This window comes from Microplitis demolitor, chromosome 4 (assembly GCF_026212275.2).
Source record: "Microplitis demolitor isolate Queensland-Clemson2020A chromosome 4, iyMicDemo2.1a, whole genome shotgun sequence".
Lineage (NCBI taxonomy): Eukaryota > Metazoa > Arthropoda > Insecta > Hymenoptera > Braconidae > Microplitis > Microplitis demolitor.
In genome coordinates, this window is record NC_068548.1 from 23849707 (window position 1) to 23921795 (window position 72089).

The 72089-nt window shown below is 34.0% G+C and overlaps 4 protein-coding genes, 1 long non-coding RNA gene and 4 other non-coding genes across 9 annotated transcripts; 2 read left to right on the forward strand and 7 right to left on the reverse strand.

Moving 5' to 3' along the window:
* Positions 1-389: 389 nt before the first annotated feature.
* On the reverse strand, positions 390-2553 carry LOC103578758 (DNA-directed RNA polymerase II subunit RPB1). Its single transcript, XM_008559929.2, has 2 exons — positions 2474-2553; positions 390-2393 (listed from the first exon to the last, which is right to left on the reverse strand). Exons 1-2 carry the CDS (start codon positions 2480-2482, stop codon positions 903-905), a joined length of 1500 nt encoding a protein of 499 aa, XP_008558151.1. The 5' UTR covers positions 2483-2553; the 3' UTR covers positions 390-902.
* Positions 2554-4290: 1737 nt separating this feature from the next.
* On the reverse strand, positions 4291-6180 carry LOC103578759 (uncharacterized). Its single transcript, XM_008559930.1, has 2 exons — positions 6044-6180; positions 4291-5961 (listed from the first exon to the last, which is right to left on the reverse strand). The coding sequence occupies exons 1-2, from the start codon at positions 6053-6055 to the stop codon at positions 4369-4371; spliced, it is 1605 nt and encodes a 534-aa protein (XP_008558152.1). The 5' UTR covers positions 6056-6180; the 3' UTR covers positions 4291-4368.
* Positions 6181-9435: 3255 nt separating this feature from the next.
* Positions 9436-12765, reverse strand: LOC103578760 (tRNA N(3)-methylcytidine methyltransferase METTL6). Its single transcript, XR_001345381.2, has 12 exons — positions 12718-12765; positions 12199-12573; positions 11974-12119; positions 11751-11894; positions 11507-11672; positions 11278-11325; positions 11047-11091; positions 10795-10855; positions 10468-10520; positions 10074-10133; positions 9820-9857; positions 9436-9636 (listed from the first exon to the last, which is right to left on the reverse strand). It is a non-coding gene; the product is annotated as a tRNA N(3)-methylcytidine methyltransferase METTL6 (long non-coding RNA).
* On the reverse strand, positions 10588-10674 carry LOC128667700 (small nucleolar RNA snR60/Z15/Z230/Z193/J17). Its single transcript, XR_008403650.1, has one exon. It is a non-coding gene; the product is annotated as a small nucleolar RNA snR60/Z15/Z230/Z193/J17 (small nucleolar RNA).
* Positions 10917-11005, reverse strand: LOC128667701 (small nucleolar RNA snR60/Z15/Z230/Z193/J17). Its single transcript, XR_008403651.1, has one exon. It is a non-coding gene; the product is annotated as a small nucleolar RNA snR60/Z15/Z230/Z193/J17 (small nucleolar RNA).
* LOC128667703 (small nucleolar RNA snR60/Z15/Z230/Z193/J17) lies at positions 11155-11241 on the reverse strand. The gene has a single exon (XR_008403653.1). It is a non-coding gene; the product is annotated as a small nucleolar RNA snR60/Z15/Z230/Z193/J17 (small nucleolar RNA).
* Positions 11386-11472, reverse strand: LOC128667702 (small nucleolar RNA snR60/Z15/Z230/Z193/J17). The gene has a single exon (XR_008403652.1). It is a non-coding gene; the product is annotated as a small nucleolar RNA snR60/Z15/Z230/Z193/J17 (small nucleolar RNA).
* A 5900-nt stretch (positions 12766-18665) lies between the features above and the next one.
* LOC103578795 (cuticle protein 7-like) lies at positions 18666-19402 on the forward strand. The gene is made up of 3 exons (XM_008559981.2): positions 18666-18677; positions 18826-19063; positions 19233-19402. Exons 1-3 carry the CDS (start codon positions 18666-18668, stop codon positions 19400-19402), a joined length of 420 nt encoding a protein of 139 aa, XP_008558203.2.
* A 27914-nt stretch (positions 19403-47316) lies between these two features.
* On the forward strand, positions 47317-53941 carry LOC103578796 (histidine-rich glycoprotein-like). Its single transcript, XM_008559982.1, has 6 exons — positions 47317-47340; positions 47455-47698; positions 47774-47926; positions 52065-52123; positions 53137-53569; positions 53651-53941. Exons 1-6 carry the CDS (start codon positions 47326-47328, stop codon positions 53905-53907), a joined length of 1161 nt encoding a protein of 386 aa, XP_008558204.1. The 5' UTR covers positions 47317-47325; the 3' UTR covers positions 53908-53941.
* Positions 53942-72089: the final 18148 nt, after the last annotated feature.

The following is a 72089-nucleotide window of genomic DNA, read 5'->3' on the forward strand; positions in this document are numbered from 1 at the left end:
TGCTGACCGAGAAATTGCCTCGTGGAGTAAATATTTAAATTTACATATGGATGAAATTTTTTTTAATTATTATAGTAAATAAATAAATAAATAAATAAATCTACGCGCATGCATGTGAAAAGTGGGTCAGGTGCATTGGCCATTGAATTCATCGTAGCGATCACTTTTAGCGCGTAAGCTTGTACTGGCTATTTATACCTTGAAATCATTGGAAATGAGCTTTCAATGGGAGTTATAGCTAAGCTGGATTCTAAATACTTGACCTTTTTTATTTCAAAAATTTATAATATCGCAACATAATGAAAAGACCAAAAAAACTACTCATCATTTTTTTTTTTTTAAACTTTATTTTCATTTATTAAAAATGTTTCATTTGTACATTGAAATTATAGACATAAATATGAGGAACATAATAAACAACTATTTACTAATTACTAGGATAATAAAAAACAAGTAACAAGTGATAAATTGTTAAAATAACCACCGAAGAAGCAGTAAATCGGATTAATAAATGAAATAGAGTACTTTCCATCGTACGTACTCTACAATACTTTCTCAACTAATAAATATTTAGAAAGGTGTTTACTCTTGTAATTCACTATACATGTAATTCATTTTTTTATTTTTTTTTTCTACACATTTTTTCTTACATCAAAAGTAATTAATATCGAGCAGGGGAATTTCACAATATTTAAATATAACCAGCAACAAAAAAATTATACTTTCATCTAAAATATCACGCAAAAAATGTAATACTTGATAATTAATCAATATTATATAAATAAACAGTTAAATATACATTAATAAATATTAAGTAACGTCTAGATTAACAAACAAAAAAAAAAAAACAAAAACAAAAACAAATAGTGTAATTCTGGCAATCAAGCGAAATTTGGCAAGACTTAATCTAAAAGCTGATCGGAGTTTGAGTAGGAAATGGTGTCGTATTTAGGATCGGTTTTACCATTTCTGAGATGTTTGTAAGCGTAAGTTAAGTACATGGGGTTGGTGTTTGAGTAAGCGGATTGTTGCTCCCGGGTGTATGCGTTTGGTTGTGACTGGGATTGAGACGGAGAGTAACTGGATTCGGGCGATGAGTAGGAATTCTGGTTACTGTGGCTGCTATAGGAATTCTGTGAGGGCGCGTAAGAAATAAGAGAATTCGAGTAACTGGTGGGCGGGTAAGAAGATTGACTTGTGTATCCTGCGGGTGGTGAGTAAATGACGTTTGGAGTTGAGTGACTGTAGGGTGTCCCGTAATTAGTGCTGGGCACTGTGTAAGAAGGGTTAGAGTAAGTGTTCTCGGATTGATAACTTGGTTCGGAGTATGATGATGGATAACTTGATTCGGTGGCTGTATGCCCGCTGGAAGGTGACGAAGCTATTTGATAGCTAGAACTTGATCCAGTAGACCCGACGTGGTGATTGAGACTTTGTGATGCTCCGCTGGATGCTACTTGATAGCTAGGACTCGGCGCCATGTGATAACTGGGGCTTGAAGCTGTAGATTGCACGTGATAACCAGAAGTAGAACTGGATCCCATGTGGTAATTAGAACTTGGTCCAGATTGGGCTTGATAGGACGGAGACTCATAACTTGAAGATGGTGTCGGTGATGACTGAGTGCTGTAGACAGATGAACTACTGGGACTATAAGATCCTTGAGGACTTGCGATTACTAATCCACCCGTTACACCGTGACTGGAAACTGGAAGACTGTAGCTCTGAGCACTGGACCCGGCACCCGGGAATGAGTAGCCTGATCCTAAGCTAATGACAGGTAAATTAACTTGAGATCCCGAATACCCATGAATCCCTTGCATTCCTTGGATACCCAGTGAAGAAACTGTTTGTGCTGAAGAGGCATAAACTGGACTCATGTAGGCTTGGCTCTGCGATCCTGTTCCAAGTCCAAAAGTTACAGGTCCAGTTTTTCCAGACGACAAAGATCCATATGACGCTGGCATGTAAGCTTGTCCAAGAGTTAAAGCTGCTAAATTCAAACCACTTCCGTGACCTATACTGCCTCCTCCAAACTTGAAACTGTTTCCACCATGTCCGCTGTAGCTTCCTAGTGTTTCGTAACCTTTCGAGCTCGACGGTGGCCCTCCATAATTTCCTAAGGCTTCATAACCTTTTGAGCTTGATGACTGTCCTGCGTAATTAGCTAGAGCTTCATAGCCCTTTGAACTCGATGGACCTCCAGAGTACCCCGAGCCACCAGAATGACTGGCAGGCGCATTGGAGGGTGTGAAATAAGACTGTCCAGAATGATGATAATCAGAGCCTCGTTTATCTTTAGGTGGCACTGGCCCATACTTACGAAGCCGTCTTTCATTACGAATATCTCGTGACAGTCCAGAGGACACTACTGCCAACAATGTTACCAATATCTGTCACAAATTTTAAACAAAATTATCTAATTAGCGGAATATATTAAATAAACGTTAGAGTTTTAAGTAGAATAACTCACCAGTCGCATCGTTCTTCCAGGGGTGACTTTATTAACTGTAAATTTACAACAGAGTGCCCACCAAGTGATTAAGAGTGAAGTGTCGGTTGTGATAGTAGTGCTATCGAGGGGACAGGCTTTATATCCGGATCCCCTCTTGTTTATATATGGGAGAAATGAGAGGTCTAGGTGAAGGTAAAATCTATACAAAAATTACATCTACATACGCTCACTAACTCGTCAGATTTATAAACTGTCGCAGCTATTAATTTCAATCAATACATATATATTCATATGTGTAATGAACATATACTTAAATACATTCCTCGCGATTTAATATTTTTCCTGTCCGAGCTGATTATTATTAAAATATATCGATATTATTCATCAGCAAGCAACAATAGAACAAAACATTTCATGTTTTACTAAGTGAGAAAAAATAACAATGGGTGTGATTATTATACTTAACGTTTTTCCTCGATCCTGTTTAGCTGTTATCGAGTTCCCAGGAGATTAAATCGCCAATCATATTGTTATTTAAACCGCAATACACGGATATTATGCATAAGTTATTAATCTACATGAATTATGAATAAATTGAAAGATGGGACTTGTAATTTATGAGATCGTAAGTGAAGAAAGTTTAATTGTCTGATTGAATGTGTAAGTCATAAAGCCACGTTTGCTCTAAATTACCCCGCGAAATCAGTCCGTTTGATGGAAATGTACTGGGGGTTTTAACTTTTTCTGTATTTTATCTCCATTGAAATCTTTTAATAAGCGGAAATGCTTCATAAGACTCCTGTTGTTACTCTATTCCTTTTTTTGCTCTGGTTGTAAATTAAGTTTTTCAATAGATATACTCTGGGACTGTAACTGGGGCTGGTACAGAGATGTGCAGAGCCACACAAGCGTTTAGTAAAGGGGTAATTCGAACCTTTCACTCTCGATAAACAGCTTTGGAGTCAATGGCATGGGAATCGCTGGTGTGGTATTAAATTACTTTTGTTTGTTGTTCATTTTGTTTCTTTATTGAAAGATATATAATTTCTATTTAAAAATAGGGTGTGGTTTATAAGATATACTTTTTGCTCCACTAATATCACATCATGATTTCTCGAATGATAGTTATAATCACAATGATGATGATGATGATAGACCGGCTAGAAGGAAATCCCCTTGTGGTTTATACTAATACCGACAGCAAATGGATATATAAGTAAAAGTATATATATTTCAATGGATTTAAATGAAAAGCTAGAGATTTGGGTCAGTGGCAGAAAGTGAATGCAACTTCCGTCGAGACACTCATGAGCCAAGACCATAACATATTAATGTCAAACCTTGACTTTGAATATTAAACACTTGAAGTTATGCTCGAGTGTGTGCTAATTACACTTATGGTTAATCTAAAGTGGGGGTGGTAATTAGCTATTTATAAAACGGGTGACGGATGATGGGGATGCGAGACAGAGGATGGTATTTTTAAAAATAATGCAGTGACATTTCGTTACTAAACTAATCTCTTGATCTCGGGGTATTATGTATGCAGAAGACACAAGGGCGCGTGGCTGGAATACATTAAATGACTTTCGAGGTCGCGATCTAAATAATAGAGCACGTCGATCAGGAGTCAAGTGTAACTGAACTTTGGTGAGAGTTTTTTTTTTCGTCGGAAGTAAGCACGTACGCTGCACAATTTTCACGTCTACCTGTCTACTTTCCAACGTTAAATATTAGGTGACGTGGGATTCTTAATTACGTTGGCATCCGTCACTCTGGAGCATTTAAGTCCTAATTTGGTCATAACTTAAATTAGAATAAAATAAAAGTCAATGTTAATTTTTGATTACTTTATTTTAATAAATAAATCTATTTACAGAGTTATCAAGGGTTAGGGAGTAGTAATTTAGTAATCACCAAATTTGAGCGGCTTTTATTACTGAGTATGATGGGGCGTATGTCTGTGGAGTTGTTGGAGCCGATGGCTTTTGTAATACATACGGAACAGTCGGATAGTAGACGGGATATACTGGTTTTACGGGTTTTAAAACTACAGGACTGACGGGAATTGTTTGGATGTTATAAACTGGATGAACGTGATGGACTGGTTGGATGGGTTGAATGGGATGGATAGGATGTGGTAGTGGTTGAGGATGAACTACTGATGTTTGGCCAGAACTTATTGATGTAGAGGGTATCCCGTGTCCAGCAGAAACTGGGTGAAAAGATGGAAAGGAAGGTTTTGGTGGCGTCAAAGGCTTGTTATTATTTGCGACGGTAGGTATGGGAATAGAGAAGTGAGTGGGCGAGTCAATCTGTCCGGGAGTATTTGATCCAAAGAAAGTAGAGCCATAGCTCGGTAAACTGGTACCGGTCACAAAGTTTGTGCCACCAATTACCGGCGCAAATCCCTCGGCGTACTGAGGAAACGGAAACGCTCCGGGTATTTGGACTGACGTGGGAAGAGAGTTTGACGGGTGAGAGTTTCCTTGATTGGTATTTTGCGGTTGATGAACTGCTGGCACAGATGTTCCTGATCCCCCTAGTGCCGCCTGGTCCACCGAATTGACAGACCCATAAACAGATTGCCCGATAAATCCGTAATTTAATTTATCACCGTTATTTTGAATTGGAAAATTTGATAAATAGTCTCCATGATGATCGTACCTCTGTCCCGATTGTGCGGAATCCTGTACGGCCAATTGGTGACGAAGTTCCGAAATCAGTTGGTCTTTTTCCCGTGACTGGATTTGCTCGAGTGATCTGTAAGGTTCGAGAGTCCCTGATGCATAAGAGGGCAGAGCTTCCGATTGATGAGACCGCGAGCTTATAAAATCGCTGACACCAGCGCTGGCACTGGCAATGCTATTGACGCTGCCACTCAAACTCTTTTCAGGAAGAGGTTCATAATTCTGATTAGTCGCCGGCCTTTGGTATAGATTCGAAATAGCTTGAGCGTTCTGCTGCAAAAATTGGGCCGCGTCAGATATTTGACCGTTGGCTGAAGGATTCGGTCGGAGTTTTTGGCTTTCGAAATTTTGTGGAGCTTGAGGACGGTTGAAGTAAGTCGCCGAATGAGAAGGCAGCTTCTGATTTTTCGGAGGCAGATATTTCGCCGAATTGAGCTTGAATGGTTCCTCATTCTGGCTGGCTATCGGACTAGGTTGGGTGAATTCCGTAAGTTTCAGCGGATCCGGAGCTTGAAACTGTGGATTCGGTCGACTCAAATTAACATTCTCGTACTTATTTTTCGTTGAAGAGTTGACCGGACTCTTCGGCGGGCCATACGTCATAAATGGTCTCACAATACGTCCAGATAGTCTTGTATTTTTAATTCTACTTGCAAAAGACAAACGAGGTCGGGAATAAAAATATCCAGAATCTCTTTTCTGAGGATTACTCGCACTCTTATCCTCATTCTCGTCAATAAAATCGATATCATAGGTCCTGGCACTTAAAGTTTTATTTTTATTAGCCAACGTCAGCGTAACAATCCCCAAGATAATCTGCAATTGAATTATTTATCAGAATACAGTTAAATAAATAAATTTTCTTTTTTTTTTTTTCAATTTCTATGCGCGTTCTTACCAACAATTTCATCGTCACTTTTTACCACTTTGTTTATTAATATTTCAAAACACTAGACAATTTTACTGCAAATCAGCGTGTTGACGCTTGGGATAATGACGCGAAACTAATTATTGTTCGCTGATGAACAATTCCACGCTGACTAAATTGAACCGGTCACGCCGGCACATATATAAATACTGTTGGGTCACGACCATCCACGAATTACAATAGACTTTCTTAACTTTGTTTTAGCTTTCGTCAATACAACTAACTCTTGAGCAATACTTTTGTTACCGTTTGACACATGTTACACATATCGTCTTCATCTTAATATAACACTAGACCCCCCAGTATCTCACAATACCTCGATATCATTCCCAAAGTTTCACTTTACCATGGAAACATCACTTGGATTCCAGAGAAATTATTAACACCCAAGTAAATATTTTCTTTGTGCTTCATTAGGCGTAAGAAAATATACGGATTAAATTAACTTATAAATTTATACTCGAGCAGACAACCATCCACATTTATATAAATATATAAATGTACATATAGTTATTTTAAAACAAAAATTCTTTGCACGTCTTGTACTCAGTGAAAGTAATCGAAAAAAAAAAAAATCTAAAATCGAGATTTTTATTGTGTAATATCTGTAAAAGAAATTTTTTATTTTTTAATTTGTCATTAAGGTCAGTAAATTAGGTCGTCGCATGTTTAATTTTTTTTTCTCTAAATTTATTTTTTTTATTCAAAATATTTTTAAAATTAACTGGAATAATTTTAATTGGAAATTATTTTTTAATTTTTTCGAAATTCAAATTAAAATTAAGATAATAATCGAAATTATGATTAAATCAGTCTAACTTTAGTATAAAAAATTTAATCATGAGTTAAATAAGTTTTTTTTTTTTTTTTGAATAAATAATGAAGATTGACGAAAAGAAAGTAAAAGACAGGAATAAATATATGAAGCAACAACTAATACTGGCATTTATCCAAACACGAGGTTTGTTTATCAACGTAATATAAACTCTTGATACTCCTGATGTAATGCTACGAAACAGTAAATAGAAAGAAGACTAATAACGTAAAGACTGTTGGTAGACGGCCTGCTTATAAATTCCGCAAATAGTAATTATAATTTTTAATGACGAACAAACAAATTTATAAAAGTTTGTGTTATAAAAAATAAAATCGGGGAAAATGCTAAAGTGCACACCTTAATTGCTCAGTTGTCAACATTTAAATAATTTTCTTTTTTAATTCTACTGTCACACTAATGCTGCTGCCAGTAGTTGGTTAATCAGAAATTTCCGATTAAGTCTAATTACAATTTTCCAATTGGGTTTTATTAGAGTTTTAAATGAGGGACACAGCGTTCGCGCTTGAGGTGTGCAATAAAATAATTTGTAGAGCACGGCAGCTAATTAATGCCTTGAGGAGACGGCAGATGGTTAAAAGTACATTGCGACACTTTCTAGCTCCTTTTTTGAAGTAATCATCAATTGAACTTATTATTCACTTGTTTGATAGCTATATTTATTTTTAATTCATTTTTTTTCTCGGGTTGCTTTTTAGGTTTAGTGGCTATAATAATGTGCTAATTAAGATTTTTAAAAGGAGTAATAAGAAAGTTTGGTTAAAATATAAAATATGTTTGAAGCTCTTAGATGCGTTATTTCAGATAAATCTATCGTTGGACTAGTAATCATGCTAATCGGCTGCGGTGAGTGCAGAGAAAAATAAAATTACAATAAATAAATAAATAAATAAAATATTTAATATCCAGGCCGTCAGCTCTTGCTGCTTTCATTTTTTAAACATAAGCGCTTTTCTGGATTTCTCTATACGCAATTGCGAAAGTGAATTCAATTTTATTAACAACTGACACTTGAGATACTTTCGACAAAAACACACGTTTTTATTTCTTAACAATCTCTATTACTCCGTTCCCGGAGTTTTAATTATAAACCCGCGAATTCGAAAAATTTTTCAATTAAATCGAGTTCATTGACCCTGCGATCTTGATCTAGTCAAACAAAATACTGTGTCTATATATATTTTTTTTTAGGTCTTGACAAATTATAGCTGTCAAATACTAGTGTGACAAACAAAAATTTTTTATTTAAATACAACTATTAAAAAAAAATAAATAACAATATTAAAATTTAAAATTTTATTTCACAAAATCACTAATAACTTTATAAATATTCATATCTCATAAAAAATTACGGAAATGACTTTTAAATAAAATTTTATTGCCTATAAAAAAGGTCAAATAATAAAAATTGATAATTTTGAAATTTAAAAAGTTATTACGGTTTTAAGTGATTTCTAATATTTATGAAGTACTCGAATAGTTACTAACAACTTAAGAAGAGTTTGCAGATAATTTTGCCCTTTTTCTAAATGGAAGCTCTTATCACTACAGACTAAGATTCAATACCTGTGAAGTAGAGGTACCAATTTTGGACACCCGAAATTCAAATAAAATTTGATAAAGACGCAATTTATGTTCAAAATATGTATAAAGATACTTTTATGACACTATTATACTTTTTTATTAATTAAAATAAATGATTAAATGTCCAAAAATGAAACTCCAGTAAAGCACTCGGCGATTCCGACATGGTCTGGGTTCGAATCCCAGTTCGGACTGAATATTTTTCTCAATTTATCTATAAATTGTCTTATTGAGGTTAATTGTAAGTTTAGGTTTCACTAAATTTAAAAATTGGTATATATGTATAAAAATTCATATTGTAAACTGTAAAAAATTAGGAGTAAATTTGAATGTGAACTTAATTACAATCCGATTTGTAGAATAACTTGAAAAAAAAAAAAAAAAAAAAAAATGATTATACTCCAATTAAAATAGCTCTGAACTTTAAAAAGTAAAAAACTTTATCAGATAAAAAATTCCGTTTAAACCAAAGTGACCTTTAAATAATTAAATAAATTCTATTTTCAGTCATAGACACAAATGGAATAGAGATAAAATGTAAAAATACCGAAAACTCAAATGAAAAAATATGTAGCGATCCTTTTAAATCATTTCGAGTTACATGCTGTTATAACTTTGAAATGAACTACTATTACTGCTGCCCCATTATCGAAGCCCGTCACTGGTAAGAGTCTCTAATTCTTAAAATATATATTTCCAATCGATCAGACTCAAAAATTTATTAAATTACCCGATATCTTGTGACATCTGTAGTTCTTATAAAATAATCTATCCATTTCTCATGTCCCAAATGTCAGATTTTATATTTAATCCCACGATATTTATATACGAATCTAGTTATCGTACATAATCAATGGAACCTTTTAGTAACAACTAAATATTTAAAAATACTTATTTATTCATTTTAAAGGGATTATGGAAAACGTTTCAGCGGATTAATAGCTTCCGTTATTTTAATAACTGTATTTATATTGTTTTTATGTGTTTATTGTACAAGATGTCCTCTGGGTAACTCCATCCACAGAAGACGTCGATCTCAAGGTAAATAAATTATTACTTTTATTTATTTAAATTAATCATTTTATTATTTAATCCCCAGAGAACCGTGTGAACGTTTCAGCTGCACAGGTTTGAAGCCGTAGACCTGAAATTCATTTTCAAAATTAATACACGAGAATAGTTAAAAATTAATTGCGAATAAATAAAATAATTCTATCAGATAGAGCTAATACATTTGAATTTTTTATCATTCACGAAAGATTCAGTACTTGAATTCATCATTAAAAAAAAAATTCATCACTAAAATAAAAATGAATGAAATATTTACCAATTTCGAGTAGAGGAACTGGTAGACTGCCTCGAGATCTAAAACAAATAAAATGTATTTTATTAAATAACTGATAAATTATTACAATTAATTTATTGTTTAATTTAGTTATGTCAGTGGTAGTGACGTGTGAGTTGTAAATATCATTAAATATCAATCCCTTGGTAATACATCATTTTATTATTAATTTGTTAATATATCTGAATAAATTATTTAAGCTATCGAATATATTTCATATGATTTATTTAACGTACCTGAGGTTGTGACACCATTTCATTAAATAATTGACGGTCCGGTCAAGCGAGCGGGTTCAGCTGAAATATAAATAAATACTTCGATAAATTATGAATATATAACCGAGTTTAACAGTTTACATTTTCATCAAAATGTTTTAATCATTAAAAAAAAAAACTTGTTCAATTATAGAATTAGATCGGTAGCTGGTACAGAGAAAATTAATATTTCGATTGACTTGTTATGCTATTAAATTTAATTACGAAGAAATTTAATTAATATTTAATGATAATTTAGTTTAAATTGATTAAATTCTGATCTGGCTATTAGTATGCTGGATTATCTAATTTTAATTACTATTTTGATTTAAAAAAAATTATTTGAGACCGGAAATGAATAAGAAAATAAAATAACCTTCTAATAAATTTCTTTTTCTTGAAGTTTTAAATTATTCACGTTCTGGAAATCTGAAAAAATAAAATAAACATTTTAAGTATTTAATTATAATAAATATATGAGCTTATAATATATAAATATAATAATCAGATAGGAGCGAAAGACATTGCTAAGTATTACATCAACAATTAATCAGCTGAACTATGAATTCATCATTTTAAATTATTAAGGAGGGAGGGGCAATACGAGATACTATGAAAATGCTAAAATAAAATGCTGGGGATCCTCCATTTTACTCCTCACTTTTTGATATTAATAACTTTAAGTAATTAATTTAATAGTTACCTGATATTTAAATGTCCTTGAGGTAGGATGGATTGCAACCCGGTCTATTATTATTCCAGATCTGAAAATAGAAAACTCATTAGAAATTTAATTTACATGAGAAAAATTTTCTATTATTAATTTAAAATGATCAGATAGGAGCGAAAGACATTGCTTAGTATTACATCAATTATAAATCAGCTGAACTATGAATTCATCATCTTAAATTAATTAATAACAATAATAATTCACATAAAATTAAATTATAATCACCTGGTACATATTCTCGACGTAGGGTGACTGCGATTATTTTCGGTTCTGGAAATAAATCAATTAATTAGAAATTTTTTTTCGTGAAAAAAATAATTAGACGATTAAAAATATAATAATCAGATAGGAGCGAAAGACATTGCTTAGTATTACATCAATGACAAATCAGCTGAACTATGAAGTCATCATTGCAAAAATATAGAAATTAAAGTTTTTTCAATGTGTAGAAATTACCTAACAATGAAGATCACTTTTGATGATTTATTCAGCACATCTCGAGTTCTGGAAGTAAAAAAAATTTGTTAGACAATTTCAAACGGAAAATCAATAAAATAATTGAATGAAGGCAATCAGATAGGAGCGAAAGACATTGCTAAGTAATACATCAACAACAAATCAGCTGAACTATGAAGTCATCATTAAATTTTTTCATTGTAATATCAAATAAATTAGCAATACTTACTCATACTCTTCAAGGTTTTTTGAATTTCGCTTGAACGAAAATCCTTGGGACATCGACATTTTCTTTAACATTGACCGTGCGCCTGTTTACGTACTCGCAGGTCAGTGTTTCGAAGCCGACTGACTCGAAAATGCTCTTGACCTCTTCCGTAGCAAAATAATAACTCCTAAAAATTGAAAATTTAATCATTTAATTGTTTTTTCAATTAAAAACGGCGGGTAATTTTGTGAAGAGTAAAACCTACCTCGTTCCGTCTTGCCTCATGTAAAAGTTATCAGCAATCTTGTGTCCCGGTTTGAACCTCAGCTGCGCCATGTCATAAAGTCCGTAATCACGGAATAAAAGGACTCCGTCCTTGGCCATACAATTGAATAAATTAGTAGCGACCCTGTAAATAAATCTGTTAATTAATAAATAGCAGATTAAATAAATGAATTAATCATCAAATTAATTAAAATAATAAGTACATATTAAATTTATCTGGGTGAATGGCGGAAAGAACAAATATCAAAGTAATGACGTCCACGTGTTGATCGATTTGTGAAAAACAATTATCTGTAGTAATATCCGTTTGAAATGCTTTTATTTTATTTTCATCATAGAGGCGATGGTTCTATAATTATAATAAAAAAAAAAAAATGATAATTAAAAGTAATAGAATAAATTTCTAGTGGTAATGAGAATAAATGTACCTTGACAAAATCGATAGCTCGCGGAGATAAATCGCAGACATATATACGTTTAAAATTTAATCCGTCCTCTAACAAGGGATAAATTAAATTCCCGACGCCGCATCCGACTTCAAATATTGATCCGTCGCGAGAACTCATAGTCACTAATTCCGCGAACTCACGTGTCGTCCAATGGCGGTCTTTGAAAAACCGCGTGTCGTTACGCTTGTAAAATAAATCCCAGTATTTTTTAGCATCTTTTTCTAACATTAATGCCCGATTTTCCGGCACCAGACGCGAATCCTGCGCACGCATTTTGTTAATCTCCTCTTGGGTCAATTTCTTCGGCACGTGGCTAGAGGTTAAGTCCGCTTTTGAATCTTCCATTATTAATTCCTATCGATTTGTTTAAATATAAATTTAGGTGTGTATTAATACTGGTACGAATTATTCAGATAAAGTATTGATCGCGTATTTAATTCATAAATAATTAATAATACAGAGGGTTAATATTAGAGGAGCAAAGTTTGTGGTACTTACCGGTGAGGATCTCGTTACGAAATGGCCGAGACTTCGGGTCACTGAGGACTTGTGCGTGTGTAGGGAAACGGTAAGCCAAAGAAAAAAGTACAGGGAATTATTTATGATTTAAATCATGGGCCGCGAGATGGCGCCAGACGTATCGTTTTTCGCTCTACGTCATGCAGACGTCTTTTGCTTTTTTATTCAAATTATTCTGACATTAAAAATTCAATTTTTTGGGTAAATTTACATATATAAATAATATTTGCATAATGAAATAATAATATATATTTTAAAAATAATTTTATTATTTTTTAGTTGAGAATAAATAATATATTCTTCTTGTCTAATTTATTTTACTTGTTATATTTATTATTAATAGCGGGGAAAATGTTAAAACGTTATTACAGATATGTCAGTTTAAATTAGAATTAAATTGATTTTATTGGAAATTAATAATACGATAATTGGATTATTTTGTTATGTTAAATTAGTACCTTTTTTTATTACTTAATTTAATTATGCAAAAAAGGCACAATGGCGGTAAAATATTTTAATTAAAATAAACCTCAGTCCCGAGTGAAGGTAATAATTTTCTTTTTTTAATTTTTAATTACTTCTCTTAACTGTAAAAAATGACAATTTCAAAAAATATTTTTCTTCCAATTTTAGGATGGCCGTTCTGCCCTACTATTTTTATTAGAATCTGTAATATTTCATAATTATAATTTTTGGCAGTAATATTGTAGTCTCATTTCTTAATTTTTTTTTTGATTTTGACTTCACAGTTAAAGAAAATAATAGAAATAAATTATAATTTTTAGCGGGAAATTTAAATATTTAAAAAAAAGTGTATAATTAATTGGAAGAATAAATAAAATAAATAGTTTTGTTTGTCGTTGGCGATACTAATGTTTTTGTTGATAAATAGAAATAATAATAATAAATATCCGGGAAAAAAAGTAAAAAAGTTTAAAGAAAAAGATGCTGACGTCAGTAGCACACAATTCTAGGTAGGAGTTTTCTTTTGGTGAAATACACTCACACAAACACCGAGACCAGAGACAGAGAAAAATTAAGATTATTTAGGTGGTACACTTTGGCAATTTTCAAGTGGTCTCACTCGAGCCGTTCAGACATCCGGAATTTTTTAAGTGTCGTTGTAAAGTTGCCCGAGCTGATATTGCCACTTTTATTTATTTATTACGTCTCTTTTGCGTCAATTGCATTTTCTGCTTACACATATATATTATACATATGTATACTTTGAACGGTAATTTGAGTTTTTGTTTTGTCACGCGAAATTATATTATTCCTGTTTTTCCATAAATGAAGTGACGCAAAAATATGATTAATTTATAACAGACATAAAACTCCCAGCGCACAATGAAATTTAATAATATTTTAAATAAATCGATAAATGCATTTTCGAATAATTTAAAACTAATTACTACAAGGCTCGCGGGACATAATTATGATATGAATAATTATGTTAGTCCTCATGAATTTATAATTAATAATTTTATCCGGGATTTCATCAATAAAATTATCCTACAAAATAGTATATTATAATAATTAATTTATTGTTCGCATGATAATTAAATTGTTTTCATTTTCAAAAATTTACTTTACATTAAACGCGGGCAAATAATATTACAATGAGCATTATTTTCCTTATAATACTCAATTCAAATGGGATTATGCCGGTTATATAAAATTGATAATCTAGACTTACAAATATTACGTGAACAGAAGTACTAGTTAGCTATTTAATTCAAGTCTGCAGGATGAGCTTGAGGATTTTAGTTCCTTAAAATACTGGGCACGTCGTCTCGATGAGCTACAGACTAGACAAAAGTTCATTTTTATTTTATAATTCATTTTTTTTTCTTTTTGTAGCTCTTTCATTAAATTTTCATAATTTTCAACTGTCATTTGAATTTATTAACAAAAGTTTTCAAAATAATAATTATTATGAGTGGCATTCGCAAAAGGTATGGAATTTGATGTTTATGATATTAGTGGGATGAGAAATTTAATTTTCTTGAATTTTGGTCTCTGTAAAAAATTTTCTAACATTGATTTTTTAAAAGATACAGTGCTTTTAAGAATTTGGAAAATTATAATTATATATACTTTTTCAATAACTTTAAATGGCTATATTTCTTAGAGTATCAAAATTAGGATATTTTTTACTGAGATCAAAATTATAGAGAATTAAATTTCCTACAGGTTTGTTATCAATAAAAAATATCGTAAGATCATTCGTTAAAAAGTTACAGTACTTTGAAAAGTTTGGAAATTTTCATAGTAATGAATAATTCAGTTTGAACACTTAAAAGCATCTATTTGTGGCATAAATAACCATAATAATTTAAAATCGATAAATAAAAATTGACGGGGCTGGTGGAAGCCGTAAAATATTTATCAATTAAGTATGAAAAAAGTTTATTATCCCATAAAAAAAGTAAAAATATATTGCATAAACGACTTTTCACTTAAACAGACGGCACTTTCAATATAAGCGCATTAAAGTGATGACTATGACCCAAGAACTAAAGAGTGTTGGGTCGAGATGCTCTGATGTTCCATAAGACACATAAATCGGCTTATATTCACCGGGTATTGATACTCAACGGCATCTCGAGCGTATCTTTCATCGTAAACCGACGTAAATGAAACTGACGACATAAATTTACTATTTCTCCCATTTATTTTACTGTCAAATGCACTTACGTTTTTTCTTTTATTGCTATTTTTTTTTTTACCATCATACGTTTTATTTATTTCCCCTCGTTAAGAATAAAAAATCCACCAACACAAGCGACAAGTAAAACAAGAAAAATAGACAACTTGTAGATTAAGATCTGGATCTAGATCCCACGTATTCGGTGCGATCTATTCTGCGAGTTTCTACGGAGTGAAATTTATGTGAGGTTTGAAAAATTACATTTAGTGTTGCGATAATCCTCGATAGAGAGACGGTGTCACGTTCTCGTCTGCCCGGTAGCATCAATCACCTCAATATTAACAAGGAACAGGTGCGGAACATTTCTCCCAGACTATATCATCATGATTAAAGTGCGCGATAACCAAATAACTAGATTCTTCTTATCCCTCTACTTTATATAATAAATATATGTATTCATACATTCATCACCTGTGATATTTTATTTTTAAGTTTATACATATATATAAATATCAGAGTGATCCTTATAGAGGTGATTTTTTAAATTTTTTACGATGGACGCTCAATCGGTTCCAGGTACGGAAAAAAAAATTCACTTGAAGTTTCAGCCCTTTGTAATTAAGAGGTGAAAATTAAAGGGAATTTTTTTTTGTATTAGGTATCGTTTTAAAAGTGATTGTAGAAAATTCTAAAAGACACCCTTTTAAGAACCACTCCAATATATATGTATATATATTAAAATGTACCTTGAGAAAAAAATCAATGTCCCGGAGCTTAAAAGCTCTATTAATTTATAATTATTTAATAACATTATAATATAAAGAGTTTATTGAATTAAATAGGCGCTATAAAATGGGAAAATGACTTTTTCACCGTCAGAAGAAACTAATGTTTTTCACTCTCATTTTTTTCCTTTTTTTTTATTCGTAGAGCAGAGCTAGGGTGACAATCTCTGGCGACGCCGACAGAAGATGGAGTACGGGAAACAGCTTTTATTATCCGAGCTTTTACGATCCATCAGCAGCATTCTATTGATGGGTAGCTTTGAATTCCAAATTCGAATAAAGGAAGACGAAGAAGGTGAATAAGTACTACACCTTACATTCATGTGGATGATATGCGAGTGGTGTATGTCGTTCTGGAGATGTGTGAATCTGTGCTGAGGACCATCAAGTGCCATTCGGATCATGACAGAAGCTTTTACGCGGTTACCCACCAACCAAATGATCATTCACACACCCCAGTCTACACACACATAAATATTAAATAAAAATATGGGTAAACAGCTGGCATGTTTATCCACCTTTTCACGCCCTATTTCTTTGGATCTAGATTTTAAATATTTAAATCTGTATGAGAACTTGTCTTTTTTTATTATTTATATTTTATTATCATATTAAAATAAATATTAAGGCTGAATGTGCTCCGCTGATAGTTAATTACAGTCAACAATTTAGTTTATTAACTTTATACCCATCAATTTGTTCTCCACTATCGATTAAACTGCTGAGATTAAATTGTTATTGTAACAAGTATACTAGTATAATCATCAAAGTAACGAGTTGTTATTTAAATTAACTTTCGTTTTAAAAAATCACCTAAATTTTTATGGTTATTAAAATTAGAAAAAAAAAACTAGACCACGTATTTTTGAATAAAATTTGGTAATTTACATTTTTGCATAAATTAAGAGTTGAAAATAATTTTTATGAGCTTTGAAATAAAACGAATAGCAAAAAATAGTAATTACTGTAAAGTGCTGATTTACTCGTAAGTATGAATTATACTATTTTAAAATATATATTTTTAAGATTTATATTTACAGTTTTTGTAATAAGGGTAAAAATTATACTGTGATTTCTTAGCCTGGTATTTTGTTGGAAAAGTAACTTTTTTGAGACGATAGTCAATGCATGTACGAACGAGTTAAGAATTAGAGCGTGATGGCTCATGAAACGCTGCTCATTCGCGATATATATTGACCTTATTCAATTTATCCACGTCTTCCTTCATCTTTGTATAAATTTTTTCATACTTTTTTCCAACTCCGGCATTGTCACAGCCGATTGGAGTATTTCTGGTGTGTCAATGCGTTCGTTTCTCGAAAAATAATACAACAATGTCTATAGCTATGATTCCACGGCAAATGTTCCAGTTCACTGGTACATGCTCGACATTTTCCTTAAATAAGAAAAATTGCTTTTTCTTATGAAAAAATAAATAATCAATCAATGTCGTAAAATTTTTATTATATACATTATTGTTGTCACTATTACTCATCTCAAATGCGGAAATCCGTAATTTTACATTCAGAAAAAATTTTTAAAATAAAATACAAATTTAAACTTTTCCCTGTCACGAGCGTTGGGCTCGAAGTTTGCAAATTTAAATTAATAAAAATTTCATTAGTAATTTTCTTGACGTTAAGAAAATTTTCTCTTCAGAAGGAAACAAAAGCATCGACATAAAGTCACTGAATTGCAAGCTTGTAACAAATTCCAGGATCAATACCGAGCCTTTGCTCAAGCAAACAGTTAAATTGCGAGTTGCTGGCGTGAAATATCCTGTTTTAGTTCTATATTCTCTGAATCCCACAACCCCGAGGTTTGTTGCCAAATTGGAACCTCGTGCATACAAACACATACCCAGAGATACAGCTCAGATCCACGTGCATGCAACATGAGTATTTTATTAATGTCAATGCACCGAAATTAGGCGCCAACAGAAATAATCCCATTTGCATAATAGTCATATTGCTTATTACTTATTATTTATACAAACCGACAATTTAGCTTAAATTTGTCGCGTAAGTAAATGTTTCACCGGAATTAACCAACCGTGTAAAGTGGCAAGTTTACTATCGCAACTATTTAGCGGCCTAAGAGCCAGTTAATGTACCTCAGATCCTACTGCGACATCACTTTAATGTCTTACTCATTTCATACTCCGCAGATCCAGACTTGATTTTCGAATAAACATTTTCATATTGATAATTAAACAAACGACAACTATTTGCAGACAATTAAAACGCTTGGATAAACAACGTTTCATGATAGTTAACATTTATTTGCAAACGCTTTTTCGCATAAATAATCAGAACAAGCGTTTTTGCAAACTTTTTCATTAGTTCCACATCTATCGCGTTAAATAACGACACAAGGTGATGTAATTGTAGCAAAAAATGTCCAGCAAGCGGGTATAAAACTGAGAGTTTGGCGGTTCATTTTATCACTGAGTCTGCGGACAACTGAAAAGATCAGAAGTAACAGCGAGCAACATGACAATGGAGGTAAGCAAAAATTATTACAATAATTAACGCTGTGATCAATAATCAAAACTAATTGCTGATAACAAGTTTTGATCGGTGGTTCAATAAAATATATTAATGGACTTCCGCTTTTTGATGTTTGGCGAACCACTTTGGACGTCGACGACAGTTGGTATTACTTGTGGCGATCTCGGTTCTCGTGGGATTCCAAGAGGCGACGGCGGGTCACGCGCACAGTTTCGCCCATTTCCACGGGCCAGTAGAGGGACCAGGACACGAGGTTACAGTTCACGACAAACACGGCCACCATCACGTTGATTATATTGCGCATCCTAAGTACAAATTCGCCTATGGAGTTCAGGATCATCACACTGGTGATTATCATGGTCACAAAGAGCATCGTGATGGTAATATTCTCTTAATTAATTAACCATTTCAAAGCTGCCAAGCTCTTGGTTTGCTTATTGCAACTTTAGCCACAATGATGATAGTAGTAGTCATAGTTATCATAATCATAATTATTGTAGAAGCGGTTAATTAGTGATATTGAATAATGGATTGGTTATTTATCTCCAGGTAAACATATTGTCGGCGAGTACACAATAAAGGAGCCCGGTGGTAATGTCAGGACGGTTAAATACTACGTGGACCCACATGGCGGATTCTTCGCTGATGTACACAACTCTAATGGTAACGACCATTCTGGCGGAACTTATGGAGGATACCACGATCATCATGATTATTGATTGGTGGTTATTGATATTTGATTAGATGGAATTATGACTTTGTGCCACTTGGCTTTGTTAATAAATATTTGGTCATTAACTATTTGTTCCTCTAATTATTTCTTCCAATTTAAATTTGTTATTGGTAATAAAAGCTCTGTTGCCCATCAACGATCTCGAATGGGAATTTTATTGATTATTATCTGAGTTCCTAGAAAATAGAACTGATATATATTCCACAGAAGGGTTTTACTGGAAATTCTAAAATTAGTTTGGCCGAGAGACCTTAGAATTTTTAGCTTTGTTGAAAAGTAATAAATATTTTATGAACTGTAATACGTAGGAAACAAAAGATAAAATCTGCCTGGAATATACATATATATATGTGGAAATGTATAGCATAAAATATAAATATGTATAAATAAAGTTGTGAATAATATGTAATCAGGCCACTGCGTTCAAGGAGTTTCAGTTCCTGGAGCAATACGTTCCAGAGGCTTCCAATCAATGATGAGATGCATTTTTAATGCTGGTCTGACATATCGAGTCCGGATAATCCTTCGATTTTTCTTGTGTATCACAAATATTGAACGAATATAAAGATATGTTTGCTGTATCTGCCAGACATCGCAGTACATCTCGTCCTCTCACTCTTTCCCTCGAGCTGGGAAAAAAGTATAAAGTAGTAGAAATAAATCAACAATTGTAGTTGCATTGTTGATAGCTTCGAGAATAAAAAAACGTATTAAGAGGTTTCTTTTGCAGCTTACAGTAGATTGGATTGAAATATTGATATCTAACCACTTAATTGAGTTGAAGAATTCCCCTGAGAGGACAATGAATTTGCTAAAGTACCTCTTGAGGATAAACTCAATCAGAGCTCGGTAAATGGAATGAAATTATTTGAAAAAACCACTTTGTAATCTTTTGAAATAATTCCTGTTCCACTTGAGCATACTTTTAACTCTCGACCACAGGGATGTTTATTTTCCCAGGGATTCCATTTATCGTAAGAATGTTTTTAGATTTATTACACTAAATTATTTATCACCGTGATAAAGACAATGGGGGAGAGTAGGAGCGGCGGGGGGGGGGGCTGAAGAAACCAACCGAGTTGGCACAATAAGAGGTAAAAAGAGCTTATAATACAAAAGTTTATACGCGGTAACAAAAGCAAAACATAAAAGTATCAGAAATAAGAAAGCTGACTCCAGCTTATGGAAAAGTTTCCTACACTTATTCGCGTATTAACTTTTGGTATGTCGTGCAAGGATTCATTAGCCTACACTAGCATATCCCGCGCCCCCTAGTTTTCTGTATCCTCGGCGTTTTGTACAAAAGATTTTAGCAAAAACTCAAAAGTTTGTTTTACAAACTTTTTGTGAATCGAAGAAAAAATGATACGCTATTATATCAAATAAAAAAGTGTTTTGTAACTTCCCGAAAACATTTTCAGCAAAAAAATGTTTTAGACGTTAATTTATAATAAAAAAAAAAAAAAAAGAAAATTTCCAAAGCCATTAAAGTAATGTAAAGTTAAACAGTTATACACAGAGCGAAAGATGGTAAGTTTAGTGTTTTTGTCGATGAAAAGAAGGAGATAAGATATATAAGACGGAGTAAAGTTGAAAGAGCGTAAAAGAAAAGTTACAAGTAGCGTTTACCGAGCGTAAACTTGGCTTGGCCCGCGTGCGAAGATTCATTAGACATTGCTTGTTTTATGCCACTGTGTACTGCAGTTTCTCTTTGTGTGTGTTTATGTGTACCTGTGTGGACGGATATATATTTACGGGGGCTTGATAACTTTGGCCTCTCAAGAGTTAACGAATAAAAGCTGCCGCGGTGACTGACGGACAGAGCTTTGAAGAGCCTTTTAGCGATGCCAGACAAAACTCACCAGATACCTGCTGAAAATGTTCTGTATGCATTCCCCAACAGTTAAAACATAAAGTTTCGGTTATTATTTGGTTTAATTTTTCCATAAACTTTGGCTGTGTAACTATTTGAGGTAGACGCTTTCTGCAAACAAGCATTACAACTTTGTGATGAGATTATTTAAATAAAGGCTGCTGGTAATTTTAAAATCAGGGTTTGATAATTTATCTGGTTTACGTAATTTCCAATCAACTTGAATGGGCACTCGACGACTCCAAGTTAAGTACCGAGGAAATAAGGGAAAAAATAAAGCAAATCCACTTGACTTCTGGCGACTCTGACCTAGATGTCGATATGTACGGCAGTTTTGCTGCAAGCAAGTTTAACTAACGATCCGACTTTTGGGTGATGGGGCACTAAATTTTAAAATAAACGATAATTTACCGATATATCTAGAGTCGGCAGTGCTACGGTTCCCGATCTCTCCCAAACAACTGACACAGTATCATTCGCAAACGGGTTTCGTTTTGCCGGATAGCATTAGAGTTTTGGAGCTGATCCAACGCGCATCTGCCAGCACTCGAAAACGCAAGATGCATTGCATGATATGACTTTTTACTACCGAGAAGTAGAGAGATCTGCCGATTGTCAAGTAGGATGAAATCTAGCTCGGTGATAACTAGAACTGGAACTTGAACTGGGGCTCCGTCTAACTCCACCGCCAATGACGACTCATCATTCTCAATGAAATTTCTAGAGCTATCGTAATCGTGTGTTATTCGAATATCAGGATGTGTGCTATTGAGCCAAGGAGTTCTACTGGTGTTCTATACCTTTCTTGCCAGCAACCAATAAACTCTCAATTGCGTCGTTGTTTGGAATCTCTCTGGCTCTTCTCTTTGCTGGAAAGTCTATGAATCTCTGATCACGTGCGAGAATTCTGCTGTTCAGGTCACGCATTCCGAATGCGCAAGCAGTAGAAAAAAAAGTTTATAAATTATTGTTTCTTTCCCAAATTATTCCATCAAATATTCAAAAGCGACTTTTATTTTCAACTCTTTCATTTCTTTGTTGGATCATAATTATTGCGGCAAAAATAAAAATGAAAGTGAACGAGAGTCATCATACCATCAATTCTATCAAACTAATAAATGGCACCAAGTAATTTAAATGCACTCGGAATGAGAGAAAAAAAATTAATTTCTATCATCACTTATAGTTGCTTTGGATCCATCTACCAAATAGTAGATTTTTATTTCCATGTAAATAATTCACTGATGACCAGCGTTCTTTGCCGACTTTTATTTCACACCAAATACATTACTCTCTCTCTCTTTATATATATATATATATATGTATAACGATGCATAATGGAACGGATGATAATTTCTCGCACATCCGTCTGATCCGCGCCCTCGTCGATTAACAGCAGTGCGAAGCGATGCTTTTTACACCACTGGCGGCACCGTAGACCAGATTAATGGAGTTCGCGAGGTGTTTTTGCAGCGAGCCGTGCGCCAGAGTACCCGTGTTGAATATCTTTCTCTCGTCCTCTTTTCCCGCGGCAACATCAACCTGTCCTGCTCCAACCTGTGCAGCGGCGCACTGTTAAACTTTGTTTCACTCTGTAACGGGTTCCTCGCCGCCCACCTACGGTAGCTCTGGTGTGCTCTGCTCTGCTGTATTCTGCTCTGCTCTATAACTCCCAGATGCCAACAACGCAAAACGAGTAAGAGCGATAGCTAGCCGTTATATTGGAGAGCGGGGGTCGGAAAGCGAAAAGTGAATACGAGTAAATGTGATTCGGTTGCCCGTCTGGCTTACACTGTGGAGATGGTAGCTCGCATTACCATTTTGGCCACTAGCCAACTCCCCAGCGAGTCCGAATTCCGATTTCCCGATCTCACAGATAAGGCTGCTTCTGCTTCCTTATTCACTTGCACACTTTACAAACCCATACTTTATAAACAGTATATACTTTTTCACTTCTTTACTTTAAAACTTACTTTCGTGAAATCTTTCAAGCTGAAAAATTCACCAAAACTTGTGCTGACATTCGTTTACATAAATATTTACATCGGCTTGTTCAAACTTGGATTAATTATTTGTTGGATATCGCAAGCGAAAATTACCCCATTTCCTATTCAAACTTTCCCTTTAAATTTTCATCCTTGTTTATTGATAATAAATAATAAATAAATTTAATAATGGAATTGTACATCCCGGGAACGAGGACTGTAAATCATAAAGATTTTATAAATATTGTTGTAAATAATGCCAGTCATGTATTTATGTGTAACCAGTTGGTAGATGGTGTGTATTGTAATAACGCAGAATCATCTTCTTCGAATATAATATAATATGTACTATTATATATAGGTATATACATTGTAGTTGGTTAGGTTGTTGATGCGCAAACGTGCAAACAGCGCACATTTGTGGTGTTGACACTATCTAGTCGTGCAGCAACTCGCATGCATGGCACTTTGCGCCACTTGCAATCCCCCCAGGGGCACGATGATTAACGATCCAGTAAAGAGACCAACAAGAGTAATATATAATGTACTGTACGTTATTGTTGTTTATATAAATTCAAGATTAAATACACTTTTTGAAAAACTTACACCAGCCTATTGCCACATGTGGTTATTAATATACCGAAAAAGTTAATTATCAGCGATCCTATCGATTAATTTTCAATAAGACTTGACTATATATCGTTTTTCGTACATCTGGAGTAAGAAAAAAAAATTAATTACCTACAATTATTGATCTTAGTCACGAAACTCTCGATATTAACTGCACCGCTGGTATTTTTTTTTATGGAAGTCAAGAGTGGGGCGATCGTAACTATTAGGGAGAGTCGATGAACTGAAAATTAAATTTTCGTACCACTGGCTCAGTTTAAATTAAATTTTCCAATTTTAAACTTTTTAAAAATATTAAAATCTTGCGTGCAGATAGCAGAGGGATTATTTTGTTGAAATGTTTGTAAATAAATATTTCGGGAAATTCAATAGCGACAAAAAATACTGCGGTAATAAAGAGTAAAAAAAAATTTCGCAGCAAATATTTTTAATGAAAAATATCCAATTTACGTAAAACAATGCGGTGGCCGGTATTTTTTTAACATGTCGATGGGATTGGAGGTTGGCCGATGATCAATATGTTCTATTGCTCCCCGAGGCTCATTTTTACGGTCCTCCGTATCATTGCGATACATTTCGATTAATTAACAAAATAATAATAATAATATAATATCCAGTGTTTTATATTTCGGTATTCGTCAAACCGATCGTATAAATTCGACACTTTCATTGGATTTTTCCTCTTTCAATCCCCGTCGCGAGCCCCTTTTAATATTTCCTACCGACTCCGCAGGGGCTCGTATATTCCTTTACACCTAAAGCTAAATTGTTTCATATTTAAATATTTATGGGATGAAATTCAAGCAAGAAAAGTATCAAGAAGTTTTAAATAATTTTTCTTTATCCCTTAGTCGAAAGGCTTCGCCTCGGGCATCTTATCACACAGGGCACGAATTTCAACTTTCTTCCCTTGTAGTGTAATATACTATTTCTTTAGATAAAAAATTGAATAAGAAATCTATAAAATTTGTTACTAGAATAGTTTTATAAAGTTGACATTGTCGGGATCTCTAGTCGGTTACCTGCTTGGGGTTATATTCTCAAATCGTATCTCAATGCCCAATGCACACAACACCGAGAACTGGCGCTAGACTGTAGGGTATAATACAAGTGGAGGCAGAGCCAGCAAAGGCGAAACTGTCATGTCTCATTTGTATTCCGCAGTAACGTCGGAAGTTTCTCAAGTGTTAAAGTGCCTTCAAGATCGCACTTTGACTTCTGGTTATCGAGATATGAATCCATGTGACGTTTAGTTGACGTCGTCTTGTCGTCTACTAGTCCTGTGATACCAGAGTCTAAAGTCTTTGCTGAAAGAGAGTGGAAATGATATTCGAACTGACTGGAAACATGAATCAAGCTCGATTCAACTCTGCATTTGTAAACTACCTTGGAGTTTTGCCAGCTCTTACATACAACTTAATCAGTTTTAATCACATAAATAACTAACTCTACAACAATTAATAACAATATTACCATTTATTATTATCATTATCATTATTATTGCTCCTTTATTTTATTAATTAAATAAAAAATAAATATGATAGCTCCCATCCGCCTATATATATTTTAATTAATATCTATATTGAACAAATAAAACCTGTAACATGAGACAATTATTGTTATTTAATTATCTCCAATAACAGACCGTAATATTTAACATTTCTATTCAATTATTTAATTGATAAATATTTTTATTTTTATTCCAGTTACAAAAGGAAGCCAGAGGATTTAATTAATATAAACTTTATTCAGCAATAAAATCGAATTTAGGTCGGCGAATGTTTATATGACGTTATCGAAAATAATTATAAAAAGTATTTATTGGACGTAATTTCCACAAAATTTTTCAACACCGCGGAACTAAAATCTATATGCCATAAAAAAAAATATCTGGCGTGTAAATAAGCGAATTTTTTTTTTGTCGGGTTTTTAGCAAATATTTTTAGTGAATTTACAATCCGGATTGCCGTGAGAGATTAAGGAGCCGAGTTAATCAGCTTAGAGTTTCATTGGAATTTTTTTTTGCTTTTTATCATCGAGTAGGTATAGAGTATTTTTAACGGTTTTTGCAGTTTGATGCTGGTGGCGTACGCGGATGGTAGATGGTGCAGTAGCAGGCAAGTTTATTGACTCTTTTTACAGAAAAAGTCGTTAACGACGCGAAACGAAGAAAGAGTATAAACAAAAAATGTTGAGGTATCTAGTGACGGGAGGAAAGAGGAGCTGGTTCTCAAAGTGAGCTATGAGTACACGAACGACCTGCCGCAAAACTTTGGAGTTTGGAAACTCACCAACTATATACTCGGCCTAAGTCTCGGTATCCTTTAGCATCCTTCCCTACTTCTTGTGTGATATACCTCGGAACTTGCCAACTGGGTTTTAACTATTTTATGAAGGATTTAACTATCAAAGCTACCTTATCATACGAGTGTGATTGCGACTCCATTAGCGGTATTAAATATTCACAAATGTATGTTGGGACTTTATTATTTTGGAAATTTCGCTCTCAAAGCAAACTGGGGCATTGCAACGGAGATGAATTTATTTTTTTTGTAGACTAATTAGTAATTATAAATAGCCGAATAAGAAAATATGATTAAGGGATGGAGTTACAGAGTACTTGATTAATATTTTTTTATAAGGATCCTACGAACGTCTTCCATCTCAGTATATAGTAAACTCCGTAGTGCATAAATTGAATTTAAAAAATCTACTGCATTGAAATAAGGAAAACTTTTTTTCCAGATGATGGAGCGTACCATGAGAGGATGGAGTCAGGTGACACTGTGTTTGTATTTTTATGGAAGGAGGTCAGCAACAGATGCCTTTATTCTAATCAGGATCGCCGTCTAAGAAATTCGATTGAAAATCTAGACAGATCTTATTCTCAACTTATGACCCATGTGAGAATTGATGAGGATGACATATATTCCATTTGTTTTTTTGCACAAGCCGTTTAACCCATAAAGTGACGATATAGGCCTCATCTACTCAATGTCGTTTTATTTACAGAGATCAATGGCGAGTAATGGATACCGTCCATAGAGTAGTCGAAAAGAAATGTAGCAGTGAAAAAAAAGTGTCTCCCGAGAGTAGCAAGAAGGTAAAAAGGCTTTTCAGATAGTCAGAGGTATTATGGAAGAAAACCGAGAGACAAAAAGCGTGGATGGAGTCAGTTCCAACAGGTAGACGGCTCTTCTCAGCGGTGGGTTATCTAGGTGTAGGAGAGCGAAACGATTGCAGTTTAAAAGCAATTTTCTTGTCACCCTCCCGTCACATTCTTTCTTCGTCCGCTGGAAAAAGCCACCGCCACACGTGTTCCGTGCACGCGGATCCCCAGGTGATTTTGATCGTTACCCGATCTCTATTGTCGCGCTAAATCACCTCGCCGGTAAATCTACTACCGAGATATGACAGAAAATAACGACCCGGTAAATAGATTAATAAAAGCAAATAAAATCTCTCGGCTATTTATTTCTTCAGAAATAACTTTTTAAATTCTCGTCCGGTTATTTTATTCCCGTTTTTAAAAACACTTATTTATTATCAGCAATAAAAAAAATAATAACAATAATACTGAGTATAAATGTTTCAGGTCGCGTCATACAAAACAGTAAATAAAAGTGGAGCGAGAGAGTTTAAGTATAACAAAAAGATAAGAATCCCTTTGGCGATTGTTTTGATGGTTCTCTATTTTATTTTTTAAACTTTTATTCTAGATTTTTTAAGTTCTGGCATCTCGTGGAGAAACGAACCCAAGCGACTAGCAGCAACCGTCACCCTCAACGTTTACAAGAGTAGTTGTTATATATCGCCGGTCCACTTTGAACTCTCGAGACAAACGGACGAAGAAGAACAAAACTACGGGATGTTGGTGTTGCCTCTGGAGCCAACTTTAACTAAAAGCGTTCACAAGCGGCAGCATTTTCAATTGTTTTCGCGACGAGATACTAAGATTGAAAATCTTAAACTTTTTAAGTACTCTGTTATTTTATACCTTTACAAACTTTTTATCGTTATTCATGATATTTACTTTTAATTTATTTTACTCCATATTTTATTATTATTTTTATTTAAATTTGTCGTAAAAGTTCAATTCGAAAGCAAAGTTACTTTCTGTGTGATCGCTCGAACGACTAATTTCGCTGGAAGTGTTATTTATTTGGCCGAGTCCGAGAACTGTAGATATTGGCGGGAACGGGAAAATATGAATTTTATTTAAAAAGTGATTGATTTACAGCGTAGTAGATTTTTTCCTAAGTACTTCGGTTGGTATGTTGGGTAGATTTGTTTGATTCCCAGAAAATATACGGCTGGCACCGCCTTGAGAACAAGGACGAGGACGACGGCGACGACGAAATTTTCTATTTCTCTGAAACGCAATGCTCCGGATCGAGGTCTCTCGATTGGTTGCCTCTACCCCCCTCAGCTCTATGACTGTAAATATATAGATATATATTTGGGACAAACAGCGTCAATGCATTGTTGTTCTTGTGCTTTACTTGGCTCGCGGTTACCAACTTCTCGCGACCGCGATCGACATCTATAAATTTACCGCCGCGACTCCCTAAACTCTTGAAATATATTGTTACGTCAGAAAGTGTTTTATTATATATTATTTTTAAATTATTGTAGACAGCGGTAGTTTACATTTTTTACTTAGTTCGTTACAATTCAATTTAAAGAAAGCACAAAGAAGTTTTTTTCATTTTTCCTTTTCACCTGAAATATGGTTATTTAATGAGAGAGATTATTTTTGAGTATAGAAAAAAATGTTGACTAAAATTGGTCGTAACTTTATTTTGCAAAAACTAATAAGTCTAAAATTTCTTCGCTTCTCGAACATAAATAACATAAAAAGTGCAGATTTAAAGCTTTAGAATGAATTTTTTTATTTTTTTGTACACGAGCATTTGTCTCGAAGATGCCGAAGATTGAATTCTCTATTCCGAAATTAACATTTTCTGTTTGGGAGCCTTTTCGAGCAGAAACCGAATAAAATTACAAAATAAAATGAAATAACTGTTGAACCCTTGAGCATCCAATAAATCACACTTAAAAACAAAGTGTCCTATTTTTAGCGAATTTAAATTATTTTTGACATTAACGCTCTTAGATCACGAAATTAATATAACCGCGGTCAGAATTTATCACCTTCTTTATTCCAACTAACTACGTATATCTATATGCTTATCGAGTATATATCCGATTTCAATCAGTACCTGGCGGTTCGGACGGTTTAAAATACTTCTGTCTAGCACTCTTCTACCACTGGCGGCTATATCTTAAAGCGGAAGTGATTTGTTCCCGCCAACGACTCCGCTGGGCTGAGTTACATCGCTCGTTTCCATTACTCTCTAATCTTCCATTCAATTCCCACTTCGGTAATGGCTCGTACTTATTGAGGTGACTCATTTCACCTCTTCCTCCTTCTTCACCACCCCCTGGGTCTTTCTCTTCTTCTTCTTCTTCTTTCTACGAAGCTCTCGGTTCACTCGGTTAAAAAAATAAAGTGAAAAAGAAATGAAGAAAGATTGAAAGAACCTGATAATTCTTTGCCAAGTGTATCAGACAAAGACGAGAGTTTGATAAGCTCGTTTGCCCCTCTATACTTCTTTTGTATGTCTATAGATATAGATATATAATAATAATAATGATGATAATAATAATAGCGAACTTTAAGATGGGATGAAAAAACGGAAATAGAGGGTATAGATTTTGTCCGTGGGAGTTTTTCACTTTTTATTGAATGTACGTATCAAGCAAACGAGACAGAAAATCACAGTAAAGTCTATCGAGAAAAATGTTATAAAAAAAAAAAAAAAAAAAATAGAAAAAAAAACAAAGAAAGTAATAATTTTTTTTCCTCAACGCGTTATAAAGTCATTAAACTTTATTGACAAGCAATCATGTCTAATTCGTCTTACCCTTTGGAGCAGCTTTAAATTTACGATCGGTCTCCTTACTTTCAGCGACAGAATTTATCGAATTTAGAAATTTCGCGGGTGCTTTTTCTTCTCCGAGAAAGAAAAGGTAAAAACAAGAGCCATAGAAGTAGAAACAAATTGTTTCACTGAAATAGGTTCCACATGGACGAGTGACCCCAGAAAATTCAGTATCTCCAACTGCACTTGTGAAAATGCTACAGAATCCCTTTTTCCCCTCAGTGGACTCGCTTTCCCTCGGCTCGCTGTACGGAGATCTCTTTGCCGAAACAAAGTGAATCAATTCCACCCAGTTTGCCTTTGAACACCAAAGAAATTTATAGTTCACAAGCCAGACACATCCACCCATTCAATACATTATTTCTCGTAGCTAAAAAAATTTTATACTTTTTTACTGAATTTATTTCCACGGCGTCATGTTTGCTTTTTATTTTTTTACTGCACAATTGTTTGCAGGAAAATTCAACCTGACCAAAGCGCCTAGTAGAGAAGCTAGAAGTTGACTAGAGAATGAAACAATGAATATAACTTCCGGTGGCATGTCCACGACGACTATTACGCAAAATAGTGTCCCCAGGTCATCAATCATTTGCGATAATGAAAGAGACCGACTATTACACCTTTTACTAGACGTAAATACCTGTCAGAGTATCTAAACCTTGCGCATAAAAGGCTACTAAATTATTCCCCTTTATTATTTTCTTTTTTTTTTTTTCTTTTTTTTTTTTTATACCCACCATTAATTAAATTCACTTTAAAATTTTAAACTTGACAGCAAAGCGATAAAGTTTTGACGTAATTGTTATTATAATTCATAAATTGTTTTCAAAATTATACCACAGTGTGTTAATATTCAAAAGCCAAACATTGTTTCAACAATTAGTAATCACGGAGAAATATTTAAATTCAGTGTGTTGTGGTAGTTACTGAGAGAAAACAGTAAATGCCGTAATAAGGAGGAACGTTCACCAAACTTTAAGTTATGTTAATGTAAAAATAAATTTTTAATAAATTTTGTACACTCGTTACCAAGTTATAATTTTATTTAAATCAATTTTTTAACTTATAATACTTTGAAATTATTTTTATTGACATTTTCTCACTGGATTATCCATAAAAATTTTTTTAAAATCTGTGAAATGTTTGAACGCAACTACTCTTTGAGAAAAATATCGTGTGACAGTCTAGCATAACTGATATTATTACTAAAAATATTTGAAAAAGTCAAAAAGAGTGTTTGTTAATCAGAGGCATTGTTTATGAAGTATTAATTACATTATGAAGTTGAAATACAAAACGATAGTAGAATGTTGCGCTACATAGGATAGACCAGAGACGAGAAAACATCGATATATGACGAACCAGCAATACGAGCATAGAGTCAAAGTTTGATAAAACCGCATCTGCGCTTGGATTTCACGTTCGACTAAATATAACATTAAAGTCGCTCGTGTGTAGTTCAAAGAACGTGCTACCAGCTTGTAAACATCGTAAACTATATTGTAACATACAATATAATACCTCGTTCATTTGTATACATGCCGCGATTAAATTGCTAATGAGATGCCTCATACATTTTCTGCACGACTCAATCATGTAGTTATATTTTTATTTTTTAAATTGATTTCTATCCCTCGGGGGTTTTTAAATTGACGGGTCGCGCCAATCGAAATTTTACGCTTCGCAAGAATACGAAATTTAAAAAATCTAGCAATTTTTTTTTTAAATTTAAAATTTGATGTCACGAATATCGGTTATTTAAATTTTAATTACTGCTATAAAAAGAAATAATAATTATAATTTTAAGTAACATTTTTATTCTGTCCATTTTGTTAAATTAAATAAATGTCTGGACGAATTGCATTATATGCAGTAATTAAATTTGAAAAATTTTTTTTTTTGCGGTATATAATTCTACGAGTTTATCTACGAGTGATAATGAATTAATTAAATTCTATGTGTATTATTCTGCATATTGAATCTATTGAATTTTTTTCCTTTGAAAAAATTAATTAATTTGTGAATTAATCATTTTCAGAATAGCGGACGGAATTGTGACGTCATGAAAAATAATCATTTTATTTGAGAATTTCATATATTTTCAAAGAAAGAACAAGAATTTATAAAAAAAAAAAAAAACCTAATTTCGATAAATGAATTTTTAGATAAATTTTTTTTAATCAAATTTTCTGTATATTCAGGTTAAAAAATTAATTATTAATAATACTTGTCAATGATATAAATTAAAATACGTATACAAAATATCAAATTCCGTGATAAAAGCTCGATTTGATGCAAGAAGCATAAGATGAAAGCATCTCGGTAACAATCTTATTTGTCTGAGCAAAGCTAAAGCCAAAGCTATGGAAGTAGTTTACCGTAAATTGTGATTGTTCTGTTATATATATATTGTTATAAATTTAATGAGGTACTATGTTAACAAGTTATTGTTACGGATGAATAAAGATGTAGACAAAAAGATTACATTTCTATCATAAAACATTGGGAATTAGAGTAAATAAACGTCAATCTTCTGTAAATACGTCATCAGTCTCAAATAAAACTCGTAGGAAAAAAAATGTCTTTTTTAGACGTGATTTTTTTTTACCAGTACTCGACTTACGTAAAAGCGCTTGTTATTGATATCTCCTTGAATATTTGATTGGATTTATCGAACTGATCTTTTCTAACGAGATAAATCTGACAAAATAAACCGACCTCATGTTTTATATGCAATTACTTTATAAAGTAAGAACCGGGCGGTTTGAATCTATTGAACAGTATGATTATAAATAACAATACTATCTACTGTCAGTTGACCTGTGGTCTAAAAATATTTTTTACTTCAAACTGTGACGTGGTTATTAAATATTTTTAAATTTCTCAACTGAGAGCTGAAAAATTTATTTTATTTATAGAATATATGATAATCAGATGAAAATATTTTTTTTTTTTAATTTTTGATGTAGTAGTTTGGAATTATAAATATTTCTCTATTGAATAAAAGAATTTATAAAGTTTTTTTTTTTTAAATTGCATTCAGTTTACAACAATCGATTTTGACTCGTATGAAGCATTTTTTAAATTAAAAACCTATAAGTTAAATCAATAAATAAATCCACTGCAAAAATGGAATAATGAATAAATATTTTTATTTCAAAACTCAAAATAATTATTGAAAAATTTTTAATAAAAATTTTTTCATCATGAGGAGCCGGCTTTTGTTTTTTTTTTTTTTCTAATAGAAAATTGACGCAAGAGGGAAGAATAAATAAAAATTACAACTGCTCTCAACACTTTTTACCGGTTATCGTTGTACAGTGTAATTACCAATTATACATAGAGTAGAACAAGACTTTGTGAAATATATTCGTAATAATAAATTTTCTCATAAAACACGAGACAAGCGATATATTGCTCGAAATACTTGAATATACAAACAAAAGGTACCGCCAACTACAATTTAATTATACTTTATAATTAATATTACTACTCTTGTTATTATTTTCTTTGAGTTTATAATTTAATTATTAATCAAAAAATAAAACCGCTTTCAGAATAAATAAATTTATTTGATTGGTGATATTTCAATGATAACTTATTTTTATCAGTAGGCATTTAATAAAAATTATTTTAAAGAAACTTTAATTTTCTACACAGGGAGAAAATTGGTAAGCATTTTAGGACATCTATGAAATATCAACCCATAATTTTATGGTAATAATTATTTGGACTTATGGGATATATTCCCATAATTTCGGAGAAAAGTTTCATCACTATGGGAACGATTTCCTTAATTATCGTAAAAATTCCTTTTTTATGGCAATTTCCATAATATGTGTGAAATATTCTTCTTTAAAGTGCGCTCTTACATCTACATGGTTAGAAGACAGCGTAGCTCGTAGTGGGAGTAAAGATTGAGGGGAAGTTCCAAATTAATGGAATTAAACTTAATAGACTTTGACTGTATAAGAATCCTTACCATAATATATGGTAACGGTTACTTTAGATATGGGAATTATTACCATAATTTGTATAGGTGCCATTCCCACAATCGATATTTCCAAAAAATCTGTATCCATACGATATGGGAACTATTCCCATAATATATTGTAATTGCTACCGTATAATTTCCTCCGTGACTAGTTTTATTTAAAAATAAATAAAAGTTAGTTATATATATATACATATAAACAATATTAACTAAGTATAAAACATAATATAAAAAGTTAAGTCTGAAGAATTTATAAAAGTCGGTATGAGTTGGCAAAGATATAAAAATATGTAAGCAAAAAATAACGCTAAAATCTCAGATATTTATGGGATAAGTTAAAAGTGCTTTTCGAGTAAGTTTAACCCAATATATATTATCTCGCACAGTGGTTTTCCCCTCACTCTCTTTCGCGGATACGCACCAAAATACCATAAACCATAAAAACATACATACCCCTTATATTTATAAATATATTATTTCATAACGTACATTCATGACCGACTAAGCCAAAAAACCCGAGCTAACTCATTTTAGTACCTATGAATTTACCAACTGAAATACGTTAAGACTCGCTTGATTTTCATATGAAAGCTCACAGAAACACATTGTTCATTCGCTGAATCATATATTAATTAAATATAAATATTCACAAAGCCCGTGTTAAATAATCATCTAAGTGCATTTGCTTCCGTATGTTATACTCCAAAGAACCTGTTGTCAATTCGCCTGCTCTGCTGAAATGTCATTTCCTTGAAAAGGCATAATTTAAAATGCAAACAGACAGTCCACTTGGTTCCTAAAATTCGATAATTTCTGGTACTGTGTGGAGAGAATAAGGCGAAAAGCTTTATTAATTATTTAGCTTTGTTTGCTTGGAAATAGGTCGCTGGTATACACAACTTCAGACAAGATAATAGTTGGTAATTAGACATTAACGTAGGATTACGACATTCAACATGCTATTTGCCGTTGGATTATCACTCTTATCCAACTTATTATTTTTTCCCAACTATTATCTTCATAATCTTGTATATTATTATATTTTTTAAAGATTTAATTACTCGAATAATTGAAAATAAATTATTTATCATCGATTACTGAGCTTACAAGCTTCGGTATTGAAATAATTAAATTATCTTAAAAATTATGTCTAAAATACTATGAGATAATAAACCAAGTAATTTACTTTTGTAAATAATTGTTTTGAAAAAAATTAAAACAATAAACCTTTTTATAATATAGTCTGCCTCTCCTTTACCTTTCCCTATTTTTAAATTAAAATAGCAGGTCAAGTATTATTTAATGACATCTATTAATGACATAAAACAAAAGTAATGAATAATTAAATGTAATATATAAGTGTGAAAAAAAAAAGTGAAATATTTTATCAAAGTAGTTGTTGAATATTAAGAGCGTATAGTATATGGCAATTGAAAAGTTGTGGTTTGGTGTTGCAAAATCAAGTCAGCATGAGTTGAGAGGGTGGTACTACAGCAGCCGAAGAGACCGACATTTGCATGATAATGTCTCTTGCAGTGAGAACGGAGACTGGCTTTTACTACTACCGCCCCCGTCGTCCCCGTCGCCACTATCCTCAACTCATACGCCATCCACAGAGACTAAGAGACTTTATACTACTGCCAACTATGCTCTATGTTATCACTACCATGTACATTAATACATACATATATATGTACTGGTTCCACGCGGTTTTACAGTTGTATTTCATGTAGACAGTTAACGAAGATTAATGCACACGAGTTTGTATCTAATTAAAGTGTCTTTATTTGATGCGACTTCTTCCACAGTCCCTTTTATTGTTCCCATTATTATGCTACTCTCCGAGTTTTAATAAAAAAATATTAAATAAAAAATATAATTAAATTAATAAAACCGTTTCATTGACTTGACAACCAACAAAAAGTTTATCTACATTTGTATATTTCGCGGTTAGGCGGGAACGTAACGACCGGGCAAAACTTTTATGGATTACGAGGGAACAAAAGCTAACTTTTAAATCCGTTTTCAGTTTTGTATATATTATATATCACGTAATGTAATATTCATAAATATCTGGGCCGAAACTCATCACTCCGATTTCATTCAATTGAATTGTTTTATTTCTGTGCTGAAATCTGTTAATTTAACAGGATGTGTAGGTAATTTTTTTCAGAATGCTGTAATTATTTAATGAGTACGAGTTATTTTAATAAGTTGAGAGCGTCGTTTCAAGAACAAGTTTTACTTTTTATTTAAATACGAATAAAAAATTTGAAATACGATTTGTCGGAACTGTAGGAGGTAAAAAAAAAAATGTCGAGATTTTTTGCGCAGAGACGGAGTTAATCTATTCATAAATGTAAATGGATATGTAATCTCTGTATTGAAAAATTTACGATAAAAATAATAAAAAATATGAGTAGAGCTTGAATAAATTTTTTTTCTAAAAAAAATATCAAGCTATCTTTAAAGTTTTATAAATAAAAATAAAGTAAGTTGTGAGAAGATTGACAGCTGCATCGCGAGTTTCGTAAATAATTTTTCAGCCTTTCGTTTTTTCAGATTTAAATTTACCGCCGAGGCACTTGATACAATTCATATCATCTGAACAAACATAATTTTTGCTTATTTATTTAACTGAGGATTGTTCCAAGCACACAGGTAAAAAAAATGACGTATTCACCGAGGAAATAAATATGATACTAATATTTAATTTCTGCAGACGTAAAAAAAAAAATTTCTCTATTTTATTTACGTTTTCTAGCTTTATGGATGCTGTATATATTTTTTTATGATTATAAAGAGAAGTAAAGTGTAAAATGTGGTATAAACTTATGGCAATAAAACAGAAAACACAACAAAACAGTTGACAGGTTTTTGGCGGTGTGTTGATATTACTGCTCTCCATCCGTCATCGTTTTCGAGGAATTCAAACCGCTACACAAACACACTAGCTTAAAAACGATAAAAGCTATGAAATAAACGTTATAACTGATATTGTTGTTGTTTTCAATCTCCCTCTAAAAAATATATACATATATATATATATATATATAGGTCTAATGGCTCGCGTATATTGCGAACCTGTGATGGAATAGTTTGGAATAAATTGTTTTATGAAATTCAAATTTCATAGCTTGTAACTATTTTTCAAGCATTCAGTTTAAAAAATATGTCGAGTTATGTCAACAAAATCTCTTTGAAAGGACACCATTTGTCCCAATATTCAATACATGCATCTAATACCTTTACAATAAAAAAAAAAAAAAAAAAAAAAAAAAAAAAAAAAACTTTTGTACCCGGGTAAAAAAATCTAAATTTGGGTTAAATTCAAATCGATTAATTCACTCTCTTTTTTTTGTTCAACCGAATGTTACGTTGGTCATAATTACGATTATAATTAAATAAAATTCACGGAGAATAATACAGTTAATAAACAACTACTTGTATGGATATGCAATAATGTGGGTAATATTTGTGATTAAAGCTATAAAATGAAATTGTTTAATCGAGCATCACTAATGAGACGGTTATTGTGTAGGTGGGTCATCGAAGTTTAGCGCGCCGGTAGCTGCTGCACAAATTTGTTGAGAGACAAACAATTTGTTCATCCATCCATTCGATAAATAATTCTTCTGCTCGAATTTATACATGCTCTTCATATTTGTAACCACTGTTTCAGCAGTACATTGTTGTTCATTATTTAATTTTCATCGGTATTTTACCTTTAACAATTTTAGCGAAATATTTATTTGCTGGAAAAAAAAAAACCATTTTTTTTTTGTTTATAACTCGAACGGATCTTTTTGGTAAAATATTCATTGAAAACAAATAAATTCACTCGCTAGAACAGTGTATAACTAATATTTTCTACAGAAAACTAATTATTGATGATATTTTATGACAAGTTTATTTATCTGAGGATTTAATAATAAATTGACAATTTTTTGATCACTGCGAATAATTGACCCGTTTATGTCTGGTGAAATAATGAAATATTTGATATTTGTTGAAATAAGCGATTAATTTGCAACAATTAAATGCTTAATTTGTCATATGCAAATATGGGATTTGTCATCTGTTAATAATTTATTTTATATGATATTAATACCAAAAAAAAAAAATAAATAAATAAATAGAGAATTGAAAATTAGTTTTATTTTTTCATTGAATACAAGGGGAAAAGGAAAGATTTATTATTATCATGATAAAAAAAAAGTAAATTTGTCGGTATCTCCGCTGCGTTACCCTTCGCTGTAAGATCTACTTGACATAGGTCACGGAATCTGACAAAAGACGTCCGATATTGGGTATTCCAGGAGATTAGTCGGCGCATTGTGGGTGTATTAGTAGTTGGGAATAGTCTCAGCAGGTACAGCTAAATGTATAAACGTCAAATCGATCCATCGGTGGTATTGAATGCTGCTGTAATTGCCAGTCCGAAATTTCTAATGTTGCCTGCTGCACAGTACACAAGCCATAGACAGAGTACATTAGTCATTGCTCAATGTAGTGTAGCACGTGTGTGTCAGGACATCCATCATTAATTCGAATTGTACGGCATTAAATCAAACGTCAAATGTCACTCATCCACACCCAAATAAGCTCACAATAATTCTCTTATTCAGAACTAAAAATGAATTTCATACTCGTTAAATAACAGTTGTCTTGAAAACCTGTATTTTACCAGCTTTTTTTCTTTATTCTCTCCTACTATTTTTTTGCGGAACGGCGAAATAGATTATTCGATTGAATATCTATTTTACTGGGTGATCTCCGGTCCGGAGATATGTAGCTCGTAAATTTATACAAAATTGCCACTTACCGTTAGAACTAACAACTCTGAAATGTATAAGTGTGTAGGTGTAGGCGTAGGTGAGTGTGTGTGTATGGGTGGAAGGGTGTAGGATATCCAGAGGAATATCTATGACGAGATGAACGGTGAATTCACACGCTCGATCGAGGGTAGATTGGAAAAGTAGTGGTGGGCTTAAAAAGCGCCCCCTGTAGGTTAAACACTGAGTGAGCTTTCATCCTGGCAGAGAACCCAAGCTGCGGCAACACGATTTAGCCTCTTGGATATTTACGAATCGTTTTCAACTCCCGCCGTCACTATTTCTTTTCTGATCAATACTCTGGTTATACGATAGAAAAACATCCACAAAAATAACACACTTAAATCCCCAGATAAATATATTGCTTTTTCACCATTTTATACATTTAAACTATCCTCTAAAGCATATTTATTTATCACTCTTAAGGAGTTAATCGCTCTAAGATTAACAGAAAAAATATTATCAGCTTAATCGATAACTAATTCCTCTATTCTTTTATTAATTAAATAAACTCGGATATTAGAGAGCGAAACCGTAAAAAAATTATCAATGAGATTCATGTCGAAATTAAGCTCTTTTAAATAGGACACTGTATACGAAGTACTGCAGACTGTACAGCAGATTTACTTCAATAGCACGTATCGTGCTTCAGTGCTAATTAATTCTGATGAGAGCCACTCGTGTACAGGAGCCTCTATGCTATCGTCTAGTCACGACTACTATTCTATTCCTACACCCACTATTAATATAACCTACGGTCTACAACGTAAATCTACTTGATCTGGCTCACTTTAAACTTCTTGATTACCAGATATTGTCAGCTCTGCGATATCAATTCACCTACATCCGTACACAAAGAACCTCTACTTCTATTGATTCAATTTTTTCACAGCCATTTCTAAATAGTTACTTGACCGAATTTATCATTTCCCTTTGATCTGTCTATATATATTATATTATTTCTAAGTATCAACAAAATTAACTCTCGACCATTCGTTTTCAAATGAAACTTGTTAAGAAAAAAAAAAACAGCTGAGCATTTTCTGTCGACTATTTGGTAGGGAAATGTGGAGCCCATTGAATTATCTGGGATAAGTGGATAGAAACGTAGTTACAGTTGTTCCAAAGTGGTAGTAGTTTCCGGTCGATTCGAGTTGGTGAATTTTGAGAACTGAATATTTGTGCAAATGTATTCACACATACAGATGTATATACATTTAACTATCATCTCCTTTATATATACGCATATACTCTCGCTGGCGTTAGTTTTTACACTACATATCTCACATCTTAAATCTGGGCCAGAGTCTCAAGACTCCCAAGTGGACTTGCGGAAAATATCCAAGTTCTTATCATTGAGGCAATAAGACTGTTTCCTTACCGAAAGTCTTTAAACTACACTAACATTTTATCCAAATCCATCGTTTACGAGTAAGATAGCACAGGTGTGTAAAGGTCATTTGAATTCTCCTCGTGATAAGATTATATTACAGGTCTTATATCAAGTTAAAATCTAAAATGCGCAGCCAAGTATTACAGACCGCATTGTTCGGCCTCCCGAGTAGGAAATTCTCTTGTTAAATTATTAAAATTTCAAAGTCTTTTCTGAATCCGGTCTATAGCTTGCTTACATTGATGTTAATCGGATTCCGGGAGAATCCCACGCGATCAGAATATCTGTGAGTTTCGAGTGAAGCTTTCGATACATTGGATAGTACAGACTTAGACCAAAATCCCCAATAATTTATCCAACACTAATGCAAGTCTACTTAACCTGTGTTTTCGCGTTGATGATAATTATCGATTATCGATTTGAATCTTGTTTCAAACTAGCAGTTGTAGGCCAACAAATTTTTTCACCGATTTTCAAAAAGATACTAATCTATTTTGGCTGAACAAACTATCAAACTCTGAAAGCCTCCAAGCTTTTTCTAATAAGCTACTGTATGATAATTATTTGCGAATTATATTTGTGAATAATGAGAGAATAGATTCATAAGCTGATACTAATTTATGCAAATAAAATAAGGATCCAACTGTGTCATTGCCGTTTACTATGAAGCAATAACGAACAAACTTTATAATTAACATGTCTTTTGATGTCAGCATGAAATAAACGGATTTATAATCTCATTTATTACAAAAACGTTTCAAAACTTATCAACACTTTGACGGAAAATTTGTTTAGTGGAAAATCAGTTGATTCATAACTTTTGTGGTTGCTAATGCCCGTTTGGTGGTGAAGCCACTCTGTGCAGTACAAAGTAACTTTACACCAATAATTGATCATTTCTGATGGTTATTTGCTGAAAACTTGATACTGTGCATCGGACACAGATCAAAACTTATAAACGAACCGTTTTGATCAATCATTCCAGTAAAATCTGTTAATGTAATATATTTAGGTGAAATGTATATTTAATTTATAGATCAATAGTAAATAATCGGTGATGAAGCTTGACATAAATATTTGATCACTGTTCGTGATTGAATTCTGTACTGCAGTGGGTTGCATAGTCTGTTAGGTATTAGTTACAAGTTATAACCTAATGTCTATGAAATATATCAAAGTGAATATGCGATAAAGGACATGAATTGAATTTCTAACGAAAAGCTCTGTGGAGTTTTGGTTAATGAATAAATATTTAACGCACAAAATAATCTACCGAAACTGAAACATTTTCAGTTGAATTTATTACTGTGAATGTATTTCAGAAATTCTCGTCCAGAACTTCAGTGGTCATGTACATATATATGAGGCATCAAGTTTGAATCAAACGTTTTCTATGGTCATAGAACAATCAGAGCTCAACAAAAAGCGTGGATACAAGGAAAGTTCTGATGATGTGTGTCACACTGATGTCACTCTATATACCGTGAACAAACTTCTTGTTTCAAACCCACTGTGCTTGATACTCTGAGTTGGCTATTCAACTGATGGACATGAAATCTGTGTGAGTGTGTGTTGTCAAAACACACGTAGACATACGGCTTGCACCAGCTATTGACTTACCAGTTACACAAATAATCCCACTATGTATTCTTATATTTACTTTCACTTATTACTGAAAGTTGAATTCACGTAATCATTTGTTTTTCTTGGGTTTTCAGAGTCGAAATTAGTTTTACTTTTTATCTGTGAATATAAACCGTTTCCAATTAATATAACGTGATTATTCACTTTGAAACGCATTCTAACTGAATGGTACTCTGTATACCAAACATTTGCTGAATTGAAAAGCTTTTGATCCTGCTAAACATCCAATCATTTATATTTGGCTAATTTTATCAAAAGTTTGTGCCAATAACCCAACATAACACGTAAAAATACCTTCTACTTTCAGAAACAACCAACAACCAGCAAGTTATAAATTTACTAAAGAGAATTGATCAACACCCGAAAATGCATCAGTATAATTATTGCAGCAAACAAGGTGTGAAAATAATTCGAGCGTTACTAACACAATGATATACATGCCGACGACTTCATCGGTGGTGCAAAGGATCCTTTCAAAGTGGTGTTGGCAGACTTGTCAGTGTTGGCAGTCTGTTGGATGGTAATCAAGCAAGCGTGATCATTTCCGTGGATTGAAAGCATCGCGCAGAGAGTTGTCGTGACAAGATTTTACGTCAGGAGCTGGGTGGATTGCCAGAGATGAGGAACACAAACAACCAAACATCAAGCTAGTTATGATTATGACAAAGACACTAAATGGCTGAGGATGCTCTCCAAGACATGACTAGTCTCAAGGTATTACAAAACATAGAGATGCTTTGTCCTCGTTGGCACAAGGATTACTTCTGCGGGAGTGCTACATACATTCTAACGCCAGGAGAGATAACGCGCTCGGAATCCCCGGGTTGATCCTGTGCGTCGTGATGTTACCAGAAGATACACACACACAAGTGTTTCCTCGACCTCGCTGCTGTTGCTTTCATCCCACTTTATCTTGTATGTTTTCAGCTCATATTCGCGTCTTTCTCTTGGTTTACTTTAGTAGAAAGCTTCAGCTCTGACGTTCCGGTACACTCTCTGGTGACTCTCCCAAGATTTTTCTTTAAAATACCGACATAATATCAGACAGGCTTATCCCACGAGCCCTTTGGGCACTGCCGCAAGTATACTCCTGTACTTTATATTGAATGACGGAGAATGTGTTGCTTCAGTAATTTTGTTAACCCACTGCACAGAGTTTTCTAGGATATTTTTCATTTTCTCAGATAAAAAAAAAATCCAATCATAATCTTGCAAGTGAAATAATGGTCGCACTTAAAATTTCCTTGAGAATAAAGTTGTTTGGAGTAATGATAATGTTGGACGGAAAAAATAGATGGTTGAAATTATTTCAGGCGATATTCGTGATCCGAATCGGAAAAAAAATTCAGGTCAATGATCCTGCGAGAATCTAGATTTTCGAAGAGATTCCTATCTCTTGAATCTCATATAGTAAAGAGGCGGAGTGCGCAGAGGATACTCGAAGAAGCACTGCTGACGAGGAGCTTCTTAGAATTCTGCCCGAGTAGTATATAGTATACTTTACTTTACTTTACTATACTATTTTCAAGAAAATAAATATACAGAGGGTGGGAAATGAAGAAACAAGATTCAACCGCACCCGTCATGTGTTTTTTAAGTGATAGTCTTGATATTCTTTCTATTTACTCTACTTTATCAGTAAAAAAAATAAATATAAAATCAACAATATCTGAAATTTATATAGTCGTGATTGATAATTGGTCTCCAGAATCCCACAATAACAACTCTATTATTTTAACTCAATCAAACTTTTTTCCAAGACCTTGTGGCCAATTTTGGTCAGTTTTGACCCATTTTCAAGGCTTTAAGTTTTCCCGCTGAGAATCCACGACTCTCATTAATTGCTATCATCATTTTAATCGTAAAAGGGGTCGCCCTCGGTGTGCCTGAGCAGTTGTTGTCCTATAACTTCATTTTCAGATATTTTTTTCCACGATCACGTGGCCGAGTTTCGGCGTTAATAGCCCGCTCTGATTTAATAGTTTAAGCCGAATCAAATAACAATATCGAATCGTATCAAGCTTTCCGGTAAGCTCATGACCCAGATGTTTAACTAAAAAAAAAGCAATCTCCTTTTTTTTGTCGAAACTTTTCCGAGTTACAAAGGTCACCGGTTTATAAATAAAACCCCGGCTGGTTCATTTAGTATTATCAAGTGTTTACGAAATTAATGACCCTCATTGAAGCGTCATATATCTAGTTGAGTGACAGGTAACATGAGGGTAAGAATAAGCCTGTGTTTGTAGCAATACAGTTGGGATATATGTAGTATGCAGTGTATTAGAGTAACAAGAAACTGATGTATTATATTCAAGTCTATAGTATATAGATCGATAGTAAATTTTGAGCCGGTGCAGGATAAACCATCTAGCCTGCCAAGCATATCTATATCTATATGCCCGTGGATGTAGATGTGGATTTATCGTTAGGGGATGGTAGTCGTTGGTAGGGGCTGGAACGAACCGTTTTCATGAATATTTCACAGCCAACTGCGATGCAATATACCTCAATTGCTGAGTAGTCGTTGGGGTTTTCTGGCTTTCTAGTCCCGATTGAGCAACTTGACGATTTAGCCCTACGGAGCATCTACTTTGATATACACGAAATCATTAACCACAGAGAAAAAAAACTAAACCGATACATAAATAAACAGAGCGGAATCGTTCCAAGTGAGTCCAGTATCTACATTATGCAAACAAAACACAATAAGTCATTTAACATTCATTGTATTATCTTGGCAATCGTGCTGCAAAGTTCCTTCCCGTAGATCTGGCTTCCATGTATATGTGGTAAAAACACGTGTCTCGATTCCAATCACGTACAACCAAATCTGCTTTCTCTCTTTCCGTAAACTTTCTACAACAAAACTGTCTTTATGCACAAGGCACTGCAGTGGGTGGATTCCTGGAGGTATTCAGGAAGAGAATAACAGACAATTCAATGAGCAAAATTACCCTACGATCTATTATCAGTTAATCCATCCGAACCGGATGACGTTGAATCAGTTTGCTGAATGATAATCGTAATGGACGTGCTTTTGATTTATTTCTGATTACACAAAACTCTTTCTCTCAGTCTAGTCTTGTCGCAAGAATCCAGTATTGGACTTGATCGGCAATAATCTCCGAAGGGAAAGGATAAATTTAAATTCGAAGCATCAGCAAACTCCGAGCTTGAGTTAGCACGAATCTGATGGATTATATCAAGAGCACTAAAGTTGCCTCGAGTTTCCAACACCCGTGTTACTGGATAAGTTTACTGTCCCCGTAACCCGTAGTGGACTATGCCGGTCTTATTTCTGTTCCTTTTCGCTTCTTCGAGCTTCTCTTAGCCGCTTTGCGAAGTATGCTAAGCAGTCACTGCTATATTCGACTAAGCTTTGGGTACATTTAGCATATCTTCTATCGATATTAAGCCCTACAGATACCAGCAACTGCTTCCAGCTCCAGTAGCAACCGTCCCACAGCCACGGAATAGATTTTGGACCGTCAACACTTTGTAACCGCTCCGAAATTATGTTTCAAAGAGACACTGGCTTATTTCATTCACTGATAAATAATTTCTAAAGTTAGTAAAATAAATAATTATCATCAAGGAGTGACGTCAAAAGTTCACTTTTAAAAGTTGTCCTTACACTTTTAATCTGTAACGAATTCTTGGTATTCATCTGCCAAGAACTTTATACCGCTTAAAAGTAGTTTAGAAAGTTTAACTACGAAAACTAGTTAAGTATTGAGAGTAATTAAAAAAAAATTTCAACCCAAGAATGATAACCTTCTTTTAATTTCTTACAAAATTAAATTAAATATTTTTTAGCTTTTAAAAAATTATATGAAATAAAAGTGATTGATTTTTCGAGTGGTACAAGCGTTTAATAAATTCTTTAAAGTTGAACATACTCTAAATCGATGAATGGGTTTTTGTAAAATGAATTACGATTTGCTATCAAGTCTATTGAAAATTAATACCAGGCTTTTAAGCTATTCAATATGCTGTTGTTAACTCAATTGTGTTTATCTACTCAGCAAATAAATAGAACTGATAAACTCTACTAGCCCGTGCTCATCGCTGGGTATTACATTACTAATAATCAAATTATTTGCATTAATCTACGGAACAAATTCCCGGTAAACTGAGTAAGCTCAACTGTTCAAGAATGCAAGCATCCCATTTAAACTTTAGTCAGACTTTAAAAGTTGATCGCGTATCTAGTTACAGCATCAACAATAGATTATTCAATTCATACGAAAAGACCCTTACGTCTGGTTAATTCGCTCTGGGGTCTCCCAAAAACCGGGAGAAGCAAAAAGGAAGCACAGGCATAATGTAAATTTTTAGTCAAGCTTCTAGGAAATATTAATCCTGATATAAAATGCAGTAGCCATGTAGATATTTACGTAGTAGCTGATTTGCATAATGCGATGCCAGAAAGTGAGATTAAATTGGATACAAGGATTCGAGAGAGACGGACAGTAACATCCGGAGGAATGTGTGTGTTGAGAAGCAAACACTGAAAGTCACGTACGTTCGGCTAACTTTGCTGTTAAACTTTTTATTTCTCTTGGTCTTATGGATCTTGAATGTATGCGTAGGCAGGAGGATGAGCCATCCACCGACAGACCATCTGAAACTCACGAGTGTAGAGAATGGATGAGCTAAAGGAAGTGTAGTAGTGTAGATAGAAAAAAGGTCGAAAGACCAAAGTACCAAAGGTTTTTCGCAGACGACACACGGTCGACGAAGCACGCTTCGTAGATTTCGTGCAAAGGGGTTGCTTCTTGCCACTTTTCCTCTTCATCTTCTTCTTCTTCGTCTTCTTATTCTTATTCTTCTTTTTCTGCTTCTGCTTCTTCACTTTTTCCTCCTGTCCTTCTTGGGCTAAGAGGTAAAAGTAAAAAAAAAAGGTCTACGAGAGCTTTTACTTGGGGTCCTGAGGAAACGTCAGACCAATAAGCCAGAGTTGAATAACGGCAGTGCTTGGATTTTTTGGCTCAACCTCTATTCCACTGTATGCTGAAAATTTTCAGTTTCTATCCAGAGAATATAGGAAAAAAAAAATGTATATATATATATAAACGGACGAGTAGTTTCTTTGAGGAGCGTGCTGGTGCGAATCTCGCGCTGAAAAGTAGCTTTATCGACTCGCTGCTTCCGTCTCGAAACTAATGTCATCTCTGCGGTTTAGACACTTGAAGGAAATACTACCGGTGTATTATTCTGAGTAAACACCTACTTGGAAGCCTCTTAAGGAATTTATTTTGAGCACAATAGAAATTTATTTAGTGCAGTCTGCCATTTCGTAATGGAATTAAATATTAGATAATTGCTTTCTGACGAGTGTCTTTTCCGTGTTGAAACTTGGTACAAAAAGTATCTTACAGAGGTTGGTTAAAAAATTTCCAATCAAGACATTAGCCGTTGGATGGCTCCAGTCAACCGGAGAATCAGCGTGACGGTGTTTGTTAACTCACTGTCGGTGACTAAAAACGGCTGTCACGTAATTCGGAAACAAGTGAGTAAGTCCGGAGCAGGCCAGACTATAAAAGCAATATCGGTTTGATAGTTGGACCATTAGTTCTTGAGTTGTCATTCGAGAAATCATTTACAATAATGGTATCGATAAAGGTATTTTTGGTGTTGCGTACTTGCTAGAGTTATTTTTCTCCGACATACCATTGAGAGTTTATTTGAGGCAGAAAAGTAAGTTTCATTGTGAACTAATGTTTATTTGTAATATAGCTTCTGGCGAGTGTGATGCTGGTAGTGGCAGTGGCCATAGAAAGGTCCACTTCGGCGCCTCACAAAGCACATTCCTTCCAGCATTTTCACGGACCCGTCGAGGGCGAGGGCGTTGAAGTTGTCTGGAAAGACAAGCATGGACACGAGCACGTCGACTACAAAGCCCACCCCAAGTACAAATTTTCATACGGAGTCGAGGACCATCACACCAAAGACTTTCACGGACAAAAGGAGCACCGAGATGGTTAGTTCTTATAGTTCTTATTATTATTGTTAAAACTATTAAATTAATTATTTACTTTAAATTGATGGGCTGTAGGTAAAGACGTAGCAGGTGAATACACGGTGCACGAACCTGGTGGCAACGTCAGAACCGTCAAGTACCATGCTGACCATCATGGCGGTTTTCATGCCATAGTACACAATTCCGGCGGAAACGACCACTCCGGTGGTACCTACGGGCACGGGCACAGTTGATAAATCATCCAGTATACTGGAGTAGCCATAGCCTCTAGCCACCGGTGGTCTGCGATACGAATCGTTATTAATAGTTTGCGATCCAGACGTCGACTTGTCGTCATCCTCGTTTCCATCCTTCTCCGTCCTTAGATCCCATGTCGTCCAGTCGATGTCTTCCTATTTGTTTTTGTTTATCTTAATAAATTGTTTTATGTTGTCAGTTATCATTATTATGATTAAATGTAACATCATTCTACTTTATTGTCTATTGAATAAATAAATGAATTTTTAATAATTGTTTGGAGAATTACATTTTTTTTATGTATTGGAGATCAAAGAATAAGAAAATAGATGTCAGTAAATATAAAGCTAAAGAAAATATAATAATAATAATAATAATAATAAAGCAAAGGATGGATAGTGAATGGCACAGTTGATAGATCTCTGTGCTTTTCATTTTACATGCAAGCATGAAATGAATGAGGAGCAAAAAAGGTGGAGGTTAGAGGGTGAGGGCACGGGTAATGGGAAGGGGAATAGAGAGGACAAGAAAAAGAGCTTTAAAGAAAGTTGTCTTGGATCAATAGACGCATGATATAATGGTAACGTCAGTTTTTACGGGTCACTTGTATGCGCGATGATAAAATGATGATAGACTGGTATTAAATTACCAACTCACATCATCAGATCTCTGGTTGTACAAAAGCCGAGAACCCAGTACTGAGGGCACAAAGAGTGGCAGCGGCATTTATCTGCTTTTACATCAACCGTATTATTTTAATCCGAATAAAAAGTCCATTAGCTGAAAAATACTAAAATAAAATGAGTTTTCGCTTTTCTGTGATGCTTTCTATTTTTTTTTTCTTCGTTATTTTAATTTATATTTGACGTAGAATAAAAAATTAATTCTCGTAAAGCTCGGTGCATTATTGCGTATTACGAGCATTAGTATTTGTAATTTATAAAATTAAAATTTTTATTTTATTTATTAAAGTATGACAAACGAAGAAAATAATCCAGAAAAATTAATATTTTATAAAGGTTGGAATTAAAATAAATAAATAAGAAGAATGATATTTATGGAGATGTTTAAGTTATTAGGCAATGAATTGCTGGGTGTTGGTGTGGTGATGGAGGTCAGATAGGTATCGGGTATGGAACAAAAATATCGCGATATATTAATCAGATTGCGGATATCATAGCAGAGAAACATCACCGACGACGATTGCATTCGATCAACAGGTCTAACGACCGCACTGTCACCGCGTGTTTCTGCCCCGGCTCTGCTCCGCACCAGTTCTAGTGCACCCGCAAAGTGAAAGCCTCATGTCTCGACAACCGTGTCAAGTGCAATCACTTAGATCTTGAACTTTGATTTACTACCATGTAACATTTGCATAAAATCAAGACCATTTAGAAAAATTTACGAGCTAGAGAAAAAAAATTATTATTATTTTTTTATCTAATTAACTGGATATATTTCATAAAATATATGAGATAGAGAAACATCAAGGGAGGTCACTGGAAAGGAAATTTAATTTTCTACAACTTTGGTCCTTACAAAAAATATTGTAGACTCAATATTTTAAAAGATATATTTATATAGCTGTATAGCACTTGGAAAGTTTTGGAATTATTGGAAAAATATAAAATTTTTTCTTTGGGTATATCTTTTAGAGTATTGATCTTTAGATATGTTTTGTTGAAATCAAAGTTGTAGGAAATTATATTCCCTATAAGTTTACTTATGACAAAAGAAATATCAAAAAGTGTATATTTTTCAAGCTACAGCTTTTTAAAAATTAAAAAAAATCTTAATCCTGTGAAAATTTTTCATGAGCTCCAAAGTTGTGAAAAATTGAATTTTACACCCAATGACCACCAGTAATAAAAGTATTATTATTTTAAAAGCTTAAATTTTAAATTTATAGATAAACCATTAGTTTAATAAAAGAATAATATCATTTAATAATAAAGTTTCATAAAAAAATAAACTGATGAATTTAACAAAGTCGTATATTCTCATGTTTGCTATTCAATATTCAATTTATTCTCGTGTGAAATATGAATATCCAGTAGAATTATTCATGTGTTAATGTCAGAAAAAACAAAAAAACAACAGATTCGAAACCCATCAAACTACGGTTAATTGGTTAAACTGTCAAGGCATCAGTTGCTACAGACTACAAGACCGATCTAAAAAAAATCAAATAAATAAATAAAAAAAAGTCATTCGAAAGCCCTCGAGGTTTATCCTCCGTTTCTCAATTCTCCTTGACAGATGCCGTTCTCGGATAATTAAACGATGTCGAAGATCGATTGATCGCCTTTCCACCGCGTTAAGGTCTACTTTTTTATTTTCATTCCTTTCCTGCCGAGGGTCAAAAGTCATCCCAACAACCTCTTAAATATTTACTCCATAAATTCTTTATTTTTTTTTTTTACGTAAAAAAAAAAACATCCAATAAATACTAAAATCTCAATCTACGAAAAAGCGGAAGACTAGTTTAAATTTTTTTGCACGAGTGCGCTGGTAAGTAAAATTCATGATACGCACACTGACTAGTCTGATAGTTGACTCGTATAGAATTTCTTAGAGATTTTTGAAAACGTGACTGTTGGCAACTATAAAAGTTCCGTTACGTGCGTAAACCTCTGAGTCTCGAGTCCAACAATGAAATTGTAACTGTCGCACTTACTCCCGCTTACACTTTTATTATTTAGCTTTCCCCAATACACATGTTTTTATATAGGTATACTTATGCCTACAATTCACTTGCTATACATTAACACAGTATATTTATTCATTTGTGTACGCAACCTGAATTTTTACATCACAATATACGGTTATATCCTAACTGCTATTCATTTCCTACTTAATTATATTTATTACCCTTTGTAATCCATTTTGAAGATATTATGCGGAAAAATTTCACATAAATGAACCAATGATAGATACATATCGTTGTCATCACTATAAATATATGTATTTACATTGAGTTAATAAGCATAAAATACACTGTTCATATTGGTCTACCTATTTAAGTAAATTGTGGACTGACTTTATATGTATTTATATTGCGATATTCAAGTAAAAGTTAGAAAATTAATATTTATTATAAATATTTACACTTTCTCTTGTCTTTTTTTATTTATCAATAATTAGAGTAGACGGAGCGCGACGAGATGTCTGCAAATAATTTATTTTTGAGGATTTAAATTATTGGGCAAGCCGATGAATCGTAAAGTAATTCAAAATAAAAAATCTTGATACCCAAGTAAAAAAATTTGATGCCAAAAAAAAAGTAAAATTTTTCCTCGGTCTAGTAAACACCAGACCGAAATCAAGCTACGCCGAAATTTGGCAGATAACTAGACCTGAAAATAGCCGACAATTCGGAAATTTTATGTTCTATATTGCTGCTTGAAATTTTTCAAATTTTCACTCAATTTATCGACTAATTGTCAGCCTATTTATTGAGATTAACAAAATTTTGGCCTTTTCCAGATTTCAGCCAGATTTAGTCTTTTCGACTCTTTGTCAAAAGGACGGTTACCAAAATTTTTGCTGCCTTTTCTACTTCTAATTGAATTTTTTTTTTTTTCAATGGTTATAGGTTCAGAAATAAATAAATGATAAAAAATATTAAATACGTGTTACTAATAAATATTTTTAACGAGGATTTAAAAGTACACGTAAGCGGATTTTACAAAATATTAATTTTTTTCAGTACAAAATGTAACATTATGGTGATACGTTATGCCACGGATTAAAATGTTTTAAAAATAAATTCCATATGTAACGAGTGTAGCATTAAATCCATAAAAATCTTTTCGAGTATCTTAAGAGCGCACATAGCTGTTATTGCTCGTGTGGATTATAAAATTGTTGAGAAATATTTTCAAGGATTAGTCGAAAACGTACACAATACAATAAACAAATAAAATGCTACGCACGAATGGCTGATGGACTCTCGAGTGTATCGAATCGATACGTTTGTTTGGTTACAAACTTCCGTCTCATACTGTGAAAGTTTATCTTTCTACAATTTTAAAATTTTTTACCTATGACTCAATAATAACAACAGCATGACGATGTTCTCATCTGGCAATAAAAAGTCAGATAAAAATATAAATTATATTAAATATAGGTTTGGGCATTTGGCAAGTGATAAAGTGGTTACGACAAAGTACCATGGAGTGTAAGAAAGTAACGACTCGAGCAGCGAATGCAAGTTTTATATACTGGTGCACATTCGTGTACCAAGCACGTCATCAACTACCCTTCTCTCTATCCTCTTTTATATATATTTATGTATGTATATATACATATATAACTTAATGTAAGACCAAGTTTTATGACATCGACGCCGCTTATATGTACATCGAGCTCAGTCATCTCACGCGTGAAAGAGTAAACATTTTTCTTTTTACCGACTCGTTGTCGCCACTTTGCTGTGTATATAAATATATATATATACATACATATACATATAGATGTATCTGTGTGTTGAACCCTGGTAGTTGTCTAAGATGAGGAATAAAAGTTTCTGTCGGAGAATGATATGTGTTTCTTACCCTCACTTACATTTGTATCTCAAAACATACATATATATTTATATATATATATATGTATACTTGTTCATCTCAATCGTCAGCTCCAGCTTTTTGACGAGTCATGAAAAGAATTATCTATTATGCAACGTGTTTTGTCTTGCTGCAGTAAATTAATGTGCCCAGGTGTCGATTGTCCGGAAGAGGGAGTGACTGAGAAAGCTCACTCTCGACTCTCTTCACTCGTCACTCCACGGTTCGCTAGAGTCGTTTAATAAAAAGGGAAAAAAAAAAAAAAAAACAAATTATTATGTAGAATGGCCAGCAGATTCACGTGTGTGAATGCATGTTTATGTGTGGACGGTTTTAAATAAACATTACGGGTCTACCAACTATAAAAACGTTCATCTACTAACAGAAAGTTGCAGTCGTACTTTTAAACACCTCGATTACTGTTAAGTCTAAAGATGACTCTAAAGGTGCAGTGATTATTTTTAAAAAAACAAATTATTTTTTTATTCACCTAAAATTACATTCTGCTCATTAAGATTTTATTTTGAGTCTTTGAAAAACGTGCGGCTTCACTAATTAACGCATATTTATTCATTTTCTATGTAGTAATTAATGAGTAAAAGTGAAACAATATTGTGATTAATTATTTATTTTCAGTTAATATTGACGACATGTCTGTGTACGCTGATGATATGTCAAGTGAGGACAGGAATTGTTTCGATATCTGATGCTTCGGATGAACACCATCAACATCAACATCAACATCAGGATTATGAACATCAACATGTGCCTGTAGCAACATCTTACATGCATTTCCACGGACCACTAGAGGGGCCAGAGTTCCAAGTGAAAGTGCCCTATGTGATTCCTCATCACTACGAAAATCACTACCAGCACAGCGAGCACCAGCATCAGGAGAATAACGATCTGGTTGGTCATCATAGCCACATGGACGAGCATCACGCAGATGAGGCTCACAGGTATATTGGACATACCACAGACTATGTCGCGCATCCCAAGTACGAGTTTGCTTACGGAGTCGAGGACCATCACACTGGAGACTTTCACGAGCAAAAAGAAGTCAGAGACGGTGAGTGAAAGCCGTGTGCTAGATAGAATATTATCTCGCTTTAACCAGACAGGACTTGTTTACATTTTTAATTATCAATAGGGACGAGTGTGAGTGGCGAGTACAGTTTGAAGGAACCTGGCGGCACTGTTCGTGTTGTTAAATACAAGGCCGACAAGGATGGCTTCCATGCGCACGTCGAGACCAAGGGGAAGAATGATCACTCAGGAGCGACCTACACCACACACGCTCATCTTCATCAGCACGAACTGACTCATCACGATGACAATCAAAACCACCATCATCTGCAGCTACACGCCGAGGACAATCATTACGACACTCACGACGCCTATGCATGATCATTTTTATTTTATTTTTTTTAACACATCTTTGTACCTGCTAAATGTATATTTGTTTTGTTGATAATAATATTTGTTATATTTGTTACGTGGTAGTTATTTTAATGTCCTAAAATAATTTCATTTGTTATTCTCAAGAAACTGATAATTAATCTAGATACACGAAACTGCTATCGGGTCTATATAATCGCGGATTTGAACCCATGACGTTGTAATTTCCTTTTTATCCACTAAATGATCAGCAAATCCTCCAAAGTGACCCTCGAATGCCAGAAGCTATTAGGATTTGTTCATTTTCAGAAAGTATATTTCCTCAATAGTATTTTATCATCTGTAAGCTGTCTTAATTGCAATATTTAAAAAAAAAAGTTTCAGAAATAAAGAATTTATTTATCGACCAGTAGATAGTTCGTGAGGTAGAATGCGATGAGTGATAGGAGATATCGGAGTGTTTAGTAGTAACATGACCTAGAAGTAATGACGAGAATAACGTCATGTGCACGTATAGATTTTCGTGGAATGGATACAAAAGTAGGTACGAACAAGTGCGAAAGCAATAGCCAAAGCATTCGGGTAGTAGTATTAGTGCGGTGGAATGAAACCACAAAGTGATGGAATAATGGACACTTACGATTAACGATAACCACAACTCGAGCCGTAGCTACGAAGCAGTGAAGGGGCGTGAAAACATTGGTTATCGCTTACTATTCTATAGCATACACCAGCTCTACTCCAACTACCCCTGGTACTAATGCTACTGAAATCCTCATTGGCAGCAGGGAACCAAAATCCTACTGTTCAGTCCACACCGCAATCGATCCTCTTGCATCACTAACTACTCGGGGTTTAAGTTATACTATGATAAATATCTAATTACCTCTTGCTCTATTCAACTGGGGAGTATGGATTCGTGTTGTCTATTAGTCTTGCACGGATGGATAACTTGACTCCGAAGACGCTGACAGAATTCAGTGCGACAGTGACCAAGCGGATGAGACAAGCAAACTGATCGGTTTGACTATACAAATATCGTTTACGTTTTCAAAGGCTTCGTCCCCTTCTAACATCTTGAGACTCCTATGGGCTCTTAAGAACATCTAATGATCTATTACCACGGGGACTGATCTCCGATATCGTTGCTAACCGTTAGAAATTAAATAATAACTAAAATTAATGTTTTAGTAAATCAGGTGTCATATACCCCTACATTTTGTATGTTTGGGCGATAACGCTTTAGAAACAAAGTGGTGTTTTTCAATCTCTATGAGGTTCAAAAGCTTGAGCTTAAGCTTTGAATCGAGAGGTCGGTTGGCTTTTTACTTTTTTTTTTCAACGAGCTACGATAATTTTAGACGAAAGCCGTCTTTTCTGAAAGGTCATTCTTCAAGTCGAGAACAAATGGAAGCAGAAAAATAAAAAAAATATAAATTGAAGCTTAAGTCCAAGCTTTTAAAATTTTTTATTGTAATATTGATCAGCAATTAAATTTGGGTAAATTTGTAATTGGACTTGTGGCAAGGGTCAGAGAAAAATGATCAGCGAGCAGACCACCGATTACACCTCTTCAATTAGCTGTGAATTTAAATGATTTTCGAGTGCCTTAACGCTCGCTGGTATCGATATATCGTAGGCCGTGGGAGTGTAAATGTGAGAGATCTAGGTTCGGATTGTCCAGTGAGGATTTAGCTGCAATTATAATGAATCAAACAACAAATGGACAGACGATTGGTAGGAATTTGCACAGATAATCAATAGGTTTGCTGGTGGAAGTAGCCAATACCCATCCGATGATTCTCGTATTTCAATTGCAACCAAATATCGCTTTATACTTCCCAGCACTGATGGTGTGTACTTACACCACAGCTGCGCCTGCGCATACACTCTGCCTCATACCTGTAGCTGCTCCTGACATGGGATAAAATCAACCAGGGATTCACGCTTTCGCGACTCGTGTTAATTTGTTAACTAATCTCTCCATTCCCCTCGATTTTATAATAAATTTAGCTCACACCCCATTGTCTTTTAGCATTTAGTGATGCGTTACTCAACAAATATCCCTGACCAAGCCGTTTAACAGCCCGGACCATTGGCAAATCCGTTGTAATAAATTAAAATAAGAAAATATTTTCTTTCTAGTTTTAAAAATATTGTCTAGCGTCCAGTGTCGAGCGTCGAGCGTCGAGCGTCGAGCGTTGGATGCTGAAAAGTTGTAATTGCGCCTGTAAATTACGAGTTTTAATTAGCTACCAAATTACATATATTCAAACAATTTAAACTCTAGGACAGTAAATAAGCTAAGGCGAGAGGACAAACTAGCTTCATTTACCTCTGCTCGTATTTTTTATTTTGTCAGCATTCATTATACTTTTTCTCGTTACTGCTTAGAAATTATCACATTTTTTGTCTTGGGCTCACTCCTTTAGCGTTATCCTTCACCATTTGTATAGCCTTTGAGTATTCATTTTAAGATGAATAACTTCCAGTACAAACTGGTTAAAAAATAAATATTAAATGCTGAATGCTAACAAGTATTTTATTCTCGACACGGTTTTTTAGTTATCTGAATAGTGAATAAAAATGTATTCAAGTTTTATGAAAATTGTTTAAGGAAAAGAAGAAACAAAATAAAACTTAAAAATTAAGAAGACCTAAGTTTTGAGTCTATTTTCTTGTATTTTTTACATTTACTGAGTACTTAGAGCCAAGTCAATTAAAAGAAAAGTTTAAGTACTTGGCGAAATGTAAAATGTAAAAAATTTTTTTTTTTTATTTAAATAATTTTAGCGTTATGAGAAAAAATTATTTAATTAATAGTTATTGAAGCTTTTCAGTGACCTAATTATGACATATAAATTATTTGTCTATCGGATTATTGATTTGTTATTATTTTTTAAAACTTTATTTTATTAAAACTGACATTTTTTAATTAAAATATTTTTAGCTCTCATTTATTTATAACAAATTTTATTTTTTTTTCTTTATTTCCAGTATTTTTTTTTTGCCCGTAATCACCGATTTCTTCGTCAGTAACTTCTCGTCATTAAATGCTGTAACTCGTTTCTTTTTCACGTGCAATTGTTCGCACGGGAATTCATTAATTTGTCGGAAAAAAAAAAAAAATTGAGGTTTGTTACAAAGGTTTTTTTATTTTTAATCTCTTTCTTTTGCGAATCTGTCTCTAATGATCACTAGATATCGCCTCGTCACGTAATTTAGTTTAGTGCAACATAAAAATAAAAAAATATCAAATGTAAAAAATGTGATTGGATGATAGAAATTAAATAAGCTAATGTAAAAAAAATATAAATAATTTAAATAATAAGTTTTGTATCAAGTGGTCTGGGTAACTGGAACGAGTATTAAATTTCCGAGCCGCTTACTTACGCTGAGAGGACCGAGGACTCAGACGGAGTAAATAAAAAAAGTTTAGTGGACAATTTCCAAATTGATACTTTCTAGAATGAGTAAAAGAAAATGTCTAGGAGGATGGGATAAAAATAAGGACATGGTGTACATTCGAGCGATATTGAAAAACGAGAGCACTCAGGAGATGATGGAAAACGTAAACAAGTCGGTGCGTGTGCTCTGAAGTGAAGGAGTCAGAAAAAAATTGCTAGAGCAAGTGGTGAGTCGGCGAAAAAAAAAAAACTGTAATGAAAAGTATGTGCACAAGGTGGGAGGTTGTCTGCCGGTATATATTTCGGCATATGTGTATTTAGACGAACGCCTGACGGGTTTAAATTATCCAAAACGTGGCCCTGCATATTCAAAAGATCCCCAACACCGTGTGCTTCTCGTGTTCGTTCTTTGCGTGCTGTCTGTCGTCATCGTTTGCTTTCTCGTTATTTAAATCCTCATGTTTCATCTCTAATTGTCTTTCGAGCCATGTAAAATTTACGACAGTCTGCATAAGTAAATATGGATGTAATTACCAACGAATACTTTTGTAAATATATGTTTCACTGAATATACGCTAAATTTCAAATTTATCTTTTTGCCTTCGGAATTTCATTAGACATATTTACTTTAAAACTTTTATTTTACTTCCCTAATAATTAATTGCCAAATTATATTACTCTTGAGGTAATTGGGTAATAAATTAACTTTCAGATAATTTTAAACTTTTGCTATTAATCCGACGAAAGGAAAAATTTTAGATTTTAGAAAATTATGGAGCTAAATTTGTAATCGATTTAAAAAAAAAAAAATTCATTTCTGTGCCGATATGATTTCAGGTATTTTCGTTTTTAAAAGACCAAAGGGGCCGTCAATCAATCACATAACAAGTTTCAGGGCTGCGGAGATATTAAAAAATATGAATTAGAATTATTCTATTTTCTGGATGACCCCAAGATCCAGATCATAATTTCTAGAGAAATATTTTCGAAATTATTATCTGGAATACGTCAATAATAAAATGTTTAGTGTCACATAATATAATTAAAAGTATCCAGTATCTGTCGGTAAAGTTTTAATTGCCAGCCAGCCAGTCAGTTATACCAGTATAGTTACGGAAGCTTAAAGCATAAGAGCCCTAGACGATATGCTGATGTTTTGAGTAATACTAAGTGCCACTTATCCAACTGGCAAAAACTTTTCCGACCAACCTGAAACCTATCGAACTTTTAATTTTACACACTAAATGATTTTTGGTCTCTCAACTATCTGCCATAGGAATTTTCCTCTAATCATTTTCAGCGAACTTGAATTATTTAATTCTATATCAAAAAGTAAAAACTTAAAATCCTAAGCTACTCTAAGAGGATTGCCATGCATTAGCTAGGTAACATACGATGCAGGTGACGTACGTGCTTGCAGGAGTTACTCACGACTATCTATTATTTCAGGGTGTATTTACAACACGAGAACCCCCTTTAAATTCAAATGAATTAGAAGACAAACAAGCACGTTCACTCAACAGTAGTGCTCTGATGTTATTTGTGTTCTAAAGCCTTGACGTGTTTCTCTTGGGTGATTTCCTCGTCATCCTTTCTGCCAGCTGGTGCTTTAAAATCTCGTTAAGACTCATTTGACACAAAAATTTATTTTTCGAGAGCCCCTCTTATAAACTATTTTCCTCTATTATTAAGCCCCGTTCTTTAATTAAAAACAAAATCCTCAATGAAATAGAGTTAAAATAAAATTCCACCGTGAGGTGAAATGGAAAATTTTTTATTCCCGTTATATTGAGTGTGTGTCGCCGAAAATAAAATTTAACCGAGGAAACAGTATTGATTCACGTCGACTCTGGACAGAGGGAGTCGGAATATACGCTCGCCAGAAATGTCGAGCTAAAAAAGCTATGAAATTTAAAGTGTAAAAATATTCACACAAATGCAATTACAACCGATGATGGAGTTGCCAGTTATAACTCTCAAGCTCTGCAGTCAAACGAGAGAGAGAGAGAGAGATGGTATTTTTAAATATTTATGGCCACTGGTCTTACCGATAATACGTCCCGAGTACCCGTTAAGATAAAATATTTTAGGACTCAATTAAAATGAATCCAGAGGGTTATTGATAAAAATCCATTTTATAAAGATATATCAGCATTTTTTATGGCCCATAAATAATCTAATCGATAAAATCAATATCTCCGAGTTTATAAATATATATATGTATGTATGTATGTATATAATGTAGTATCTCAAACGTGTCAATGCTTCATGTCTATTATCAGTGTCGGCGTGATACTTTTCAAAATGTAGCACATCTTGCTGTGACGTTTGATGTCTATCTCCTTTACACACACGCACATGCACACACTTACACACAGGATCCGAGATAACGAAGTAGCAGCTTTCATATTTCTGATTGATTGGGATTTTCATTTCAATGAAAGCTCAACTGTACACTCGAAACTCATCCCATCTACGGATATCTCGACATTCAACACTGGTACCCACCCCTCCCTATCTATATATCTATATATGTGTATAAATATTTTTTTTTTTTTTGTTTTCTTTCATTTCATCCACTTGTTTTTCCACCCGATCAGTGAAGCTATCTAAAAATTTTATTTTTAAAACTTTTCGAGGTTGCCGCAGGTAGCGAGGGACCGCGGGCGAGATCAAAATGCCAGTGAACAGAGCTCACGAGTTTTGACTGTTATGTATACGGTATAACAGAACCAGAGCAGAGTTTTAGTCTCGGGTGGAACGTAAAAGCATTGGAAACAACGCCAATAATTTGGCTTTGTACCAAAATTCTGTTAACGGAATATTATTCTGTCAATGATAAAAATTACGACACGAGAGAAAATATTGACACCTTTTTTCCTCCCTTGATTTAGCCTTTTCATTATTTACGCTCTATATTGTTTTAATAACTCGAGTAAACTTATATTTTTATCGGCAACTGTTTCCAACAGTCTCTGACCCGCGTTCATGATTATTCCACTTGTTTCATTGAATCCGTGGTTAATTAATCAGCTGCTGCTACTCTGTACGAGTTTTCCTGAGACATTGTGAGCTCCGAGAGCTCTGTATGAAATATAATGACCGAGACTGTTGACCTAATTCGATTTACCCTAAGCGTTTTAAACGCATAGAGAGATTTTTATACCAGCCGAGGAAATATTGAATGAGAGGTTAATTTGCTGTGAAAGAATTCAAAATATAGGGTCAGACTCACGGGAGTAGTCTCTTTTTGCGAAATGAACGCGTGACGTACGTCAGAAAATCCCCTTGTAATCCGGCTAAGTGATGAAATAGACTCACATACACTTTGCTGGCTTTTCGAGAATTACAGAATAGAAGTAGACCAGGGGAGAATAGATTGTCAGCTCGGAATACGTTAGTTTACGCAAACAGACTTTCGTTATCGGCATAACGACCTTAGGATTTCTACCAGGTTATCTTGTCCCACAGCATGTGCTACCAATTCAAAGTCTGTTATCACAATTTTATCTTCTTCCCATTTTATATATTTATATTGAATTTAAATTTCTTATGTCCATTGAATAAATATTTGTCACCAATATTTTCATGTTATTTTTATACGTCAAAAATAAAGTAGAAAAGTTATTTCAGCCCTTTTTTATTTTATAATACGGTATTAAAATTATTATCAAGATTATGCCTTAACATTTCCATGTTTTTAATAAAATCCATTGAACGAGACGGTTTTTTCAGCTTTCCATGTCCGTCATAAAGTTTATGCTTATATCCTTACACTCGAGTGCCTTATCTACATGCATAATATACTCACAAAACCGTGAAATTAGTTTTCACCACAGTGTTATTACTCCGTCATCGGCTTCTTTGCTCCTCGTATTTATATTTAGTCTGGTTAGCGATACATCCCTTACCTTATGCTGTAGTATCGATTTTAATGTGTACTAGACTTTAAATAAACCTCAGAGCTCTATTAACTGTTTGGCGCATGCAAAAACCTTGGGTTCGATCATCATCATCATTATCATCACTAATAATTTTAAAAAAACAATAAAAAAGGAACATGAATAGTTGAGTAAAAGACTCTGCAGTAGCTGATGATAACCCATGACATATCAGCAGCGTGCTCTGTGATTCAACGAGTCGCTCGCAATTCGATTGCCACTCTCAAAAGGTATTCCGGATGAAATCAAAAGAGCCATGACGGAGGTTCTATCCTACAGCTTCACTTATATGTTATCTACCCATACATACATACATACATACATACATATATACAGAGACATATATGAAGACTCATAAAAGAGAGAGCCGGAAAATATAAAGTATTTGAAATAGCTGTAGGACAAGAGAGATGAAGAAGAAGGTACTCCAGCCGAGTTATACTGAGTAAATTCCAACAAAGCATCACGGCATGACGGCATGTCCGCAATGTCTAATCAGTGCCAACTCAATTTCCCATGACCAACCCATTGTCGCGTAATTCTATCCACCCCAGCCTCTTCTCGCACTCTACTACTACCTGAATGCTACTGAGCCACACATGTATGAGGCAGTTACACGTGCGGTCTAAACCTAAGGCCGCTACGGGTTGTTCATTTAATAGACAAAGCTGCCCTCAACATGAATTCCGCGCAGTCTTGAGTATTCTGATTCTCTAGCTTATACAAATTATCTAAGTTATGTATGCAATAATTACATTTATTGTCTGTTCTGTATAATTATACTATTGTTGGTTGTCGGCATACTTTAAATATTTTTTCATTGTTTTATTTTTTTTTTTAATCCATTAGCTTTTAGTTGAAATGTACATTGTCCTCATTTAAATTAATTATTGAAATTCCTCGTATAAAATTGCTATCAGTGTTGCTAAATTGTTGGGGGAATATATTTGAATTCAAAAAAATTGAAATTTCATAATAGATTTAATGAAAATTACGAGCAGTAATAAGCCTAACCAAAAATTTATAAAATGTTATTAATTAGATGTTACATTAAAAAAAAAAAAAAAAAAAAAAAAAAAAAAATAGATGAATAATTCATGAAAAAACGAACCTACTGTTGTTTTAAATTAAATTTTCGTGTTAAAATAGTAAGACCGAAGCCATTAATAAATAAAAAAACTAATGACCTCTGACAAATTGACGTTAAAAAAATAAAGCTTATTAAAAGTCGATATAAGTTGTAGCAGTGGGCAACATATTACGTTAGTTAAATATATATATGTTGATAAAATATAAATGTGAGAGCGTCACGAAATGTAAATATACGTGACTGAAATAATTAAATATTTGACACGGATAAATGTCAATTGATAAATTCCAATTGTTTAAATACCCGTAAAAAAATCAATACCTGGTATAGTGCTCTTTTTAATTAAAAAACAAATCGATAGTTAACTATATATTTACTGAATGAATAATTAATATGTGACTTATAAAATAAATGCATTTAGAATTTAAACTGACACTTAACTGAAAGTGTAACTAATTTAGGTTAACTCTAAGCGGAAGATAATGAAGGAGAATATGCTTAGGATAACAGCTCTTGGGGGATATCTCGGATGATGAATATGTAACATCTTGTATCGACATGCGGCGGAGGGGCTTATAAGTTGCGGCTGCGGGATCAAAGGGCCGAGACCGAGGATAGGGCCGGAGTCAGTGGGACGAGAAGTGGCCACTTGGGACAGTGAGCACCCTACTGAACACAACAATGTAGCACTCTGTTGTGTCTAGCACGTACCGACGCTAACAACTTTAAAGTTTGGACCCTTGACAGTGTAATAAATATTTACCGTCCATGTCATGACTCATTAGCTGGCAAACAAAACAGCTCCAGTTAAAAAGCTCATAAAACCACACGATGACTCTCGTTCTCGGGCTTGTCGACGTTTAATTATTTTATTCGATATATATATATAAACAAATAATATTCAGTAATTATAATTACTGTTATAATTATAAAAGCCATGAGGTCACGGTAGTGGTTAATTTATTATTATTTTTCTTTTTTTGAATAATTAAGTTCATTAATTTCACGGGTTAATTAATGGGTTTAAACGACGAGATACGATTTACGAATAATAAGTAAATTTTACTGAAAAAGAGTGTAAAGTAGAGTAGAGTTGAGTGGAAATTTTAGTGTAGAGAATGAGAAAAAGGGCACGATGAGCGAATTCGTTTAACCGCACACGGATAAACCGCGAATTATTCTTCGGAGCGTCGACGAATTAGTTCCGGGGTAACGCCCGCGGCGAGCTGCCCGGATTCTCGGTGACCTGCCTGAGATATTTCTTCCTGTCTAGCTGGCACTGTTGTGCTGGAAAGACCTGCTGAAACAGTCAGAGGTATAAATTGCTCTTGTACACGATGCGTGCACAAAGTGGTATATACCGAGCTCAACGCGGTCTCGGGTGAAAAAAAATAAATGGGATTTAAAACAAAGTCGGAAACGAAAAGCCGAAATGAGCTTGCAAGTGAGTCAAGATCAACCGAGGCACGCTATGACCGCGTTACCTATTTGCCTTTGTGTCTTATTTCTCGAATCATGTTACTGCTTTTGATACTATTATTATTGCCATTGCAATTATTATTATTATTATTATTATTATTATTATTGTTGTCATTGTTGTTGTTGTTTGAAACGGTCGTATGACTCTTGGCACGCCATTTACACCCGAGCAAGAACCATGTGTGACGCTTGTAGACAATTATTACGTTTAACCACATCTGGACCCAAGTGGCAACATCTCGCTTGATTTTCATTTTTTTTTTTAATTAATTTTAAGAATTTTAATTCTTACTTCTAAAGTTATAAACAACTAAAATTTACTCAGTAATGTCCTGCAAAATAAATATGAAAATTTCGTAGTTGGGATTTCAGTGAAACAAAAATCAAATTCCCTACAATTTCTGAAGAATTTCGTAATTTTACGAAAAATATACGATTTCAAATATTTTCCATTGAGTATTTTATTTATTGGACAGAAAGTTTTTTTTTCTGACAGAATATAAATATTTATGTCACCTATCGGATTTATTTGAGTCCGTCAGCTCTAAAATGTTTAAAAACAAACAATTATTAAAAATATTTAAAATAATATTTGAATGAGATTGTTGAGTGTAAGGAGTTTGTAAGAAGTTTTGAGTGAAACGCGTGAAAGTACGCGGAAGTTGCTGAAAGAAATAAATTGTTTGAATTCTTAAAAAGTTTGTTGAGCCATAACATTAAAAAGAAAATGAGTGTGTTGGTAAAGTGTTATTATTAGGAAGAAAAAGATGTAAAATAATGAGAATGATAATGGCAACGATGAATAATATTGTAGGGTAGGTAAAATGCACAGTGGATGGTTGTCAGCAGAAAACGTACTAACGCCCTTTCCTCGTTATTTTGAATGGACGAACAGAATGTATAGTAGGGCCAACACACGACAAACCACGGACCCATGGCGGTCGTTTTGTCGCATACACATCACTACAAAATGTCCGCGTTGATTAATTGTCCACCTCGAGCATCCTTCACACGCGTTACTGTCATCCGCAATATCTCTCGGGAAAACGCGATGCGCTTACGAGCACGCGCGCCAAAGCGACGATCGCTACTCGGTCACCAAAAAAATAAAATCATAAACCAGCAGCATCAAAAGTGTGTAACAATTAGTCTCCTCACTATTTTAGATTGTTAAAAAAATTTTAACGTTGGCGGATCTTTTTTTTTTTTTTTTTTTTTTTTTTTTTTTTTTTTTTCAGTTCAATTTGGCAAAGTAATTTTATATTTTTTTACCCTCAACATTCGACGATAAAAATTTAACCGGTTGGTATATTTTCGATAAGTATAACGTTGGCTCTTGCGCAACTTTTCTGGCACACAAAAATACAAAAGTAAATCATTTTCTCACCGAAAATCCATTTTGATAATCCCCCGGCCCACTTTGCCATTTAAAGCTTATCGCTGACGCAGTTACTATATCACTTATAATATATCTCTGATCTACTTTGAATTATCTACTCGATTTTCTGATGCTTTATTTACTCTACCATCATCCCTACAAAATATAAACCCAGCAACGAATTATTATTTAAGTTCACATCATGTTAAAGCTCACGTAGACAGTATCCAATCAAAGATTACAGACCATTAGCCAGGAGATTGAAATTGTGCCGCGTACGCAGACCTAAATACTACTCTAATCCAATGCACTAGGCACTCGCCTGTAGATCCGGCACTACTCACTGCATATACATAATCTTTTCACGTCATTGCCCTTCGCGCAAAGAGATAAATCACTGTGACCTGAATTTCCTACTACCAAACTAAAATTACCTAAAATTATTTTTGTCATACCCCAACTAGAAAAGCTACAACACCAACTCCAATAGCAACAGCAACAGCAACAACAAAAAACTCCTGATAACATCTGTTTCCTTTCAATAATTACCTTCCACAAAATAACATGTTACGTGACATTTCAATTACCCAGAAGTGATCGAAAAATTAATTTCATATAAAAAAAGTATTTCGGTGAGAAAAGTTTATCGTTCAAGTTCTTTTATATCCGATCCTATTCTATTCACACGAAACATATAAATTTGTATAGATATATATATACATTTATATGGACAGAGGTAGATACAATTTAGATCTTCAGTGCTTTTGAACTGGGACACTGAAAACGTTTTGGGTTAGCGAAACTTTTCACTCGGTCTAACGCCCGCTTGATCATCGTCCACTGTGTCGAAACTTTTGTCGATAAATCGACGGCTCGAACGGCTCCAGAGAGAACTAAAGATCAAGGATACACAGTCCGTCCTGACGCAGTCGGTATAGAGGTAATGGGGGAATTAAGAAGGTCGTCAAGAACGAGCTGAGTAATTGGATGTACAATAGGTCCATTGAACATTCGATACAGCTAAGTATCTACTCGGGTAAAAGTGTTGCTCTGTTTTTTCGATTATCCTCAATTCAACTATCTGCTCTAATTGTATTGACTCTCCCCTGGAGCATTCCCCCTCCCCTCATCTCTGTCACTCTTATCGGCACCGCTCCAAATTACTACATCCAATTATTCAATTATTTTTTAATCACTTTTCACGAACATTAAAAAAAAAATAAAAAACAAAAAGCTATACTACAGTTCTGTATTCGTTTTATCGATACGGCTATTGTCAGGTAATTTAAATTCAAAGTAGTCCGTTCCTGGCCGGGTCAAGCACGTTAATTCTCGTGTGAATAGCTAAAGAATAATGTTAAAGTTTCTGTTTTATTGATTTTAAACTCTTTTTTTTTTTTTTTGTTTAACCCCCGTAGCTTTTTTGTGCATCGATAACGAGCTTAATTTCAGATATCGCTGAACAACGGGTTAATTAAATTCAATTCGCTGTATATTTTATTAGCATACGAAGAGTTGCACCCGCGGGAGGGTAGTCGCTGATCGAGGGTCGAGGGAAAGAGTGAGCAATAACACAGACATATATATATATATATATATATATATATATATATATATATATATATACATGCTGATAAATTAATTGGTTAAACTATTGGATGCGTGTAATGTTTGTGCATTAAAATACTGTGCGTTAACGCTCAAGTGGATCCCATAGTGTGTTTGCTAGATTTAGTACGCCCATTAACCTCTCATTAGATCAATCTAAATGAATTTTATTTTCGATATTGCTAATGGATGGTGCGATTATTTATTATTTATACTTTTAATAGATATACAAGAGCTATATGAATATTAGTCCGAACCCATTTCTCGTGCTAGATATTTCGATGTGCGGAGAGTGTGCGAAAGGTCATCGGAAATCCTAGTGTTGATTTAGTAGGGGAGGTGTGGTCGTGCTAAATCCAGCTCAGAGGTACACATATTGATGATAGGTACAAAGGGCCACTCTCCGTGATTAAATGTACAAATGAAGAGCATTTTCACTCCTGACGTAGGATTCAATGGGTGGCGGGATGATAAAAATGTTTGACTTTTAAAACAGTTTAATTATGTAGGTTCGTAAACAGGAAGAAGTTTGTAAAGCTTTAAGTAAATTTCAAAGTCAATTGGTAAATTAATTAACTTGACAACGGGCTGGGCGAATCGCAGAGGATTTAATAAGATGGCTTCTGTTAGATGTCTTCGGTAGTAGCGAGTAAGTTTTCCCTTTACTCGTTCTCTCGCCGTCGGGCTTTACATATATATGCCACAGTACTCGAGTTACGACAGTTTCGAAACAGCGATGAGTTACTCACGATTCACGAATCACGAATGATGAACGACCGAGAGTACAAATTATCGACTGGCAAGAAGAGGCCATAGTGGTTGTATGAGCCAGACAAAGAAGGAATGGAGAAAGGAAGAGCATTAAAGCTTAAATTCTGGTAGATAGTTATAATCGTAAATAGTTTAGTTGTTGAGGATGCTGTGGAAAGGGAGAAGTGAGAGGAGGGTAAAACCACCTAGTGGTAGAGCTACAGATGAAGCCGTATCGGGGGATCCAGGTGCAGGACTACTAGCAACTGCAGACCAAATTTTCCAATGCTCATTCGTAAAACGAATGGCCGAATATTCCTGCCACGTAGTCCAGTGGTCATCTAGTAGCCACGCTGAATCAATAAAATCTACCAGCTGCAAATTAAAAGCCATAGGATTTTTTTTTCGCTCAGTAGCATAGAATATATATATATATATATATATATATATATATATATATATATATATATATATATATATATATATATATATATATGTCTATATATATGTATATAGAAATTTTACTCGCAAAGGCAATATTCCGACGTTAAATTTAGGTAAGCAATTAATTTAGGTATTGACTTTGATGTTGATGAGTTTCCACCAGCCATTATGAAATGACTGTCATCAGAGATGAGAGTCTAGTGTTACGCAGTCTCTTATCAGAGCTCCAATTTACAGGTTACGTAGATAACGCCTTCAGGCAGAACGAGATGCGTCAGATGATCGGGCTGAGCAGTGAGTAGCGTATATAGATTGGACGAACGTCGTTTTGACATCTGCTGCTTCTCAATTTAATCGAGTTCCCGTGTCAAAGTACTGGTTCTCTCAGTGCTGTAGTGCAGGACGATGACGACAATAGAAACAGACCCGATTGCTCCGTGTGGTGACCAATTACTCTATAACGAGGCTACGAGACGTCCAGCAAAACTTGCTACGAGCTCAACGTCCGACAAAGATCGATATAGGTCAGCGTGTTTCTGAAGGCTGGCTCTCTGCTTTACATACAACAGTCTGTAAATATCGTACCTTTACAATGAGCCGTGTGGCCGCCCAAAATCGATTGGATCACTATCTGTGTTTATGTCTAATATACCCAACCCTGACCCTCCAATTTCTGCCCTTTGCCATCTATTATGGCCAATTTATAACAGAAACTCACCACCAAATGCCGTCAATTTTTTGCTCTATCAAATCACCCAACCTTCTGCTGTCATTAATGTCAAGTTTGCGTTATAAATATTTAAAAAAAAAATCTTTATGAATATTATCGTAAAATTACTCAAAAGCTTATACGTTTAAATTCAATTTTATTTTTTGTAAATTTATCCACGTCAGACTCTTCCGGTTTTATTAGATGACAAAGCAAAAAGGGTGACTTTTACTAAATTCTATCATAACTCAGGGAAAAAAAAAAATCGCTCATAGCTTCTTCATCTCAGCAGCCATTTTTTTCTCAAGGCCTACGCCATAAAAATTTTCTAATTTATTTATTACTTTTTCCAGTGACCAGAATAAATTTCCAAAACTTGGTCACAAAAAAAGACTTTGATATAGCTCTCTGAAATATTCTTGATTAGTATCATAATTAGCAAATGGCTAATCTAGCCTCTGCAATATGACCTCAAAACATCGACGCAGTCCCAGCTGTTTCAATCTACCAAGTTCTAGATAATGTTTCTTGACGTCAATGCCATAAGTACCCTGGCGGAAACCATCGTAATAACCCGCGTACTAAACCATAGGATTGATATACCTGTCAGGTAATTGGATATCACCGCATTTACAATCGAGATTCCCGAATTCATTTCTGTGCAGCTATGTTTCCATTTCCCAGCAATTATTCTGAGAAATAAATCCCAGCTACTGTTACTGCCACTGCTATTCTCATTATTATAATAACAATAACAATAGTAATTATTATTATTATTAAAGTATATCATTTATTTGTTAGTGTATTAATGAATTATTAGTGAGAATATGTATTCGTATCGCGTGAACAAATGAGTTTTCACCAATTAGGTATACTACAGCAGCGGTGTTGTGATGATGAGAGTGATGAGGGTGATGAGGATGAGAACTGAAATTCAGCGAAATCGCCCAAGGGACAGGTGCAAATGCGTATTTACGAACTTGTACGCGGATTTTCGAGTTTCATTTCCCCCGGACACACATCGCTCTCACGCTCAATGTTGCATCCAATATTTGCATAATGACCTGGCATGTATATTCCTATGCTCAAATACAATATACATATATATAGATAACGTATACATATATTACGCGCCCCATGTGGCTTAACGAATCAAGTGAAAATACTGTATACTTTTCACAGTACAGAATATTTTATCAATACGCTGTGCGCAGTTAGCCACTGGGTAATTTTATATTCGACCTGAATTTATTTTTCGATTTATTATCATTATTATTATTTAATTTAAGTGAGTAAATTTGTAAATTAAATAAATTAGCTGGTGAGTTTAATCTGCAGTATTTTTTTTAAATAGAGAAAAAAAGTGGCCAAAAAAACAAAATTTTGACGGGTTAGTAAAGTTAATTTCAATTTAATGTCAAACGAGTATAAGGAGAATTGAAATTGCCTCTGTGGGATAACTGTGTCAATAAAAGTCTACTCGAGCTCAATTTTACCCGCTCGCTCGCTCAGAGTTATCGCTGAAAATGTTGACTCGACACTACGAGCGACGGAAATGGCGCCCGAAAAATACTGACTTGGTTGTAACGTTTGGATCGCAAAAATAAAAATACAAATTAGTATCTATTGCGGAAAAAAAAAGAAAAAAAAAAAAAGAATGTAGAGCAAATCTTGTTCTCGGAAAAAAAAAAAAAAAAAAAAAAAAAAAACATTAAGAGTGATAATATTCATTAAAAAATATTTTATATTTAATTATCGTGCTCTGCATAAAAGAGAAATAATGGCTGACTTGTGAAGAGGGTTTTAATTTATTTGAAGGTCGGGCAATTTTTCAGCAATTGTCGAGTCGAATAAATAAACTCCATCTTGAATTTTTATTTTCTTTATCATTTTGGTCTTGGCAATAGTTGTTAGCTATTAGAATCGTGATTAATTAATTACAAAGTCGTGAGTGTCCGGTGAAAATGGCACCAAGATACTGGAATTACTCCGTAAACCGTAATGTAGAACAATGGGCCGGCTGGATAGGAGAGGATCGGTTGCCGGGTGAGCCATAACTTTAATAAGACCGCTAAGAAACACAGCAGTATCCATGGCTCTTGTCAAACAGACCAGGCTTAAGAGAGATAACATCCCGTGGGGCCTCAGAGCCGAGATAAAATAGTTTCCCATCCTCAATAAATATCTCAGCAATGACACAAACATTTTTTTGCTTTTTCTTTTTTTTTTCTTCTTGGAAAATAAGTTGATCCAGGAATATTTCTTTTATTCACTTGCAGAACTGAAAACTGTTTCTTTTCAATTAAAAACATTTATCTTGATTGTGGCTTTGAGAAAGAGCTGGAGTTGGAGGTTGGAGCTGGAGGAGAAGAAAAAGGTGGTGGTGAAAAAAAGTTTATTTTTATTTTTTAATGAACTAAAGATTTTACTTTAGTACTCGAAAGTAGAGTGAGTGTAATTTGTGGTACCCAGAACACGAATGCAAAGCAACGAGAGACTCGAAAACTCTGTTGGGTTTTCTTTAAAACTGTGGTTCGGGGTTGCAGCTAAAACTACCTCAGAGAGGATAACGATTACTCCGGAAGGGAATGAAACTCTCTTAACTCGGGTATACATGGATTCACCGAGGAAAACTCAACCGATATCGGAGAAACATGTACATCTATATTCCTCCGGATTGAGAGATGTTGCTCGAGTAAACCGATACATCCGTGTTGACCAACTAGTTGGATCCTTGCTAACAATTCTGCTTGGTGATTGACTGAATAAATATACCCGGCATGTAAATTTTAATCCTCTAAACGATAAAAATTGTAAATTGACATGACAACAGCTGTCGGAGTAGCAAAACATGACATGATATAACAGCATAACATATCTCTCGAGGTTTTTTATCGATTACGTTGTTGTTTTCCTTAAACTCGGTGCGATATCTGTGAGAATTTCAGCCAAGAGTTATGACCACTTTGTTCTCATACTTTCCACAGTCATCGTTACTTATTTACCCACTTGTCAACATTTTTTTCGTTTAAAACCTTTTCCGAAGATTAAACGGATTCAAACTAAAAAATAATAACTACTCAAAAATAACAACAGCAGTGGCAGTAGCAGCAGCAACTGAAAAAGTATCTCTGGAAGCTTAAAAATGCCTGGAGCTTTTCAAAGTATACATGAGAATATAAAAGGAGTCTAACAAGACAGAAGACGATGGCTTTGGTCAACGGGTTCACTGGAAATTCCTCTTTGGGTCGAGCTCGGTCTTTGTATGAAAGTTTAGTCTCGAGTGCTCCCTCACTCTCCGGTTTATGCTGGTTAGTGAGTGATCCAGCGGTAAAAGCTACAGCTACCTCGAGCTCGAGATAACGCCTTGTGGGAGTTTAGTGCA

Coding starts and splice junctions, on each gene's coding strand:
- LOC103578795 (XM_008559981.2), top strand. Junction 19,064..19,232: donor TCACAAAGAGCATCGTGATG/GTAATATTCTCT, acceptor ATTTATCTCCAG/GTAAACATATTGTCGGCGAG.
- LOC103578796 (XM_008559982.1), top strand. Junction 52,124..53,136: donor GTACCATGGAGTGTAAGAAA/GTAACGACTCGA, acceptor ATTTATTTTCAG/TTAATATTGACGACATGTCT. Junction 53,570..53,650: donor GCAAAAAGAAGTCAGAGACG/GTGAGTGAAAGC, acceptor AATTATCAATAG/GGACGAGTGTGAGTGGCGAG.